The 72089-nt window shown below is 39.5% G+C and overlaps 2 protein-coding genes across 4 annotated transcripts; both read left to right on the top strand.

The window, feature by feature from the left end:
• Nucleotides 1–32177: 32177 nt before the first annotated feature.
• On the top strand, nt 32178–37129 carry aqp4 (aquaporin 4). The gene is made up of 5 exons (XM_012875407.3): nt 32178–32431; nt 32824–33241; nt 33325–33489; nt 34029–34109; nt 35611–37129. Exons 1-5 carry the CDS (start codon nt 32370–32372, stop codon nt 35863–35865), a joined length of 981 nt encoding a protein of 326 aa, XP_012730861.2. The 5' UTR covers nt 32178–32369; the 3' UTR covers nt 35866–37129.
• An 11899-nt stretch (nt 37130–49028) lies between these two features.
• kctd1 (potassium channel tetramerization domain containing 1) lies at nt 49029–65073 on the top strand. 3 transcript variants are annotated; one of them, XM_021322929.2, is made up of 6 exons: nt 49029–49047; nt 49653–49724; nt 59498–59676; nt 60451–60595; nt 61334–61639; nt 63924–65073. In XM_021322929.2, the coding sequence occupies exons 2-6, from the start codon at nt 49716–49718 to the stop codon at nt 64083–64085; spliced, it is 801 nt and encodes a 266-aa protein (XP_021178604.2). In that variant the 5' UTR covers nt 49029–49047; nt 49653–49715; the 3' UTR covers nt 64086–65073. The 3 variants fall into 3 exon arrangements, with proteins under 3 accessions (XP_021178604.2, XP_012730841.2, XP_021178593.2); XM_012875387.3 differs by lacking the exon at nt 49029–49047 and having other exon boundaries at nt 49312–49724; XM_021322918.2 differs by lacking the exons at nt 49029–49047; nt 49653–49724 and adding an exon at nt 57764–58686.
• The last annotated feature ends 7016 nt before the right edge of the window (nt 65074–72089 follow it).

Genomic DNA, 72089 nt, shown 5'->3' with positions numbered 1-72089 from the left:
TAGCTGCAGCAGGCACAGAATGCAAATCCATTCTCTTGACCTCACTGTTTGTCAAGCTTGTTAGCAAGGATCTGGGTATTTTGTCCGATGACTTGTATGCTATCCCTGCCTCTTGTAAATAAAGGTTTATGGAGCTTCCATATAAATTTAGGTGCTGGATAAAATTATAAAAATTCCGAATGCAGACACTTTCTTGATTTGCTGGCTGCATATTCTGAGCACTTACTCATTATTAAGATGCTCACAGTAAAAAAAATGAAAAATAAAAACATCACAGCATTTTGTAAAGCTCTGTCTATATGTAATATATATTTTCATTTCTTGCTAAGCGCCAATATCACAATCCCCTTTGTTAACCACTTTCCCAACCAGACCAGTGCAGACACACTATGCATAAGTAATTAAATGTAAACATCCAGATTTTCTCATTTAACCAGGACTACAATTTGTTCATATCTTGTCCGTCAATCAGTCAAAATGTTATCAAAAACACTGCAAAGGGTGGAAGTGTGGCTGTTGCCCCGCCTGATGTTCATTCTCCATTAGTTGACTTTGTAAACAAAACAGTGCTACTTAAGAATCACTTCATTTTTTAACTTACAAAATAAGAGTCTCAAATATAGATAAGACAGGATATGAAGTTCTCACCTTCACTCCTAATCAAAGCGTACACTTTCTGTTGTCAGCAGTCAAAATCCCATGTGGACAACAACAGAATTTTCGCAGCAGAGAGTATAATTTGATGAGAAATGTTGTGGCATTTATAATACCTTGGAATCTAGTTAAATCTAAAGTTAATACCATTAGATATTAAAGCCCGAGAGCAACCCTGATGGAATTTACCTAACCTGTTCGGACTGTTTGCGGAAACCTCTGATGTTTCTGTTTCCAATCATTCTTTACAAGGCAGCTCCGACATACTGATGCGAGTTTGTCCTCCAGTGTCTTTGTTTTGGCATCACAGCTTGTGTGCATTTTATTAAGTGACACGAACGCTGATAAGCTCACGCTACTCAGTGGTTACAGATTGAATTAACTAAGAAAAAAGTGCCACATTATCAAATGCACTTAATTGTCAATGCGCACTAAGCGATGTGCATTAAAGAATCGTCTTGCTTCAAAGGTTTCATTTGAGCTGCTGTTAGCTGCTGTTAGCTCCTTTACTCCGGTCTCTGGCGTTATAGCGGCCACAGTTAAGCATCCGTTGAAATGTCGTGCAAACCGCTTTAAATACATTTCTTCCTGCTATTTGTTAGTGTGTGAATTGTGGCCCATTTCATTGTTAAACTGTTTGATCAGATCACTATGCACAGTGACTCTCATTTGCTTTGACATTTTCCCCAGTACTATGCGGAGAGCGTTGCCATAATGTGTTGCCATGTGGGAAGAGTCATGAAGCCAGAGGCTACCAGCCGAGCCAGTCAAAGCCAAAGTCAGAGATGTGCCTGCCCTTCACACGCGCCCGCAACACACACACACACACACACACACACACACACACACACACACACACACACACACACACACACACACACACACGAGCACACAGTACATTTTCAGCCGCCGACTTTCATTGCAAATGAGTGCTCTGTCAGTGTTTGCAGGCTAAGAACACTGCTCTCTTAAAAGGGAGTTTGCATCATGTGTTTCACAGACTTATTAAAAGTAATGAAAGCTGTGATCTATATTCACTTCACTCCCCCCCTCTCTCCCACCCAGTGTTTCCGCCTAAGGAGCAGGTTTCAACCCATAAATTCACGTCTATATACAGTAGCTAGCACCTATGGTGCATGAAGAGAAAGTTTTACTCCTACAGCGGCCAGCATTTGGCAGCCTCACTAATGGGATATGGTCCACAGCTCCACCTGTTCCAATGAATTTCTCTCCCTGGATTAGACTGTGTCACGTGGGAGGAGGCAATTGGGAGGTAATGGGGAGGTAGTGGTTTGTTAGACAGAGGCCATCATCCCTGATTTTAGGAATATTAATCTTTCGGCCATTTAAAAAAATCAAACATCATCCCTTGTTTCTCTGAAGGGATGGGGGATGCGGGGTGCTGGTGGCAGCCAGAGGTTGGAAATTAACAAAAGGGTACAAGGAGGGGAGCACAGCAAAACAGGCCTGACAGCCCAACTTGTCGTGGTTTTCCAGAGGATGGGGCTGTGTCAAATATGATCATTTCTTTTTTATCACAACAGACTGACAGTGTAGAGAATTCCTCTGGCTATTCTATTCCAGATGGATATCCCTGCACATTAAGCAAACTCTATTATGTACAAACACGATTTGACAGGTTATTATTTTAGGCATGAAGATAGAAGGAAAAGTTGCAAGCATATAAACTCAAGGGCACAGCAGACCCATAATTTACCTTTCCTCCTGTTGACCTGAAGCCTGTCTGAAGCATACATTTTTATTCCAGGTCTTTTGATGAGCTGGTGACAGCAAGGTTTATCGCAAATCTATCATGATGATTGTCGTATGCAAAGTGGAGATGTAACAGAGTGAGACATATTTATGCACCACCACAGAATTTCATTTCATCCGTTTTATCACCATCTATATACTTTAAATCTTGCAAAGGGAAAATGTGTGCAGAGGCAAAAAGAATATAATGTTGGAAGGAGGATAATTAAAATGAACACAGATGTAGAAGAAAACTCACATTGCTTTATTCTAATTCTTCAGTGTCCTCTATTTCTGTAATTCTGCACTATTTGCACACATACACTCCATTCCAATAGTGTCCCTAAATCTTTTCATCTATTACCATGCTATATATGATTTTCTATCTAAAAAGAGTGATGTACATTTATATTCAGCCCCTGATATGCTCCTCAGAAGTCACCTGGTTTATAAATAAAGTCCACCTTCGCGTAATTCAATCCCAGTACAAATCCAGCTGTTCTGTGAAGGAATCTTAGGTTTGTTAGAGAACGTTGGTGAATAAGGAGCATCATGAAAACCTTTGTGATTGGGTTATGAAACAATACCAAAACGTAATTATCTAAAGGAGCACTGATCATCCCATCATCGCAAAAATGGAAAAATTATGACGTGAATTCAAACCCACCGCTGTCCATTCATACTGACATGCCAGGCAGGTGAGCGTTGATCAAAGAAGGAGTTTAGGGCCCGTAGCAACTCTGGAGGAGCTGCATAGATCCACAGCTTAAGGGGGAAAATTGGCCCCAAGGATACCTAACTTTCATAACTTTCATCTACTCCACAAATCGAACCTTTACGGATGAGAAATCATTGAAAGAAGTACATAAGAAGCCATGTTTACTGTTTTCCACTAATCATGTAGGCAGCAGAGAAAACATGTGAAACGTGGCGCTTTGGTCAGATGACATTTGAGTTTCTGGCCTACATGCAGAATGTTGTGTCTGATGTAAAATTAATTCTGCACATACAATCTCCACAGTAAAGCATGGTTGTGGGAGCAACATTCTAGGGTTACTTTTATTCAAAGATCTGAAACTGAGGCAAATTTTCACATTCTGACAGAATAAAGACCGTTACCAGACAGTCAGAGCTACGGTGGAATGGTTTAGGTCAAAGGAAATTCATGTGTTGGAATGCACACCACTTTTTATGCCTTTGAAGAAAAAAATAAAATAATGAACTCTTTCCATATTCTTTCCATTTCCAGATGATAAACTGTCCAGACCTCTGTGTGATTTTCATATCATGGAATATTGTTTTACAGCTGCATTCTGAAATAAACATCTCGCCAACTTAATCCCAGACCTGTCAGGTAGGATTTGGGGTATTCGTGATATCGCTGTTTCCTCAGTCGCTTCAAAGGGAATTGGATGCACTGGATTTAAATATAGGAATATCAGAGTAAAGGGTTGAATACATTTTTTTTAATTTGTAAAAACAAATGTGAGAACCATGTATCATGTTTCCTTCACTTCACTATTATGTAACCCAAAGCTTCCCTGTCACACCTCAAATCTTTTAGCTTCCACCTTGGCCATGGAACCTTCTGCTTCTATGTGTTTGCTCTCAATCACATCAGAAGATGGTGCTGCTCCATTTGCCTCACTCTACCACTTAGCTGTCTCCAGAAGTCAGGTGAAGAGGAATCTGGAGATGCTGAACCGGAATGAGGCTGCAGGTCTAGATGGTTTCTTCCCCAGACTCCTGAAGGCCTGTGCAGGGCAGCTCTATGGGATTATGCACATCCAACACCATGAGGGTCCTAGAGGGACTGCTGTTGGACCACCTGTGTGAGCAAAAAGGACCTGCAGTTTGCCTATAGCTGTGAGTTGAAGTTGAAGATGTCATCATACAGCTGCTCCAAGGCAGACAGAACTGTGAGGATCATGTTCTTTGATTTCCCCAGAGCATTTAACACAATTCAGCCTGATTTGCTTTGTCAGAAACTCCAGAAGACTCAGAAGGAGGTCTCAAAATCACCTGGATCAAAGACTACCTAATAAAGAGACCATAGTTTGAGAAGCTGAAAGGGTGTGAGTCCAATCAGGTAGTTAGCAGCACAAGAGCACCACATGGGACTGTACTCTCACTCTTCCTTTTCACTCTTTACTCCTCAGGCTTGGAGGGTAACACAGACTCCTGTCATCTGCAGAAATACTGAAATGACTCTGCAGTTGATGGATGCATCAGAGATGGTCAGGAAGCTGAGTACAGGGACCTGGTGGGCCGCTTTGTGGCATGATATGGAAACAATCATCTCATCCTGAATGTGAATAAAAACAAGGGAGATGATTGTAGATTTCAGAAGAAACGGGAATAGTACCAACACTATTACCATACTGGGAGAAGAAGTAGAGGTGGTGGAGGAGTATAAATACCTCAGGGTTCCCATGGAAAATAGACTGGACTGGAGATGCAACTGTGAAGCTTTCCATAAGCAGGGACAGAGCAGACTGTGCTTCCTGAGGAAGCTTTAGGTCCTTCAGGGTTTGAGGCATGAAGCTGCAGATCTTCTATAAGTCTGCTGTGGAGAGTGTGATTTCCTCTGCCATCATTTGTTGGGGTAGCAGCATCAGAGCAACCGACTTAGAGAAGCTCAACAAGCTTTAAATAAGGCCGGCTCTGTTCTGGGGACCCGCCTAAAGCCCCTGGAGATGACTTTGCAAAAAAAAGGATTCTTCATAAAGTGAAGAACATTACAGACGACCCTTTTTAATCCAGTGTCTTCAGTCAGAAGCTTCTCCAGATCTGCTGTCAGACAGACCGCTGGAGCAGCCTTCCTGCCTGCCGCCATCAGCACCTACAACAACTCACTGAAGAAACCCCTATAATACGAGTTAGAACAACATTTCATTTCCCTTTGGGATTAATAAAGTATTTTTAATTGATTTTAATTATATGTCAGTTTATCTCAAACAATTCCAATGAAGTACATTAAGATTTGTGGTTCTAAAGTAACAAAATGTAAAAAGGGGCATGATAGAGGTATGAACTTTTTTTTTTTTTTTTTTTTGCATAGCAGGGCATGCTTTCTTTGGATTTGTATTATCTCAGGGTGCTTGTTTGCTAATAGAGTCCTTAGGTTGCAGAACTGTGTGACAGGTGGCCCTGCTGGCCTCTTGTGTGTGCTCTCTACAAGTGCTCTCCTGGGTGAAAACTTGTCATATTCACTTACACCCCCTCAGCCTCTTCCCACCTCTTTAAACACAGCATCCATCCACAGTTGTTTTTTTGGTTTTTGTTTTTGTTTCCATAAACAGGCAACTTTAGCAATCTCACCACTACAATTTCACAGTTCAACCTCCTCCAGTTCTCAGCAGTAAGCAGACGCATACTGTATAGCCTACTGTGCAAACAAATATTCATAGGACAACCCAGTTTACAACAAACATCACTGGATATAATAACCTAGAGGTTTTAATGAGTGCGCTTCAAGAAAAACAATTTCCTTGGGTGTCTGCCACTATCCTGTTTCAGTTTTGACCATGATGCAAGCTGATTGAGTAACCTACTCTGTATATACAGGGGGACAGAAATTGCCAACATTGGGGAAAAGTGCAGAAGAGCTTTTTAGTTAGCCCCATCTGTGAGAGCTTTCTTAGAAAAGAAAAGTTTTCCGTGCTTTTAACTTCTCAGCTGAAATATGTGGGGAAGAAAATGTCATTCCTGCTCTGCATCAACTTTATGTCGCCATAGGGGTATTCTCAGTCCTATGCATCTTCTCCTAAATGCTTGCTGCGGGCCTCACAATTATACATCCTCAACTCCGGCATAAAAGCATTAAAGAGACATCTGGGTTTCTGCAGCCACAGAATTATGTTCTGTGATTAAACATAAAAATAATTAATTTTAGGGTGGCGTGCCTTTTAACTGCTGGCTGTTTTTCAAGTGAAGCGCAGTAAAATCCTGTTTTTTTTTTTTTTTTGTTTATTTTGCTGAAGTGCAAAGCAAAGAAATGCAATAGTTTTTTTAAGGAATCAACCTTTTCTTTAATGCGATTTTTGTCTTATTTCTGTTCCTGAAAGGATGACACAATTCGATTTGTAGCTAACTCAGTTTCAGACTTGCAGAAACCAGTAAATGTTTAGATATGCGTTGAGATGACTTGGCATCACCTCACACTATTATACACATAAATCCTGAACATACACAGTTTCAATAGAATATTTGTAAATAACTGTCAAATAATAACTACATAGGAGCATTGTGCTTACTGTGACACACGTTTGGTAGTCATTCTGCAGAATGAGACTGCATCCCTGTAGGAATCCAACATCTTGTTAGGTAAAAAGCTTCAGAAGCTGGCACACTCTCCCACTAAATCCAGCATTAATTTGATGCTGCCTATTAGAGCCATAGACTTTGCTTTAGCTTTCAGGCTGTGGCTCTTTATGTTTCGTAGCACACTGCCGCCATCCTGAGGCAGAGCTCGGTAGTTGCATCCGGTTGAGAAGGTCCAGTGTGCTGCTTCTCCTGGTATCTAGAAATGTTTAAATGTTCAAATATGTTTCGGAAAAACTATGAAAGGGCCATAGTTTTTTTGTTGTTTTGTTTTTCTAATTCACTTTACTGCATCTCCAAGAGCTCAACTTCCCCATGTTGGTTGATAATGTGAGGGATCTATGCTACAGGTTCATTTTAAGAAATGTATTTCAGTAAACCATGCAAGAGGCAAAACTCAGATGTTGCATGTTGTTGTATTACTCACCAAAATGTCAACCATGTTTTGAGTGCCCATGTATTATCATTTTCATGGTTATGGCTTACAACTTACAACTGTCGTGTGACATGGAGGAGATCATGCTGTGAAGCCCATGTTGCTTTAATAGCAGTTTTCGCCTCATCTGTTTTTGAGTTTGGTGTCTTTCATCTTCCTTTTGAAAAAAAAACTGAATAAATTCACCGTGGGGTTTAACTAAGAAGAGTTCATGGGCCAATCAAGCACTGTGATACCATAGTCATTAAACCACACATTAGTACTTTTGGCAGTGTGTGGTGGTGCCAAGTCTTGATAGAACAAAATCAAATCAGCATTTGCATAAACTTTCTTAATGGTGGGAAGCATGAAGCGCTCAAAGATTTCCTGGTAGATCTCTGTGCTGACTTTAGACCCGATAAAACACAGTGGACTCCCCGATTCTCAACTGGCTGTAGAAGGTTGGACTGGACTTCAAGCAACGTGCGTCCTCCGCCTGACTCTTCCTTCAGACTTTGGGACCTTGATTTTCAGATCAAATGCAAACCCCATATTCCTCTGAAAAGAGGACTTTGGACCACTGAACAACAGTCCAGTCCTTTTACTTCTGTGCCCAGGTAACATGCTTCTGATGTTGTCTCTGGCTCAGGAATGGTGCCTCATGAATCTCTCTAAAACTTGGCTTTGCTTCATAATCTTCTTGAGAGTTATACCCAAAGCTTTTCAACCCATTTTTGCAAACTGCTTTGGCGCGTTCTCCTTGTCGAGGGTGAGAACTGTTTACTCAGGGCTCTTCCTCTTGATTGTGTCGGCTATAAAATATTTTCTTTAGTGTTAAGCTTCATTTGTTTTATTGGTATGAGCAGTAGTTATTATTTAGTGATATACATTTATACTCAATGTCTGTATTCTGTGAGAGCTTGAAGCCGAAGTCAAATCCCTTTATTGTGCACACGATCCTGGCCAAAAAAGCTGATTGCGATTCTAATATTGTAATTTATTGAGATGGGCATGTATTCTATCAAAATGCTAAAAGTAGCAGCTCGCGTTAGGAATTAAATAGCTAGAGTTACAGAGTTTTTGTTAAACAGCTAGCTAAAAATATGCTAACAATACCAGAAGTTCTACTTTACGTCATGCTTACCGCTGATTAACTTAGATTAATAGAAGAAAGGTGACAATGAATTCAAAGATTGTGCTGAGTGTGATACAGATCTTGGAAAGTGATGACAGGAGTGATAAACTTAACTTCTCCTTCAGGCTGCTAGCTACACACATCCCTCTGATGGTGCAGTACCCTTATAGAGCTGTGTTAAAAAATGTGTTTCGTGTTACTGAAGTGAAAAGATCTTTGGAGAAAAAAATGGTGAAATGAATTTTTAACAACTTCACTTTGTTGCAGTTTTTCTAGCAATTACTTAATCCAATTTTTGGTTATTATTCGCTCTATTTCTGTCTTTATTGGCCCAATTATTTAGGACGAAATCCTAACTTGTAGGCTGTCTATGCAAAGTATATCAGCTGTTCATGTCTTTGCTGCTCTCTAAGGCCACCAGGTGGATCTCTATTATATCAGCAACATTTAAAAGGTGTGTGTTGTCTCTTTGTATTTCACTTTTTTTAACAGTTTTTATGCTTTTGGAATGGTAAAAAAAGAGAACATTTTCTCTTCTGAGCAGGTGCATAAGTGTAGTGCAATGGAAAGGTCAACAAAAGAACTTTTCATCTGAGAATAATTTATAAGTAGAAATATTGTAACTAAAATTGCATTACTAAAGCTTATGCCCATTCAACAAATCCACTAGCCTTTTAAAATGCATTTTTACTTTTATTGAATATGCTGTGAACTTTTACCTTCAGAAAAACAGGCAAGGCAATTTTGTATAAAAAGCTAAAACAAAATAGAGTATTATTGAGTTATCTGTTTTGTTTTTGTATTTGACTTTAAATTGTTTGGCAAATCAAGCCATTTGCCCTTTCTAAATGTAGATTTGTAGTGTGAACACCCTTTCCAATGGACATTAAACAACAGAAAACATGAATATGTGGATGCTGTATTAAAGTGCTCCCCACAGGTTTAAGTTCTCAAAAAAAAAAAAAAAAAAACAGAAGCAGTAGGAAAAGCCAATATAATGCATTCACCTGTCTGTATGTCTAGTATCAAGGCATACAGAGATTTTCAAAAAGTACAATTTCTAAATTTCTAACATTTTCTGTCATACCATACATGCATATATATATATATATATATATATATATATATATATATATATATATGCACTCCATATTTTCACCATGGCCTCTCATTACATGAGGCAAAACAAATATTGTTTAAATTAGTTAGGGTTACCCAAATATTTTCTGTTGATAATAAAAACATTTTTTGTTAAATTAAGTACTTTATGATGTGTTTCAATATAACACTTGAGACACACTCGTTCATTGTGTGCGATTAAGGAAAGATATTAGGGAGATAACTGTGAACCTCTGCCAGTCTGGTTCATACTTTGGTACAATTTCCGAAGGTACCGTATTAAGATGTTCAGACAACTTTGTGCTTGTATAGATACCATGCAAATGTCCAACCATTACACCATTCAGGAAGGAGACAGGTTCTGTGTCCCAGAGGTGAATGTATAATGGAGAAAATTGTGAAAATCAGCTTCCAGAAGATAAGGAACAGACTTTGTAAATATACTGAGTGAAGCTGGTATGGGAATCTTATTATCCCTACTGAAAGAAGTCCTTTACGGAAACGCCACTCAGAGAGGAAGAAGCCACTACTCCAAAAACCAAAATACAAACCTTACCGCTTGCATAAACACTCATCTACAAAGACACAACATTTTTAAAACATCACAGTTCTGATGTCTGATTAAACTAAAACTAAAGTTTTCAAGCTTTATATTTGAAGGAAAAAGAGCTTCAGAAGCTTGCCTACCTTAGAGCACCTTCCCAACTGTAAAGCACGGGGACTGCAACATCGTGTTGTGCGAGTGTCTTGCTGTCGGATGCACTTATGCACAATACAGAGGAAGAAAGTCAACTTCCTGAAGTGGCAACCACAAAGCCCTGCTCTCAGTCCCAAAGACTGTGGATTGAGCTACAAACCTGACTAAGTTATACCAGTCAGGAAAAACGGACCAAATTTATTGCAAGCTGCTGTGTGAAGTTTGTGGAAAGATTCTCAAAAATTTGGATCCAAGTCAAACAGTTTGAAGGCAAGTCCACTGAATAGTAAGGAAATAGTAATTGATTTTCCATGCTTTACTGCGTGATTTTATGTTTTAATTTGCTGCTGTTGCTCATAGAGAACAGAGTATATATTAATCACTGATAGTGTGGTTGATTTGTATTATCTTGTGTAAATAGAGTTGATGAATTTTGGCAGCTAAAATGTTGACTTGTTTGGTGATTTACCATGATTCATTCTGTGCAATGATCATCAGTTCAATGAGACGCTGTAACAAAAATTTATTTTTGTACATCATTCATGGCTGGTTGCCGTGATGTATGGGCTGACCTTCCTCTAACCAGGAGCACGTTGGTGTGGATCAATTCATAGTGAGGCAAGCTATATAGCTCATGATAATAACTTATTGATTACACTGGTCTGTACAGGAATTGTTAGCAGAGCTGTTAGTGAATTGCACCAATAGCGGGGGGAAAAAAGCTACATTGGAATTTCAAACCTGGATGTGCGTTATTGAGATTTGCACCTTTTCTAGTGCTGATCTCGTCGATGTCTCCCCAGTGGCAGCCTGCAAATTCCAACTGAAACCCGAAGGATGATGAACAACTTGTGGAGGAGTTGATTTATGTTCAAAAATTCAGTTTGAATGCTTTTCACGTAAATATTTTCTTTTCACTCTAATGCTGATGCTAGCAGACATCCTACTTGCTTCGCTCTGGGGGCTGATGCTGATCTTATGTAGCATCTGCAGGAGACTCCTTTGGGTTTCAGCCTGACAACCTGCCTCGATGAAGGCTTGGTAATGAGACAGACTGTGTTGATGCTGTCTACATGTCAGAATGGTGCATCGCAAGTGTTTTCAGAGCTTGTGTTCACTCTGATTGTCTTTTACCGTTGCTTGACAAGAAGTGTAACCAAGTTTCTTTAACTACACTCAGACATTTATCCCCCGCTTGCACTTGTTTCTTAGCATAATGCTGTGACTGAAAGCTTTTACAGTGCTTTTGAAAACCTCAGGTGCTTACTTATCAGATGGTATTCCTTCATGCAAGAAACATGTTGCAATGCTGATTCAGAGATAAAGATACTGTAATATGAAAGCTGAAGACAAGAAACGGTACATCCCTTGTGTTGTTAATGTTAAGTTTAATACCAACAAATTGAGTCTTATATCTGATAGATTGCTTACAGGAACTTTTTTTTTTTGCTGTGGCCAAATTCATGTACATCAACAGTTTAGGAACTATAGAACTAAAGTCTTTCTTACAAAAGGAACTATATGCATTGCGTTGTGTTTATTTTACATTATGTAGATATATTTAAACTAGTTAGTTGTGGTGTTCGTTTTGTTCTTTACATATTAATTTATCATATACAAGTGCAATTTCCTGTAGGTTTTGATGACTGGATTTTTCCGGAAGTTCACAAGTTCTGTTTTGAATATCTGCGCATGTGCATGACTGTCTTATTTGCTCTTCCACTACTCAGGGGGATTGCGTGAAAAAATCTCCCAAATACACTTTGGACTTAATTCTTTCTACTGATGTCTTCCTCTTCTTCTTATAAATTTGTAAGCCAGTTTGCCTCTTGCGACCCTCAGCCATGTTTAAAGTCTACGGTGAGAGCAGCGGAGCTACAATGAACTAGCTAACTGCTAGCTAACTGCTAAGCTAACCAGATACATAAACACTAAAAGTGCACAGCCAGCAAGCGGAAACCAACAAGGAACATGCACGCACCCTGGCATTACGTGAGCGCGTCAGAATGATTGGCATTTGGGCCAGGAACCTATATATTTAGTAAGTACATCTAAAACTTATGCAGGAAATATTTATCCAAAACAATTGATAAAAGCATAAACTATTTAACAAACACACAAAAATTAATATGCAGCTAAACCAAGACAAAAATTCATATAAGACTCCTTTTGATTCACCTGACAATGAAATGGAACAAGATACATTACATTTTTTGAAATATTACACTAAATACAGCTACTGCTGGGAGAAGATCCAGACATCTCTACTGGAAGTAAATGTAGAAAGATCTGCAGCATTCAAATTATATTGAGGCATTAGAAAATCTGTTTAAAGTTGGTAACCACATATCTTATGAAGAATAAGCTTCTAGTGGAGATATCTAGCAAATTTTAAGGAACATTTAGGAAAACATCCAGTATACTATTGCTGTCTATTAAAAACACGTATTTTGAAAATTGTAATAGGAGCTCAGATAAGAATTTAAATAGGATTTTCAAAATGTGTAATTTCACACAACCTTGTTTGATCATGCAGAGTTAAGTAAAAGGCAATGCGAAAGAAGGTAGTGCAACTGTTTAGTCATTTTCTTAGTATTTTACCTTGGACTTTTCAGCATTTTTGTCACGTTACAGCTGAAAAGGTCAATGCAATGTTAAGGCATTTTATGCGACTCTGATACTACCAAACAATTTCAGTCATTTTGTGTTTAATATTGCCTGTGTGTAATTTAATCACTGTATATATTCAGCTGTTCTGTGAAGGCCTTGCTCTGTGTGTTAGAGAACATTAGGAAAGCATCATGAAGACCAGGGAAAACAGCAAACAGGTCAGGAAGAAAACTGTTGACAAGCTTTACACTACAATCAGTCATTCACTCATACGTTCACACATATAACCAGAGACATTCATACAATGGTGGCAGTGAGTCAGAAGTGGGGCTGTCATACAACCAGCGCCACCAGGACCTCTGACCACCTGCAGCTGGCAACGTAGATGAAGTGTCTTGGCAAAGGAGGACACAAGAACTGAGACGAACAAAACGGGGGGTTGAACCGGCAACCCCCCAGTTAAAGGACGAACTCCTGGTTAATGCACCACTGTTACCCCTAATGGATCACTGCTCAATCCATCACTGGCCAACTCACAGATGATGGTACACCTAAGACATGGCTATCCACCTTAACTGACAGGTTGGTCATGGATAGCAGTAATGGTAAATGGTAAAATGGTAAGTGGCCTGTATTTTTATAGCGCTTTATCAAGTCCTGAGTACCCCAAAGCGCTACTACAATCAGTCGTTCAACCATTCACTCACACATTCATGGTGGTGAGCTACATTGTAGCCTCAGCTGGCCTGGGGCAGACTGACAGTAGCGAGGCTGCCTCTCAACACCGACATTAGCCAAACTGGTTGCCCAAAGCTTGCCCAAGACACAACGAGAGCAGGATTTTGATCCGGCATAATTAAAAGAAAGCCATCAATGCCCTTTTTGTATTAGGACAGCCATGTGAGGGATCTACAAATATGAGGAACAAGGAGTGCTGTCTTGTTCTAGTCTGGCTGACTGTGTGTCTGCATCTGCTCCTTACAATTAGGATCATCATCTGTACCTGCACTCCCCTGCCACAGCGTAATCAGATTAATTCCATTCACCTGTTCCTCTGCCTTCAAATATTGGGCTTCCACAGTCAACCAGTGGCAGAATATTAAAAGCCTTGAATGAGTAGATGTCCAGCATTCCTCCCCTGTCTTGGCTTGCCCTTATTTGGGCACCTCATCTGGACACAACTTGGACTGTTTCTCAACCACAAACCTTGCCAAGCCCCGACAGGATCTGTCTACACTACCTCTGTATTTGGTGTATGTCCCAAGCCAGCCTCACAGATTCGACTCCTGCCTTACCCTGGGGCTCCACTGAATGTGGAAATGGTTTATGTTAGACTGAAATCCGATTGAAAATATTTGACAACTTAATCTGATCTGACTGAGACTGACTTTTTGCAAAGATGAAAAGGCAAAAATAATAATCTCTACATGTGTGATGTTGGTAGAGAACATATTCCAAAAGGCTTGAAGCTGTAATTGCAGTTCTACAAAGTATTTACCCTGGAGGAATGCATACAATTGCATGCCACACTATTCAAATGTTTAGTTGCAAACAAAAAAAAGAAAGTTGTGCCATTCTCATTCTATATCCCATCTGTTCACTAATTTGTGTTAATCTAGACGCACATATATGAACCCAATGAAACGTATTAAAGTTGCAGATAAAACAGGAGTAAATGTAAAAAAAAAAGTTTAAATGATAAGAATACTTTTGCAAGCCACGGTATTGATTGACAATTGCAATTTTTCTTTTAGATTGCAAAAATTGACTTTTGAAATATTTCTCCTCTCTCTGATTGTTTTCTTGCTCAAGCCCTTACATAACGCCGTTTGTTCCTCTCTAAGCTGCTGAAATACATGAAAGAGATGGGGACCAAAGCACTCAGCAATGCATCTTTGCCTTGAAAAGAAAATATTTATGATGTTTGCTCACTGAGCTGCAGACCACAAACTGATCTGAGGACAACAAGGGGACGTGCTTGATGAGACTGTTACTGCCTGGAAAAGCAGGATTGTAATAGCAATCTCTGTGTACCAATGGGCTGGGTAGGAGACAAAACATACTAAGTAGGACATGATGTCCTTCTGTTTCAATGGATTCCTTAAAGTATGTGAAGGAAAGAAAGTATTAAAACCTTGGAGAGCCATTGTACATGCTGGCCACATTGCATGCATATTGTAACATAAGAGAAATATACTGGGAGAGAAACATAGCGTGAAACTATTTGGATTATTCTGTTAAACTGCTTGTTAACTTCATCCAGGTGATCATGCTGAATATGAACATCAGATTTCTGCGGATGGGTTCTTTATTTGTGGATCATTCTTTGTATTTTTATTTGTACTTTTTTAATATCTTCTTTTGGCTCCACTGCAGTAGTAGCAGTAGGAATTATGATCTAGGCTTCTTTGAAGTCCACATAACTGAATGAGACAGAGCGCGGATGGAAAAGAAGGTCTTAGCAAATAAATCCTTAGCAGATGATGCTGACCAGTGCTGAGGATGATACGATTTTAGTTTAAAAGCCTTTAACCATGTGGTGCTGACATACCATATCAGCATTCGCTAAAAGTTAATGTTGTCAGATAAATGTGTGAGCAAGAAAAAAAAAAATCATAGGCTACATTTTTCTCAGGGCAAACTTATCCTGTCTTGTTAGTTTTTTATTAGTTTTTTTTTTTTCAATGGACCATATTTTATTTAAAGAGCATTTATCATACAGTCAGATCTAACAGACATGCTATGTTTCAATACAACTGTAATGTGACTTTTTAGGAAAGTTTTAAAATGTCACAAAAAATAAATAAAATAAAGGAAATTGTGCAAATTAGGGGTGTTTTCATCTACAGGTTTGGAGTGAATTAACCAGGCTACACAAAACGTATTTTTTGTCAGAAGTTGACGTAAACTGGAAGTAGAGGTTGCAAACTAGCATGGACCACGCATCTGAGAAAAACAGAAGTAGTTTTCAGGAAAGTATTGTAATTGTTGTTATGTCAACTAGTACTGGTGATGCTACTTGCTGTCCAGGGGCATAATGCAAGAAATGCAATTCTATGTGCATTATGGGAATATTCCTGAAGACGCCGAAAGCAGAAACAGCTGATCAGTCATGTGAGGTAAATGTTCGCTACATCAAAACTTATTTGGCAAATGTATTTCATTATCCCGTTTTGCACATTAACTCTTTTTCAGAAAAGCCAAAAACCACCTCATGTCACAATCCTAAGGCATTTGATTATTTATTAGTTTTTAGGTTCCTTGGATTGTGCATCTTTCATTGAGTGTTTGTTTTGTGAATAGTGTACTTCTGCTTTGTACCATCCTCAGTTTGGCAGCCTAGTCTTCTACCCAGCTGTTTGATATTCTGTGGATTGTTAATCACCTGATTTTCATCATGTTGATTACTTCCCAGCATATTTAAGTTTCTGGTTTCTCTTTCCCATCACTGAATTCTCTGTTTGCTACCCTGTCTCTGACATAGTGTCCTCAAGTTTTCAGTTTAATCAATATACTACTTTCATGATGGCTCCTACTCCACCGCTAATCAGGACACCGCAAATGAGCATAATATCTTTTTTGGAAGCTAAACTATGTAAAAAGAAGAAAAAAAGAAAAATATACATCTAGATATAATGTAAAACTCTGAATTGAAAATGAACAATTTATATCCAAAGACAGATTTGAAAAACATTACACTTCTTGAATTAAAAAAAAATATTGAATGTTTTCTAAAAATTATTCAATTCAATTCAATTTTATTTATATAGCGCCAATTCATGAAACATGTCATCTCAGGGCACTTTACAAAGTCAAATTCAATTATATTATAAAGATTGGTCAAAAGCTTCCTATATAAGGGAACCCAGTTGATTGCATCAAAATCCCAACAAGCAGCATTCACTCCTGGAGAAGCGTAGAGCTACAGGAAGAGTCATCTGCATTGTCCATGGCTTTGCAGCAATCCCTCATACTGAGCAAGCATGAAGCGACAGCAGAAAGAAAAACTCCCCATTAACGGGAAGGAAAACCTCCAGCAGAACCGGGCTCAGTATGAACGGTCATCTGCCTCGACCGACTGGGGGTTAGAGAAGACAGAGGAGAGACACAACAAGACAGACAAAAAAGCACAGAAGCACACATTGATCTAGTAATCTGTTCTACATTAGATGGTAATAGCAGGTTACCAGTTAACAGAACGTCAGACCAGGTGTACCTACTATGAAGAAAAAAGAGAGAGAACAGAAAGTTAAAAGCTGAAATGACAACAGTCATTTGAATGAAATGCAATGCAAAACTGGAGAACAGTAGAAATCATTAGAGTGAGAAAAATAGATATAGAGATACAACATAAATATAAAAAAGACACTTTTTTTTAAAAATTGGAATGACAAGAAAAACTGAAGAAAAGAATAGAGAGAAAAATAAATTTATAGTCAAAAGTTAGTTCTAAAAAGGCATTCATTTGCTTTAAAAAAAATCAACACACATAGAGTACCTAATGCACTGCATATCTGGAACACTATGGTGACCAACAGCTATGGTATAGTTCAATTTGTTAGACAGAACAATTACTCATGTGTTCTTAATTTGACCTCAGTTCTGTGATTAAAAGCAAAGGCTCCTAATCTATCCATGGCTGCACTCCCTCATGTAAATTTGCATGTTGCTCGTGTTAATTAGGTTGTGTTCCTCTAACACTATGCTGCACTTTAGTATCAAATAGAAAAGTAATGTGTTGACAGCTTGCAATGTAGAGGTTAAAGGGAAGTTCACCGGCAGTTAAAATTAACAAATTTTTATCTCATTTAAACCAAATTGAGTGAACTGCTCATGTCTGAACATGTTAGTGAGACTTGGGATAGCTCTTAAGCCAAAACGTACATTTGCAATACTCAAAACCCTAATCCATCCAGAAATCATGACCCGACCCCTTAATAAAATTGAAATGTTCCATTTTGACCATTTCCAACAAACAAAATACTTCAATCGTATCCCTGAATAGAGAAGAAAAAAGACCGAAGCCCATGACCCACTGCCTGGAGGAAAACATTGCATCTCTCTCAGCAGAGAACTAAGGTTAACCAGCAATTCTGGCCTATATAAGGCATTCATTCAACACAGAGTGAGATATTTTTTTCACCATTACAAAGTCAAATGCATTAATCTTTTTGTGGAGTAATTCGGCTGGCAATCTTAAATGAAAAGAGAGAAAATAGCTGCATCAGACAAATAGAAAGCAGCACCAATGGGTGTTGAAGTGCAGTGTCACTGCAGGTCAGTTCAAACTGGGTCCGAAAAAAATCTTTAACTTCTTTTGCAAATGTGTGTTTTCTTTGCAAAAAATAAAGAAAAAAGAACATGCAAAAGGAAAATTAAAAATAGGTAAAAACATTTATTTTATCATAGTATAATTTAGTGTCTCTTTGGTTAACACGTTGTCACTCTTATATGTGCATGGCGCAAGTTTAGAAGTTGAATGTTATATATTTTTTTCCCATACATAAAACTGGGAATTGTCCCGCATGTAAAATGAGTTTTCCGCAGTTGCTTCTATAGGCTACATTAGTCAGTTCATAAGAGAGTGATTCACGCTGAATTCTCTGGGCGTGTGCATAAGTGTGACGCACTGCGTGCTCTCATTCACCAGACTACTTTATTGAGTCTCCGGTGTAATCAATACATTAGCGAGAGAACATGGGCTAACTTCAATATTAATAACTTTCTTACCTCAGAAGACATCACGCCTCTAAACATAAGACCTGTGCAGTCGCAGTGGCAGATACACTTCCTCTTCTCCCATGCATGTGCACAACACTGGTGTCATTTTAACTTGTCGCCAGAGGGGGAGAAGTTGTGCAAAAACACTCCTTTAAAGCTTAAACGGCTTCAAAGATACATATTTTTAGAGGGAGGACTTTGATGTAAACTGAGGACCTTTTTTTTGTTCCTCACTTTTTTATTTTTTGGGCTAGGGGTTAGGTTTAAGACTAAGGTGTCAATTAGGCTAAGATTAGTATTTACTGGTAATGGTTAGGTTTAGGATTAGCGTCAGGCCATAGACAGGGTTGAAAATCAATGGAGGTCAAGGCAAGGTCCTCAGTAAGTATTTAAAACAAGGGTGTGTGTGTGCATGTGTGTGTGTGTGTGTGTTCACTTTATCAGAGACACATTAATAGTTCAAAATTGGTCAATGTTGACATAATACTATCGAGTAGTTGCAGATTTGCTGGATAATCAATTTATGACAATCAAATTCCATCACATCCTAAATGGGGTCTAATGCAGAAACATCTGATGAGTGTGGAGGCCATTTGGTTACTAGGAACTAATTGTCATTTAAAAAATAAAAAACATTGAAATTATTCTCTTTTGACATTTTTAAAATTTTGTAAATCACAGGCTGTTTAAAATAATCATTGTTTGCTTCAGGTTTGACAAGTCTAAGGCTTTTTAACTAAAGATTGATTAAATGCGGTCCACGTGACTTCAAATCAAATGTGAAAAAGCCCGTTTATTTAGCTTTGAGAAGGACTCTTCAAATCACATACTAGCTTGAGTATATCACTTATCCCAGGTTTTTGGCCACATTATCCTTACACTGCATAAAACAAGGGGCACTCACTCCCGATTAACTGAACTTATGCATAGACAGCAAAAAGCCTGGACAGATCACAACTGACACATAACGTTCTAAAAATGTAACATGAGGCGCTCGTGACGCCCTCAGACAGAATGGCTCCCTGGATGGCAGGCCATATGTACAAAACTGCCACTGGTTTTGTGTTCCTATGGTTCTTAAATGTGCTTAAATTACTGGTTTTATTTACTCTTGCTATATTCAAGCAGTTGGGCTGAGTTATTCTTATCACCTGAACAAGGGTAGCTGAGCTTCCTTCAAAAAACAGGGACATCCAGCTGCCTTATGTTGAGGGACTCTTGGTGGCCTGAGAATCTTCACTAATTATTTGAGTTACATTTGAGATAATGCAGACTCTTAATGATGTGCAGCTCACAGTATACGGATGAATGCCAAGCAGAGGCCACAGAGGGTGAAAATGAAGATTGCTGTCCTCCCTGTAATTGCAAAGTCACCCCCCTCCACACTATACATTTAACAGTAACATAACTTTTTTAGTGATATTAAAATCCTGTTGATTGATTTGATAAGGGAACTTCGTGCAGTTGTCTATAGGTTCATGTAAAACAATAAATGAATTAATAAAAAATAAAAACACTATTTTTTTTACTCTGTGTTCCAACCCCTTCAATGATGCCTTTGGCTGAAGTTAGCCCATGTAGAAAATTGAGTATGCTCTCTGCGTGATTGAATAGGAGTAATGAAGCTTACATGGAATGTGCCCTCTCCCCACAGCAGCAAAACAGTGGGATCGTTTCACGTTGTTTTTGTCTGACAGCACCATAATCTCAAGGTCCCACAAGTGCCTCTGAGATAGAAAGAGGGAAGACCCAGAGACGAGGAGTCAAGCCAAATTAAAGCAAATATTCTCCATGTTCAATTTATGTGAATATTTTCTGTTTGCTGACTTACGGATGAAGACAGTTTTTTTTTTTAAATCAATACATAAAAATGTTTTATAATCAGTATCATATTGTCTGATGGCCAAAGTTTATATTGTAGTTGGAAGTCTAGAATTTACGTAATGTAAAACTTATAAAGGGTCTTATCAGCAATTTCCCTCTGGGATTATTAAAGTATGTCTGATTCTGATTCTGATTCTGATTCTGATTCTGATCAGGGCCCAGTTTTCTACAATAATGTTGGAAAACTAAAAAAAACTTTCCTGAATTCAACAACTTTGGTGTTTTAGGGATTCTAATGCTCTGACCATGTAAACATGTATTGTGAACTTACTCTTCTTTTTTCAAAAAAGTTTCACACCAGGAGTTGGACTTTTTCAATTTGTCGTGTTTTGTCACATAAAAAAAGAAAACCATTCTTATTCGTCTGTAATGCATGTTCAAAAGAAAAATGTCCAAGTTACCATTTGAAAAAAAGATAAATAAGAAAGTTCCATGATCTCAGAATGCTAGCAGGGAAAGACTAGGAAATCCCAGCTCCCAAAACCAATATGGCTGCCATATCTTTGAATATAACTAAAACAATGACAACATATTTGACATTAGTGTAATTACATATTTTCTACTTATAAATGGACATGTAAACTTCATCTGTGACTATGTTCTTTTAGTGGTGTAACATAAAATGCAATCAAATGTGTTTTTATTAACCTGTGTGAGAGAAAGCAATTTGCTTTTTCCACTCAGGGCCATGACTGGATATTCTGCTATTTCTAAAACTTGCAACTAGAACATGGTCGTGTTGGGATAACGTTTTCTCCAGATCCAAGTTCCAACTTTAGATGTAAATGGAGCATGGCCAAAAAAAGAGACACCTTTTTTATCCTCGGCTCCCTGCCATCTCCTCCAGCTTCTACCCAGGGGAGTCCTTTAAATATTCAGCACTGTACTGCCATTCTGAGTGGTGAATGTTTGAATCAAAGATCAGTGCATTTCATCTACTCATCTTTTTGACATATTTGGAGAAACAGCTAATTGGAGATCATTTCCTTTGTATACAGTCCTATTCAATACATTTGAATATTATTGAAAAGCTCATTTTGTTTCAGTAACTCAATTCACTAAGTGAAACACATTATGTAAATCAATTATACACAGACGGATATTTTTCAAGGCTTCTTTTTTGTCAATTGTGATGATTGAAAACACAACAATTATGCTTAGAATATTACATCTGACCAATAAAAAAACAATGTTATTACAAAAATATGAGTTTAATAAAAAGTATTTTAAATACCTGCCCAAAGGTTCTGATTTTCCAAAAATGCTTTTATTCTGACTAACCAGCCACATAGGCATGCATATTCCAAATTATGGAACAAGAGCATATCTTGTTAATAATTGCCACCAAAATTCCCCTGGTGATACCCCAGTTTGAAAACCATGGCTTTAGATGTTTTACTATTCAAACACACACGATTTAAATACGTTGCTCATTAGCTACACTTGGTGAAAAGCTGAAGAGAGAATACAAATTACTGAATCAAGTGCTGGAATATGGACTTCAGTAAAACTTGGAGGACAGTGTCCCCTGAGGACCATAATCCCCCACCCCTATACCCCTTACCAAATCTGTCATGAATTTATAAAACATGTGCTTGATTTTACTGCCTGCCTGCCTGTTTGTTGAATTTTAGGAGAGATCTCACAGCTCAGGACACATGCATTGGTTGTTTGATCCCTGCTGCAAACAAACCAAACAATATAATAGTTCAGACCAATACTGAATGCATGCAAGATTTAGCTGCACCATAGTTTAGCCACCACATCTGACACTTGGCAGCTTTTTGTTTCTCTCTGTGTATAAAAGGTCAAATGAGCTTTCGGGCACATTATCCCCCTTGGCCTCTTTTCTCTCCAATAAGGATGAAGCCTTTCAAACGCCCCATCTTTCAGGAGGCGGTTGCTAATTTGGCTCCTTGTCAGAACGATACATTACATAAGAGTGCACTAGGACTCTTTTCCCTGTGCCAAGCAGGAGAATCGGCATAGTGTGGTGGCGACAAAGACAAAAGTTGTTACTTACAAAAGACAATAAAAAATAACCTGCATGAAAAACATGTTCATAACAGTAAATGGGCTTTATTTGACACACCCATCGAATTACAGTCCGTAATGAATATGTGACCTTGTCGATTTAGGTATTTTATTCCTAAAAGCATGCACCTGGGAATTGTTTACTGCCTCGTAACATTGGTTATTGATTGATCTGTCTAAGTCTGCAGGTGTCAGAGTGCAGGTGTGAGGTTTGCACATCTAAATGACAAAGACATGCATCACAAGTGTGTACATCTGCGACTGCGGAAACAAATATGATTAGACGTAGATTTTTTTTTTTTCATTTAGAGCTACATCCGTCTAGGTTATATTGTGTTAAAAACAAGCCAGGAACATCACAGTTCCTAATCGTGACAGCAATCGTAAACATGCATCAGTCACCAAGTCGATAACATCCTGAAGTGGGAGACAATAAAATCCCTCTGGCAGAAAATGTGTGCAAGATCTCATTTCTAAGGTGATTGAAATAAACAAGAAGTTTTAAATGAATCACTTTTTTGTTTCCTACGTGTTGTTTTTAGACTACAAGAAGGCGCTTACAAATTAAAAATAAAACAAACAAATGTTTATGACTTGCAATCCAGTAAAAGAAACATAACTGTGGACCTATTTGTGTCTGTGATGATGATGATGATGATGATGATCATGATGATGATGATGATGATAAATATACAAAAAAAACAAGAAAATGTAATAAAATTGCAAAAGCTCTAGAAAGGGTTTATGCTCCATTTGAAGCAAAAAACAAGGAAAGATTATAGGTACTGAGCAGAGATTTTTCTGTACAGTCTATACAGTATATACATATATAATTAGGTAAGATATTGAATGGATCTGGGACAACTAATTAAAAGCCCTGAGAATTGTTTTTGTTATTATTTGTTGCTTCCTAGAGAAACTGGCAGGTAAACTAAAGAGGTCTAAAGTTATGGAATAAATAAATAAATGGATGCTAAGATCAGTTACAGTGCTAGACTACTTAATGTTAGAAATAAAACTTTAAATTCAATTCTGGAGCTGACAGGAAGCAAGTAGAGAAATGTCAAAACTGCAATTATGTGTTCATGTTTCTAGTGGCAGTTAAAATACAGGCTGGTGCAGAAGCTTTCTTTGTAAAGGATGCAAAGAAACTTGATCAAGATCAACATGAAGAGCATCATTGTCTTATAAAAGACTAGATAACATTTTTCTAAGTCTTTGACGGGAGAACTGGCTTTTCCTTGGCAACCATTGCCAAGAAAAGCCAAACTGGATTCCGAATGATCCCACAGGTAAAAGTTGCTGAAGAGAAGAACCGTATCCATTGTCTATACCAGCTTATCCTTGCAACATAGCAGGTGAGCTGGTGCTTCTCTCCAGCTATCATTGGCCATTAGGCATCAGGATACATTCTGGAAATGTGGCAAACACACACACAAAAAAAAAAAACAGCAAAGCCACACATAATAGCTATTTAGTGAGAACAATTAAGCATACATACTTTGGATGGTGGGAAGAGCCCTAAGAACCCTGAGACAACCCACACAGGCACAGGGAGAACAAACAAACTCCATACACAAAGATCCAAGTTCCAGATATGAACCAGAACTGCTTGAATGCAACAGTGCCAATAACTGCTCCACTGTCAGGCTAACTCAAACCATACTTTCTTCTAAGACCAGTAACATCTGAACCAAAACATGAGCTTTTAATTCCGACACGTCACTGTGTAGGAGCAGTGCTATATCATAACCCACTGTATTGAAGGCTGATTGTGAGTCTCAAGCTGGTCAACATTTGAAAAGACGGTTTTTACAACCATAAAAAGAAAGTTTCAGTTTTGCAGTAAGATTTAAAACGTGATTGGAACTTTCTCAAACTGAAATAGTGACCACTTAACTCTAAAGTGATTATTTCTTTAAAAAAAAAAAGAAACAAAGAAACAAACTTTAATTTTAATACTTACCTCTCCGTTAAAGAACAGCTGGGTTGATATTTTTCTTTTAATGAGAAGTTGGACACAAGCATGTTTAAAAGCAACCAGATGATAGACATGTTGATCAAAGCAACAATCCTTCAAAGACATCACTGTTCATTATAACATTATAACAATTTGATATCTCAGTTTAGTGACCATGTGATGCCGCTAATCTGAAACTGTAAACAGTAATTTAAAATTCACATTAAGTTAATGTATTTGAAACAAAAATGCATAATCTAAGGGGCATATCCCCAATAAAAGAGAAAATATACAGTATCAACAAACAAACTGACTCAGCTGCAATCTACACACACACAAATCTGAAGAGTTTAGGCAAGATTTTAATTGGTACAAGAAGGGGGTCCTCTGATGTTTCTGACGCCTGAAGGAACCGCTCCAGAATCCAGGAATTCCTCATGATACTGAAACGCTGTTAAACGATTTATGTAAATCATCAATAATTAAGTGAGTATGGCGTGCAGATTTACATTTTGATGTATAATGAGCAAGCCCAGTGGCCATATTTACTTTTGTAAATAAAACTGTATGCATGCATACATTGCCAAGTTTTGCATTTGGTGAGTTATGGCTTTGCTTTATTAAAACATTTTAAACAAGTAAATCTCATGTTGTTTAAATCAATTTGATCTTGTTTATAAAAGGACATAAAGGGACAAAGAAAAAACAGAAAAAAAAACACTCAGGAAATAAATCAAGACTTATAATATTCCTCTTGTATTGTCAAAAAAAGAAAGAAAAAGAAAAAGGTTGACACTAAATATGTATAGAAACAGCAATTATTCATATTCTGGAGTTTTTTTGTGTGTGGATAACTAAATATCCCTCTCATTGACTTGATAATTAATGCCATTTGAGTTTGATTCAGTTCAGTTTTTGGTTCTTAGGATGGCCCAAAAATGTAATCTAGTGTGCCTTTATTGAAATATATAAAGTGATGTCAAGCCAAAATAGTTCCTAATTAAGCCTGTAATACTAATCATCTTTTTAGGGAGGTAAAATATCAGAGCTATTCAAGGTATTAGAATGGAGTGTTGTAAACTATATTAACTTTAATTTTATTGCATAGGGATTTGGATTTTAAAATCCCAAACTAAGACCGAAATTACCTTTCAGTGTTAGGAGTTACAATAATTTATAGAGACAATATAAATGGATTAAAATGCCCCTTTGAAGTTGTACTTAGAGGCAAAATAACCACCTTATCAAATAGTGTTATTATTTTGCCCTCAAGTTACTCTTTGGCAAGTTCGTAGCTATATCTACGAACTGTAATGCAACTCTAAAAAGCTTTCTAAAAAGTTACAATGGGTAAGGTTAATTATAGCTTTTAAAATACAACATTAGTCAACAAAAGTAAGACATTTTAAAACAGACAAAACGTTTCATAATCAAGCACTAAACATTTTAACAGTGGAAAACTTTAATCAAATGGCTTTAATTAATGTAAAAAAATTAAACAATTTCATATTCTAGTGGCTTCATATTTTAATGGTTTAACTTCCTTGTCATGAAATGACAGAGAACGTGCCAGAGTGACCAGAGTTTTCCCCGGCTCTGACGCAGATGCCTCTCCCCCCACATGGGATGGACTGGCATCCTATTTGGCGTTTACTCCACCTTGGCCACTGGAGCTGGGCACAGGCCCCATCTGTGGCCATGCCAGGATAACTGGGCCTAAACAAGCATGGATGGATGGACTTTTTAAAAGGAAATGGCACATAAGGCTACAACAAAAAATAAAACATAAAAACGATTCAAACAGTATTCTGTCTAAATGTAACCACAGTCATGCAAGCATAAACTATCATTCCTTTGTATTGGATAGCTTTCATATTATCTACATTCGTTGTTATTTGGATTGAAAACTAAAGTATTAAATCAATATCTGTTTTGGCCTGAAGTCGATGCATCCATTGGTAGACCTCAAGCAGCCGCAACACATAGCTGTAAAATCTGTATTTTTTTTGTTGTTGTTTTTTTTATTTTTATGGTTTACAAGATAGGGTTGCCCTGTAATTGACTGGCAACTTATTCAGGGTTTACCCTGCTTGGTGCCCTTTGGCCACTGGAGAGGGCAACCCATTCACTTCCCTCTGAACCGTTGTGACGGCTCATCATGAGGAACATGCTCTCCACATGCTAGTATGAGGTAACAACGGGGAGAAATATTAACATATTAACACATTACATATTGGCACACTAAAACTCTGAGCTATGTCCTTCCAAAGCAAGGTCACTAATATGTTAACTAAATGTTTGACAGAAAAAAATCCTAGTATATTTGTTTAGGGCTTGCACTGTTAATCATTGTGCAACATCGCTAGCTCTAAAATACAGTAAAATCCTATGTATTGAAATGTCTAGAAAATATTTTCAACTTGAAATAATTTTTTGCTGCCATATTATTTGTCTTTTATGTATATAGTGGTTCTGGTCTTAATGGATTAAGACATTAATGTTTTACTGATCATCTGCAATCAGTAACCAGTATTTTGCCATGGCCCACATTTCAATAGCACCTTTGCAGCACAGGTAGCTCCAATAGAAAAGTCTGAATTTCAACTGTTTAATAATGTGATATGTTGTTAAAAGTCTATGTTTTTTGTAATATTTCTACCTAAAGAACTATTGTGGTTAAGAAAAGCATTGAGTACTTTTAGTAAACTACAAATGACCGAGAACAGGAGTTGAGTGAAATCAGAAAAAGTTAACTTGCCTCTTCTCTCCTTTGTGACCTAAGAGAGTCATTCTTTACTGTAGAGGCCGTGCTTTATAGTACAAGGGGTTGTAAAGCATCAATAAAGCATAAATAAAAACCCAAATTTAGGCTTTTTATATCACCAGACTGTTAAATAGGTCTCTGTTGAGGTTAATCCCCAAATCCCACATTTGTTGCACAATGAGAAGACTCTTCTCTTGTTTTAAAGAGGTGACTTTTGACAAAACTCAAATAAATGTTATTTTCCTTTTTGTGTATTGAATAATGCTACGAATAAATAAAAATAAGCACAAGTTTTTTATATGGGTTGAAGCTGTTGTTCCAATAGTAGAAGAACAGGAGGATAATTATAAGTTGCATTCTAAAAGGATAATCTCTTTTAAGAGTATTGATGGGAAAATGCGTTATTAAAGCATGATGTTTTCTACACATTATTAGAATCAGAAAAAACATTAGTTATCTCTGAGGGCCAACTAAGAGGGCGCAGAACAGACACATAGAGCAAAGACACAAGGTGCCCACCCACGCAGGGTGGGTGGGCATATCCAGCAGATAGTGTGCAACTGCAGGCGCGCAGCCAGCAACAACCTAAGCATCTGCTATGGAGACAGTAATGCAGAAATGTCATGTGTAGAACATTTATTGAAAATATGTACATATGTATAACATTAGCCGATTATATAAATCAATCAAGACGAACTGTCTAAACTTGCTCCAAGGAGTTAAAATTTGCAGCTTTATGAGATTTTTTTTTTTGCCTCAGCCAATGTGGGAGTGATGAGAACACATTAATAGCTTAAAATATTTGTTACCGCAGTGAAAATATTTTCCTACGTTTGATTTTACTCTGACTCCCAGGCTGCAGGCTGCTGTGTCAGCGGGAAGAGCTTTAAGGCATGCCCTGAGTACAAGCTGTTTTCAATGGGCACCTCTGCGAAAGCACCTCGCTGCTCCCCCCGGCTGTTCTCTGTCTGAAAGGCCGACAGTCGCTCCCTTCTACCGCATGAGGTGGATGGATGAACGCTCCAGAAGCAAAACAGCTTTCAGAGAGTGTCAAATAGGCACCACCTTTTTAGCCCTCCTGGTTTTAAATGCACTTGAGAACAATATGCAACAACTTGACATTTGAAGAAGCAGAGGCAGGCTCGGGGTCTTTTTCACACCCTTGTTCTCCAATTGCCATTCGGAGTTTGAGACATGGAGGAGAAATGGGCCACCTAGCCGGGGTCTGGACTGGGGATGGGCGTTGGGTCCTGGGGGTTGGCTGGGGCTGGAACTTCTGCTCTCTCTGAGAATAGGGTGTGGGGCTTAAGTATGGAGGGCAGGGTGTAGGGGAGGCAGCACCTCCAGGTTAGCTGGCTCGTTGGGTCTGTGTTGGCCCCATCTCCGGGTGGACGGGCTTGTGGGTTGTTGGGGCTGGGATCAGGGTGGGGGGTTGGGACTAGAGTATGGCGCGGGTATGTCAGTTTTGGGGTATGCCGGATGTTTCGGGTGGTCCTCCCCTTCCATTCTTGTGACGAGGATCACCTCACTGGTCTGGGGGCTGGATAACCCCTCTGTTGTGCCGGTACCTGAACCTCGGAGTATAGGATGTGTGTGGTGAGTGTGAGTGTGTATAAAGCATCCATCTTTTTTTTCTTTTTCTGGGTAAGAGTGTTTGCATGTGAGGGCAATAGGGTGGGAACGTGTGAATGTGACTGTGTACCTGGTTTTGTGTTTGTCTTTTTGTCAGGTTGGGTTTTGAACTGCCCCCTCTCCTGTGGCATATCAGATCTTCACTAAGTGTGGAGCCTATCTCCCCCATCTGGCTCCTTTCAGTTGGCTGGCGCCTTGACGTGTCATTGGTGGTACTCGGTGTCCAGGGCTGGGTGCTCAGATGTGAAATGACTCACCCCTGGTGGCTGTTTTGCAGGGCTTGGGCTCTATGCCTCTGTCAGGGCCCCACTGAGGGGCAGGATGCCCTTGGGCCTCCGGTCTCTGGGCCCAAGGCTGCCAGCGGTGTAGCTGGCTGCCAGCGGAGCCCGCAGGCTCATCGCTGGAACTCCCACAGGCTTTGGCACTGTGGCTTCTGGGAAGTTTCACGGGGCTCTCCTCTGCTCTTTCCTGGGATGGCAATGGCAGGTATCCCAGTCTTGCTCTAAGTGCCCTATCGGGCGTCTGGGGTCTGACTTCCCCTGTGTCTGCCTCGACGCTCCGGGGGCAGGTCATAGGCTCCTGGCAACCACTATTGAGCATTTTTCTTAAGGATAAACCTTACATATGCTTGGATCCAGGTGTTTATAGATTCCCTTCTACAGAAAAACCCTATGGTTAGCTTTGGCTGTCACTATATATGTCTTATATTAAATAATACTACATATTTTTCAGTTATGTTATAACGCCCTTGGTTGTTTATACCTGTAATACCTTATCAGTTCGGTTTTGCTGTTCTTTTTTTTATCTCTCCTTGCAGGTGTAGAAGCAGACTCAGAGGATGTTATCTTCTACTCTCTTTTTCCTCTATTTTTGTCACCTCATCTCCTGTTAAGCATTTCATCTCATTTCACTTCCTTTGTTTCTCTTTTACTTTTCTGTTTCTGTGTCAGTTGAACTTGAAATAATCTCAAAATAACATTTAATGAAGGTTTTTGCATATATCAAACAGAACACTTTGGCAAAAGCAGTAATGCTCCATTAAGGCAGCAATTATTAAGGCTCCACTGCCAGACAGGACACATAAAAACAGAAACACTCGCAAGCGGGCGGATCTGAGCAGCATGCAGCCAAACCGAGCCGGTGGAACTGGGTCTATAGTGAATGACATGCTTCAAGAAGGTGCTCTTCCATATGCTAGGCCATATCTATGGATGTATCGTCCTGCATTTTGAAGGAGTCATTCAAAAGGCTTTTTTTCAGAAATGTGTCTTTTAAAATGGTCACCAATTTGAAAACTAATAAAAATGATATATTTATGCGTAGTAAATTTTTAGATTTCTACATAAAGAACTATTGTGATTAAGAAAAGCATTGCATACTTTTAGTAAACTACAAATGACCAAGAACTGGAGTTGAATGAAATCAGGAAAAGTTTAGAACTTCACTTGCCTCTTCTCTCCTTTGTGACCTATCAGAGTCCTTATTTGCTGTAGAGGTCATGCTTTATAGTACAAGGGGTTGTTAAGCATCAATAAAGCATCAATAAAAACCCATATTTAGGCCCTTTTTATATCACCAGACTGTTAAAAAGGTCTCTGGTGAGGTTAATCCCCAAATCCCACATTTGTTGCGCAATGAGAAGACTCGTGTCTTGTTTTAAAAGAGGTGACTTTTGACAAGACTCAAATAAATGTTATTCTCCTTTTCGCGTATTGAATAATATGACAAATAAATAGAAATAAACTAAAGTTTTTATATGGTTTGAAGTTGCTGTTCCAGTAGTAGAAGATAACTTGCCGCAGGAGTTAGGGAGTTCATCCTGCAATTAGTCGGTTGCTGGTTTAATCCCCTGCTCCGACTGTCTCAGTCATTGTGTCTACTTCACTCGAAGGTTGGTGGTGGTTAGATGTATGGATGTATGGCAGCCTCATCTCAGTCAATCTGCCCCAGGGCAGCCGTGGCTACTAGCATAGTAGCCACAACCCGTCAGGGTGTGAATGGGTGAATGTAGTGATTGTAGTATAAATCGCTTTGGAGTCGTTGGACTAGTTAAAGCGCTATACAAGTACTTACCATCTACAGATATATAAGATTGCATTCTAAAAAGATTGTAAGTAATAGTAATAGTAATATCATCTTTATTGTCATTGAAACATACATTAAAACGAAATTTGTTCTCTGCTTTTATCCCATCACCCTTGGGGAGCAGTGGGCTGCCATGTGCAGCGCCCGGGGAACAATCTGGGGTTAAGGGTCTTGCTCAGGGACCCAGAGTGCAGGCGCTTGGGATCGAACTGGGATCATCCTTCTCTGAGTGCAAGCGCGCTGTTCTAACCACTCGGCCAACATTCCCCATAAGAGTTTTTATAGGAAAGAGTAAGAGTATTTTAAGAGTATTTATAGGCAAACGTGTTATTAAAGCATGATGTTTTCTATACATGATCAGAATCAGAAGAAATGTTATTTATCCCCGAGGGGCAATTAAGAGGGTGCAGAGCAGACACACAGAGCAAAGAAAAAAAACACACAAGGTGGGTGGGCAAAAATAGCAGATACTGTGCAACTGCAGGCGCACAGCCAGCAACAGCCTGAGCATCTGCTATGGAGACAGTAACGCAGAAATGTCATGTGTCAAGATGTAAAACAGTAATTCAAAATATGTACATATGCATAAAATTAGGCAATTACATAAATCAATCAATAAACAGTGAGTAGCAGAGATAACATTGAAAATTAGCAATAAAAAAATGGAGAGCAGCAGTTTGTAATAGCAGCAGAGTAAGCAGTAGATCTAATTATTACTATTTAATAATAATGTAAATTGCATTTTATGGGTCCAGCTCACTCAGATTTAACTTTGGTGAGCACTTTATCAGAGCTCACCTGTTTCCTAGATGGATTATCTTTGTAGCAAGAGTGCTCACTACATGATTTCATTCTGTTTATTTGTTTCTTGCCATTAAGAAGCAGAGCATCCATGAATACGTATGTTCCCATTAACATCGTATTTTTGTCAAAACAATTCATTATCCATAGAGATTGACATCCTTCAAGAAGGTGCTGTTCCATATGTTACGCCTTATGTGTGGTTGTATCTTCCTGCGTTTTAAGGGAGTCATTCAAAAGGCTTTTTTTTGCCCAGAGCTGTCTGTTTTAAAAATTGTCACCACTTTGAAAACCACTAGAAATTATTTATTTAGACTTAATGGATTTTTATGGTTTTCTTAGTCTGAGATATGATTATATGTGCCCCTAACGTAATGAAATTCTAAAATAGTTTTTAAAGGAACACACAATTTTGGAAGATTTTTTTAGCTCTACACACTTCAAATAAAACTCTTATCATCCCTGCTTTCGTTCAAAGCTCTAATAACGGGACTGTAGCTGATTGCCTAACTGTGCTGTCACCCTTACATGATAAGCATTCCCTTTAACTCCTCCCCCTGAGGAGGCTCTTTAATTCCTGTGGGGGGATGATTTGGTGCCCGCCCAACAAAAGCTGCAGATTGCCATCCCAGTGCACAACGTGTTGCTCCCTGCTGCACTTCTGCACTCAAACAACCTGCTGCTCTTCTGCAGCCCCTGTAGGCCACAGGCATTAGGACTTAAAAAGTATAGATGTGATCAGAGAATAGGTGTCTCTTCTGATTTAACAGATCACCTGGACTTATGAATGAAATCGGACCACAGCCAACGGGGACAGAGAGAGACAGAACACACCGTTGCATTTCGTAAGTTTTAGCATCCACTGAATGCTTCTATTAAAATATGTTTGTTAGAAGGTTTTTATTTTATTTTAGGTAAAACATTTTCTTAATGTACATTAACAAGTCTTTTTCTTTGTAAATTCAATCCAATTTTAGCAATCAATAATCTATAGCTTAATGAATTAACAGTTATTTTAATGCGTATATATGATAATTTGTCTCCCCACACAATGCTTAAACTATGTTTTGTGAAACATTTTTTTCACAGAGAGTCGCTGTCTTAAATTTCTGCAGAAGTTGTAAATGTTTTGCCTAAAGGCAGCTGTTCTGATAGGGTTTAGTACATTCCCAGCCACATGCAGCCACCAGGAATACACAAGTAGGCTAATCATTTTTCTCATTGTTGTTTTTGCCAGGAGGTTACTTTCCTGCCCTCACCATCGGAGCATAATGGTGGCTTTCAAAGGAATCTGGACGAAACGTTTCTGGAGGGCTGTGTCAGGAGAATACCTGGCAAGCGTCATCTTTGTGCTCCTCAGCCTGGGCTCCACCATCAACTGGGCTGCAGGGGAGGCGAAGCCCCCGCCGGCTGACTTGGTGCTCATCTCCCTTTGCTTCGGCCTCAGCATCGCCACCATGGTTCAGTGTTTCGGCCACATCAGCGGCGGCCACATAAACCCAGCTGTCACTGCAGCAATGGTTGTAACCAGAAAGCTGAGCCTGGCAAAAGGTGTGTTCTATGTGTTGGCTCAGTGCCTGGGAGCCATCACCGGAGCTGGGATTCTCTACGCAGTCACACCTGCAGATGTTCGAGGGTCTCTAGGGGTGACGATGGTAACAACTAAAGCATCTCCACTGTTTGATGTGTTTGCAACAAATCTGTTGGGTTTCTCATAATCCTAAATCCTGTTTTCAAGGTGAACTCCAAGATCTCATTAGGACACGCCCTTCTGGTGGAGCTTTTCATTACCTTTGAACTGGTCTTCACTATCTTTGCCACCTGTGATGCCAAACGCACAGACCTTAGTGGCTCTGCTAGCCTAGCCATTGGCTTTGCAGTAGCTATAGGACACTTATTTGCCGTAAGTAACTGTCCCTTTGTTATCTAAAAACATATGTGGCTCTGAGTAGTGATACACTTAAAAATATAATCTCAGGCAGATGCATTCAAGTACAGATGAACAGTTTCTGGACCCTTCCACAAGCCATTTTGAATACCAACAAACTCTCCCGGCAAAAAAAAAAAAAAAAAAAAATTAAAAGATTAAGCATGGATTCAGTTAGTAATAGAGCCCAGCATTATTACAGCAGAAAGGCTAAAGGTTCCTTAGCTGAATGAAAATAGGGAATCTCAGCGTGCAATTTGTCAGTCTGTGATAGTGCACTCTGTAATTCACATCCATGTGTGCAGATCTATACTGGAGGCAGCCATCGCATGGCAACCGATCTCCAGAGGCCTCCTGAACCCTGTGGAGAAAATGAATGCGCAGGGAGATAGATGCTAGTCAGGACACAGCTTTGTTTGTTTAATAAACCTTGAGTTCACATATGAGGTTCAGTATGAGTTTATGTCTGATTTTATAATCTTTAATGAAAATTTGTAATAATATTTGTGTTTTAGATCCCTTACACAGGAGCCAGCATGAACCCAGCTCGTTCCTTTGGGCCGGCGATGGTCACACTTACCTTTGAGAACCACTGGGTAAGAGGCAACTATATATATATATATATATATATATATATATATATATATATATATATATATATATATATACAGCAGGATGCAGGAAACATACAGGAACTTGTTCACTGACATGCACAAATGGGATGACTGTTGATGCAGTTAAGAAAGCTCAAGCATTTTTCTCCAGCTGGTGCCAAAACAGCATTGAGCTGGACGTCACTACATGACCCTGTGCTCACAGAAGTCAGATAATCAAACACATGCATGATTTCAATGTGTTAAAACATAACAGCAGCGGGGAAATAAAAGAAAAACAGTAACCTTCTGCTATGTTGTGGGACTTACATATAAAAATCCTATGTAACAGATCCAATTATGAATGGCATAGCTTTTTTAAACGGTTAAAAGAAATTGCCCATTGTAGCTTTAGGGTTTGAGTTTGAACATTTAGTTTGCAAGCGTGGAAACTAATCTAAAGATCAGGTACTTAATTCATTTGGTCTTTTATTGTTTTAGTTTGTATGTTTTCTTAATGTCCAAAGTACAGTTGCAAAATCACACTGCAATTAAGTTAACACTTATTAAATACTCAGATTGCTCTTTAATTCATTCATACACTCATCAAAAATGCAAAAAATTGTTACATTATAACTAACTTTTACGGTACCAAAGAAGGTATGAAAGAAAAGTGCCTCAGAGTTTGTTTGTTTTTTGTTTGCTTTTTTGTACCCTAGGGGTTAATTCCCACTGAGCTTTATGCAAACGGCTGATGCCATGTTGAGTGCGAATATCAGGAGGTTCTTTTGAAATAACACTGTTGCTTTGTCACTTTAAAATGGTTCAGCTTAAAGAAAATGCAGTATCAGTGGGACCAGCAAGAGAAGTTCTATGGCCATTGGTCACCTCTGCTGGTTCCTCCACTCTTCAGATAGACTTGTCTACTTAATATTTAGATTTTTGTATGTTAATATGTTTGTTTTTGTTGTCCTTTGTGGTGTCATATTTTGAATATCAGTAGCTTATTCACGTCTTGTCCTGACCTCAATCAGTGCCATGGTCACACATTTAGACAGTTTCAGTTTAAGTAGAGTTCAGAAATTAGTTCAGAACTGCTTGGTTAGTTTTCAAATAGTAAAGCTGAGTAAGTAAAAACAAACATTAGACATAAAGATATTTGATATCATGCTGACATTATGCTGCACACAGCAAAATTAAACCCTATTTCAATTTACAATTCATCCCTTTTAAAAATTGCAGCATGCTTATAATTAATTAGGTTTTCTTGGTAATCAGATAATTACTTAAAAGGCTTCCTGACTTAAACATGTGCCATAAAACTTATCGCCACGTGTTAGTTAATATAAAATGGTCCCAGCCAAATGTGTTACAGTTTAACTCAAATCACATGTGACAGAAATGGCCGTGTTGGGCACATGCACGATTGTGCAGATAAATATTTAAAGAGGTACTCATTAACCAGCCTGCTAACTAGGGTGTTTTTCCTCACTTCTTATGGCAGGTGTACTGGCTGGGCCCCATTCTGGGAGGAATCTTGGCTGCAGCTTTGTACGAGTACCTTTACTGCCCCGACCCTGAGGTGAAGAAGAGGTTGAAGCAAGTCTTTAAGAAAGACTCTTCAGGGAAGTACAAAGTAGTGGATAGTGAGGAGACCGTCATCAAGCCAGGCTCCATCCATAACATTGATCTAGCAGAGAAAGTGGAGAAGAACGATCCCTTCCAGGAGTCATCGGGAGAAGTACTGTCCTCTGTATGACTATCACACGCACTGGAAATGGAGACCAATTTGTAAAGAAGAACGGCAATCAAACTATGCTGTATCCATCCTGAGTAATGCCCCCTGCAAAGCAGAATACAATTTTTTGTCAGAGACACAACAAGGCTGTATCGCTGTCGCAGTCATAAAGTTGTGATAATGCATTACAGCTAAATCTTCCAAACATCTGCAGCTGATTCGATACTCTTGTCCAGGAATCCTCTGAATTATTGTTTCTGCACACAATGCAGCCTGCTAAATTGACAGCCAGCGATGCACAGTGGAAGGGAAATGTGTGCGCGGGGGTCAGTCAATTACATGGGGTCATCCCGCTGTATTGGAGGAGTGAGGAAGAATATGCAGCCTTGTTATTTTTGGATTAGTGTCACATTTGTTCTGCCTTCTGTATGTGTAATAAAAGGCAGGGTTGTCCCGGTGATCATTAAGCACATTACGGATTTGATGCAATGTAAGACAGCTCTGACAAGCTGCGTGAGCAGAGCTGTATTACACAGCTCTCCATTTTCAGTGCATTAATCAGGGAAACAACTTGTTATGCTTTCTGCAAGTTCATCTCCACTTTACCGTCACTTTCTGCCGCGGTACTGCCATTTCTTATTTCCTTTTCGACGCAATTGCTGATATTTTCTTTGTAGATAAGTTATATTGTTTGTAGCCATTTTATTACTCTGCATGCAGCAGAGGTTCCCTCTTCTAGCCACCCCACCCTAGATGTAAACATAAAAAAGAAACTCCATACTGCAAGAATAAAAAAAAAAAAACAGCTGCTTAATCTGTTTGGTGTACACGTTGTTCTTTATAAAGACAATGAGCACTAGATTCTAACTTATGTATTTTATATATACATTTATGTTTTACCTAAATCTTAAACTATGTTTAAAAAAAAATCTCTATTAATCATCAAAGTTTGCAATATAAGATGGACCAGGCCCATTATTTTGCATGACTAAATGAGGTTCAGACTCCTTTAAAAAAAACTCACTGTTTTGATAGAAAATAGAAAACTGACAATCAGAGTAACTAGCAGAAAACATTGTTTTTATTGTTTTTACTGCTTCATAATGAATTACCACTCTGGGTTGGGGAGCCATATCATCCACATGGAAATTTACCACTGGATGTCCAATATCACACGTTGATGTATAAATTATAAAAGGTGTGTTTGGCTGATTGTAATTTTTCACTGGTTTTACTTACAATGGCTAAGATGCTGTTATAATATAAAAAAGAAATCTGAAAAGTTCTCAAGTTTTTAAGGAGTTTTTTTTTTCCTTCTATTTTCTTTCACAAAGCATTTGCACATTTATAGGAAATTATGTGACAATATGTGAGATACTTGGCAGTAGTATTATTTTTTTGTTTGTGTTGAACAGTATCTTTGTTCTAACAATGCTTTCTGGCAATACATCTGAAATTGTTATAAAGCGTATTAAGTTTTCCTTTAAATTGTGGCACATTTGTAAGGATAGTGCCTTCATCGCTTGAGCTTTAGAGATGACTAAGCTGCCAATGCCAAATAGCTCAATTTGTTAAAGACTATTGTTCGGTGTAATTAATTAATTATATGATCAAAGAAAATACATACTGTAATTTATTTCTTTAACAAATGGGAGCCCCAGTGCTGTGTGGGAGAACTATATGCAGCCACAGCAGCCTGGCACTTCCTCCTCATGCTGGTCCCACACTGCTTAGAGCAGCGTCCCATTCTCCTACCAGCTTTTTGGCAAGTCAGCCAGTGTGGTGGTGCTGGTCCCTATGGCACAAAGAACATGTCCAAGGTGATTTTACAAGGCTTCGATGGGTTGAGGTCAGGACTTCCGTCAGACCATTCCATCCTCTCCACTTGCAAATTCTGGAGTTATTAAATCCCAGTGCTGGGAGAAGCACTGACATCTTGGAGAACAGAGTTTGGCCCTGAAGAGTGAAGATATAAGATTGCCACTGGTAGCAAAACTCTCACCTAAACAGCTCTCTGCATTGGGAAAGCATCCAATGATGAGAAGCCAAAGTCTTTCTTGTGAGGAAAAGCAGCATCACACCATCACACTACCTCCACCAAAAGCTATTTGGTGTTTTCATGGGTGCTGCCCACATATTCAGCTCTGTGCCTCAACTCACAAATGCAATTTCCAAATAAATATGGTACAAATTAAAGGAAAATAAATCCATCCACTCAATTTCTACACCCGCTTTTCCGAACAGGTTAACAGAGCAGGAGGTGCCTATATCCAGTGGTCAATGAGCGAGAGGCAGGAAGATGAATGGTTATTATTATTATTATTGTTATTATTATTATTAGTCCAAGCAGCATTGTTACAAATACATTTTTAACCAAACACAAATGCCTTATATATATATATATATATATATATATATATATATATATATATATATATATATATATATATATATATATATATATTTATATATATATATATATATATATATGCATTCAAAAAACTTTACCCAGTGTTATACCCGCTTTACATTAAGCCCCCTTTTCTGCATGACAAATTTGGCTTTTTTATTGGACTGAAGCTATAGTCTAATTTTAAATGCGGTGTTTTAATTGGCTGGAGGTGAAAAAAACATAATTAACAGGGCTATAAAACATCAGTCTGTGTTATCAGTCTGTGTTTATCTATAAAATGTGCTTCCCTTAGTGAATTGAGTTGCATTATATATATATATATATATATATATATATATATATATATATATATATATATATATATATATATATATATATATATATATATATATATATATATATATATATGTGTGTGTGTGTGTATATCCCTTGAAGACAGTGCTAGGCACACAGAAAAAAAAAAGAAGGAAAAAAGGTTTTTCAGCCCAGTGATGGATTGGACCTTTCATCCCTTGATTATCCTTCCCTATTGTCAGATAAATGTCCACTTTGTGTGCTCCTCGGAGTTGCCCTGCTGAGAATAGTTTCATTTTATCTCATTCCATCAAAAGAGGGCCAAGGAAATGATACTACCCTGTGATGGGAAATGGAGGTGATCTTTTATATGTCTACACTTCATTTCCTTTGCTAAAAGTGGAGGAGCTCCTATATTTCTCTCTCTCTCTCTCTTGGAGGACCCTGCTGCAAGCTGTCTACATGGCGCAACTATATTACATTCGCCATCCGAGAATAGCAGTATAATTTTGACGTTAAATCACAATTGTTTTTTTATTCCCTCATGAATCAGTTCCTTCCTCGCTGCTTCGGTCCGGTCCGTGTGTGCGGTACTACAGCCCCACCTACTGGCCAAGTGGGTGCAATGCCTGCAGTGCTGTGATTTAATTCAGTCCAGATGAGGGCAGCCATGAGCCTTGAATGAGCAGGTTGCACTTCAGAGCTGGCTAGACAAATGTCGGTTTTATTCATTGGTCTGAACCGTATTTTGTTTCATATTTGTCCAGAACATTAATTCACAGCTACACAGGAGGATTACGAGCTGCATTTCAACACAGGACCCAGCAGTCAAATGGGAGAATGAGCAAGATAATCATGAAGCACTTTTTTGTCAGCTTTCTTGTTCCTGGCACTTGTACAATTTTATAAAAGTTATTTCAAAAGTAGAAAGTTTTTTTTTTTTTTTTTTTTTTTTTTATCAATGTGTCTGAACAAAACTGTGCTCTCAGTATGTTTCTGTTCTTCAAATTATAATGTCGAATTATAATAATATTGAAAATGATGCTGCAGCATCATCCTTTACCTGCATTACAAGCTGCCTGTCAGGATTTTGCTGATAGAGCGTAAAAATGTTTTGTGTCAGACAAATGTGGGAGTGTGCTTACAAACGTCCGAGACGTTTTTGCTGACAGTGAAATTAGGAAAAATCTAATGCAATGTGACAAAAAAAATAATTGTTTTCAGCTGCGTTAATTCCTACCTAAATGGTTTATCTGTAAAGTGTTGAACAGAAAACGGATACCAAACACCAACAGAAGCAACAGTGTCTTGCAAAAGGATTCATTCACTTTGTACTTTTCCACATTTTATCGCATACAACTGCAGGCTCTGTTGTATTTTATGTATATTATCTGCCATTGCAACATATAATTGTGTATACCTTTGAAGTAGAAAGAAATGCATACATGGTTAGAATAATTTTGGTTTGGTTTTGCAGGTAATAAAAAAAAATGAAGATGATGTGTTCAGGGGACGTGCAGTGTTATTAACCCAGCACATAAAAAGTTCTGTTTTGGACGTTGTTTGACCAGCGCACTGTCTTTCACATATGAGCTGGGTCCCCTACGTGGCTTGAGGCAAACTGCAAACAGGGCATTTTATGGAAGTTGTCAGTTTTACTTGTCAGTTTTACAGAAATTCCAGATTCGAAGAGAAAAGGATTTTTAGTTGTTGTGGAAACTGATTTCCCCCCTTCAGCAATGGGACTCTGCAGCTCCTCCATATTTGCCAAATGTCACTTGGTGCCTTTTCAGACTAATGCTCTCTTTATCCAGCCTGTGAATTTATGTTGAATGACAAGCATTTGTCCATCTTTATTTATTGAAGAATACACAGTGGGATGTCCAAAGCCTGGGATATTGTTTTATGACGTAACCCTCCTTAATACTTCTCCACAACTTCATCCCCGACCGCTCTGGTGTGTTCTTTAGTCTTGATGATGCTTCCCTAGTGTTAAAAGAGAACCCCTTGGAGGCCTTCGCTGAACAGCTGTGTTTAAACTGTGAACTGTTCTGCTAATTATGTGACGTCCAAAGGCTATAGATGCTGCCGGAATTTATTCAGGGGCAACAGAATAGAGAGGATGGATACTTTTCACATATTTATTTTTATGAAAAAGTCATGCATCCTTCTTTATTTCACACAGAACGTTGCACTTTCTTGTGTTGGTCTTCCGCATAAAATCTCAGTAAAATACCTTGAAGTTTATGGTTGTGATGTAAAAACATTCGGGATGAATACTTCTGCAGGACACTGTATGTGATGTTATAACTACGGATTGACTTGCTTGTTAAACCGATGCCATGGAAGCGTAACTTTTGCTCATCTCCTTTGGAGCAGGCAGAGTCAGAGGGATTGGAAACTCCTTATTTTCAGCTCACAACAGAAGGCACAAAAAAAAAAAAAGAAGAAAAAAAAAAAAGATAAAACACACACCTTAAAGATCATTAGCAATTAATATTTGGGGATTCGTGGAGAAAAACAGCGTTAAACACTTGTTTAATAATTCATACTATAAACAAGAAAGTCTCCCACTTCCTTAATAATTTAGACGTAAGCTAATGTTGATTTATTCAGGAAGGTCTCCGCCACCAGCGCTGCCTGGAGTGCCCAAATTTGAATTAAAGTAGGACAGTAGCAGGCGAGTCTGTAATAACATTTGTATAATTTTATTATTGCTCTGGGCTCAGTTCATTTCCTCCTCCAGTAGCTGCGTGAAATTGTTTGATTCTTGAAACTGCCTTGAGTCTGCGGCTCAGGGGTTGGAGGGTGGTACAGGAACAGGAAGGCATGCGACACTCTCTCCGTCTGATGCTGTCAGACACATAAACACACACACACACACACACAACTCCACATACACGTACGCACACTCATGCAAAGAGAGCAGGAGATAAATAACTTTGTTATTCTGGGTTTTGTAATACTATTACACTGGCTCACTTAATAACTTGAGCTGTCTTGAGAAAATGATTGATATTTTCACTTTGTCAGTTATGATAAATATTATTCTGCCTCTATGTGGGGAAGCTCGGAAGAGGAGTAAGTCGTTCATTGTGTTATGGTGTTGCGGAAAAATATGAGTTTGTAATTTTATCCATTTCCAGCGAAAAGGTGGAAGAAAATCCACAAATCGAGTCGTCTTGTGAATGAGCGGCTCTCATGACCCCACAGACAAAAACATGCTTGATTTCACCTCCATCACAGAAAAAATCTAGAATTAAAATCCATAACCATTTTTGGTCAGTGTGTGTGTGTGTGTGTGTGTGTGTGTGGGTGTGGGGGGGGGGGGGGGTTACCAAGTTATCACGTCCTATCATGTTATTTGCAGTTTGTGGTGTACCATATTGTGATTACCCTCACCAATGATTGGACTATCATTTCCAAAACTCTAATTTGCAAAACTCTGATTACTCCAGCACAAACAATCAAGTTTGGGAGGTATTAGCTCGCGCAACATCCACCTGAGACCCCGGCGGTTTTGACTCGCAGAGGGAGGGTGGAGAAGTTCTGATTGGTTTCCTCGAGGCTCTGCTTCACAACTTCCCACCCGCACACATTCCCTCACTCCTCCCCGTCCTCCCCCCCCCCCCTTCAATTCCTTTATGCAGAGCAGCCCAAACTGCAGTTTGATGAAACACATTTGTTTGACTTAACTCTTGCCTCGCCATAGCGGCTAAATCTCAAAGGCCTGTCGGTGTAATGTGGCCCAAAAGCAATTGGGTTAATGAGAGGATATATGTACAAGTGTGGGACTTGACCTGAGGAGCTGTTTTCCATTTGGGTTTGGTCTGCTCATGTTATTAGGGAAACCTTTATTATTGTTGCCCTCTAGTGGGAGCCATATAATAGGATTACATTTTATTAGAGCCTCCCAGCATTACCCAATCAACCCCCCCCCCCCTCACCCCACCCCACCCACTCACCTTCTCTTGTCTCTGCTCCCCTCATAGAAGTGTCACTGACTCCTCTGTCCACTGTGGGTGGGATGGTTCCATTTGGGGCTGAAACTGACCCAGCAAATGGGCCAGACTAGTCATAGAACAGGTAATCTGACTTTTTAAAGAACTATTCGTTCATGTCAAGGTTAAATCTTAAATTTTGGCCAAATAGTGCGGTGAAGCAATTCCAACAGCAGAGACTCTATGTGCAGTATAAGAACAGCCTGAAAGAACCAGTACCTTGCATAAGTATTAATCCTCCTTGAATTTTTTTTTTCTCATATTGTTGCCTTGCAGCAACAGGTTTCGACGTGTTTTATTTGGATCTAATGTGACAGACCAATACAAAGTATTGCACAATTATGAGGCAGACGGGAAAATGATGCACGGTTTTCAAAATGATCTAAGGACAAATATTAAAGTTACTTACATTTGTAATAATTGCCTGTTTCTGTACAACCAGCTACCCTCAGAAGTCACCGAATTAGTTTTAAAAAGCAACAAAAAGGACAAAGGAACTCACCAGACAGGTCAGGGATAAAGTTTAAGCAAAGTTAGGCAATGAAACATCTCAGGTTTGGAGCATCTCACAGAGCATAGTTTGATCGGTCATTCGAAAATGGAAAGAGACTGAGAGAATGGCAAACGTACCGGGACACTTGCAACTACCTTAAAGGGGCCTAGTCATGTTTTCTGACCATAAAAAAAACTAAAAAAATATAGCACCTTCAAATAAAAAATATACACCAAGCATTCGTCCTGATAGTATTTACTTGTACTTTTTGAGCCTGAAAAGAACTTTGCACCAGGCTCCATCGCTATGCCAGCAGTACCAACAGCTGTACCGCAGAACTATCAAAAAGCAAGATGGTGATAACTGAAAGAGCCACTGTGAGAGCCGGTAGACCTCGCAGTGAAGTGAAGGCTCGCCGTGGTCCAGGACCAACCTGGTCTACAGGGCTAAGGTTACTGACTCGCTCATCTCCATTGCTTCTTGTTTACGAAATGTCATACCTCCCATCCCGTGGTCTTTTCATGGTAAATATGCACAAATGCACCTCATTTACTTATAAATAGTGAAGAAACAGAGTGTAAAACACAGAAATAAAATATAAGAAGCCAACAGGCCATGATGATTTAATTAGAAAGCGATTGTATTTAACCAGAGTGTGCCACTGGGGTGGAAATTTGTAAGGTCATAGTGTGTGACCGGGTCCCTTTAAATGACATGCAATGCAAGGAGGCCGTTGAGCTGCCACAAGGCCCATGATAAGAGCAGATATCAACAGCTCAGGTGGGAGAATCTGTACACAGGAAAACTATTACTTCTACCCTAAAGGGAAGAGGGACAAACAATTCCATTGTTAACAGAAAATCATAAGAAGTGTCTTTTAATGTTTGCCACAAGCCACGTAGAGGACACAGCAAACATGTGAAAGATGCTCTGGTGAGATTAGGCACAAACTGAACTGCTTGGCCTTCATGCAAACTGCTTTGTGTGGCAGAAAATGAACTTTCCACATCATGTCGGGCACACGATCACCACTATGAAACATGGTGGTGGCAGCTAGATGCTATGGGGATGCTTTTGTTCAGCAAGGACCGCGCAGCTGGGAAGAGTAAATGGGAAAATTGATGGAGCTACTTACAGGGAAATCCTGGAGGAAAATCTGTTAGATGCCACAAAAGATTGGGGAGAAGCAGCAGGAAAACAATCGCAAGCATTAAGCTGGAGCTACAATGGAATGTTACTTTGTTCTTTAACGACTCCTTCTATCCAATCCGACTGAGCTTGAGCTAATTTGCAAAGGAGTTTCAGACTCTAGGTGTGGAAAGCCGGTAGAGACGTGCCCTGGGTCACATCTGTAACTGCAGCAAAAACTCGTTCTGTTCAATTCAATTCTATTTTATTTATATGGTGCCACTTCACAACACATGTCATCTCAGGGCACTTTACAAAGTCAATTCCATCAAATCATGCAGACAGATTGGTTGAAAAGTTTCCTATCGAAGGAAACCCAGTAGATTGCGTCCCAACATTAACTTGCAGCATTTACTCCTCCTGAAAGATCACGCAGCCACAGTGGATAGTCAACCTGCTTTGTGTCGTTGATTTTACTGGGCATGCACCTAGCGACAGTGGGGAGGAAATCTCCCCTTTAACAGAAAGAAACCTCCAGCAGAACCAGGCTCAGTGTGAAGGGAGGTCTGTCACGACTGACTGGAGGGTTGAGAAGACAGAGCAGAGAAACAAAAAGACCAAAGAAACCCTTATCCAGGATGCCTGTGCAAATTCTCAGTTATCCGAGTTATCGCAATAGCAAGTAGGATTAAATCGGCGGCAACCAGACCTTCACTCAGTTCTTTCTGAAAATGTTTGGACACCTATCCAGGAGTTTATGTTAATTCTGGCGGCTCGCACTTGAGCAACCTGCAGTTGGTGCACTGCTGTTTTTAAGGCCATGGAGGCCCATCCTCCTAGGCGCAGGATCCAGGAGTAATATCTATCTTCTACAAAGAATGGGCTGAAAGTTGTTGAATATTCTGTAAATACAAGACTTTTCAGATTTTTACTGCAAAAATTTTTGAAAAGCTTTATCCGTTTCCCTCTACTTTATAATCGTGCACAAATTTGATGAAGTCCCTCACACAAATTGTACAGAAGTTTGTGGACGTAGTGAGACAAAATGTGACCAGAGGTGTAAATACTGATGTAAGGAACTTTAAATCAGAGATTCCACAATGGATGCTTTTAGAAAAGACCATCAAGCCTCATTTCATGTCATCGCCTCACCTAATTCAATAAAAAAAAAAATCCGAGCTCTCATACCCCCACCACCATTACTGGTAAATCCTCCAAGACTATGATACCGACTACATAGCAAGAGCTGAAATACACTCTCAAAAGCAAAAAAAAAATTGTGCCAACGATAATATTTGACAAACAATTCTGGCCTATAACTGTGCAAGCCTGCAGGGCAGAGTGAGTCAGGATCTGGAACAGCTTCAGCACTTTCCCTTTATCCATCCCACTCCCTTACACAACCACAGGCCATCAGAGGGGTGTGGCGAGTGTAGAGCAGCAGTTACTAACAGGGTCTGAGGCCAAACCACCATCTTTACCTTACACTGACTCTCAAACAGAAATGGTTCCAAGCTACACTGTAGACACAGTTTAGCCATTTAGATACTAAACAAAATAGCATTAAGGGGAAAAAAACATGTTTGGAATAAAGCATTTGTTTTTATGAAGAATAAATCCAGCTTAAACTGGAGACCACATACACATTGGTGTTAAATCACCCTGAAAACAAGGAAAATGTGAAGTACAGTGAGCAGAATTTCTTCAGACTTTGTGAAAGCCTTTTTAATGTATTTTTCTTTTTTTTCCTTTTTTGGATATTGGAAGCATTTTTGCTTTTTTTCACTGCAATTTTCTTGTTTTTTTGAGCCACTTACATTGATTTAGGCCTAAGCAGAGCCCCTAAACACAAGGGAGGAACCGCTGCAGACCCCCCAAATGAACAATTTAATAATTAAGCAGTTTTTACATTTACCATCTAGATTAATTGTACTAGCCTGACATAAATATGCAATTTATTCCCCTTTCATGAACAGAATCTAAAGAAATTTAGATAATAGTTTGCGTAAAAGTTACACTTTAGCAAGGTCATGGTTATTCCCAAAAGCTGTTAGTGGTTTAAAAAGGGTGGAGTAAGTGAATGATGATGTGTCCATACTCTGTCAGCTGTTTGCTGAAAATGTTTCTTAAAGACATTACTTTCAAATATCACTCATCAGCTGTAGATTTACAATTGTTACTCATTCAAGCATGCACTGCATGACAGTCAATGGCAAGCACAAGAAATGCACAGAAAAATTAGGAAAGATCTGTCCAAAGATCAAAGAGAAACACAAAGACTTTGAATAATCCCAGACAATTATCGATAAAGAGACCACTTTGCAGAAATAAAAAACTGTCTTAACAAACTTGTTGCACAATAGTTTAGCTACAAGAGTATAAGAGTTAGAATAAGATAAATCAAGTTGATCTTAAGATGACCCAAGCCAGGTTTGGATCTAGAGTATTTCAGATTTTGACCGGGAAAAGTTGTGTTTTGCTCCTGTGAGTTTAATATCTCATTCTTTTTCCTCATTCAAAGTAGAAAGTATTACCTCCTCTACAAACCTGAGTGCCACCATAAACTGTAACATAAGGAGTTATCAGCCCAGATTTGATTCACTGCTTCTTCTCTGAGACATTGCTGGAGGCGGTTTCTCAAAATTTCAGCAGGCAGAGTGAGTTTTCCAGGCTTCGTCTTTTCCCTCTCCAAGCGTAAGTATTTATAACCAGATGATGTCATTCAGGTCAGGCGATGTCTGTTTCAGCAAAACGTACATCTGCAACTAATCTGGATAATGTGACCACCAAAGAAAAGAGAAAACATTCCACCGTCCGCCGCTTGCATATTGTAGTTGTTATGAGTTAGCTCTAATTGAAGTTAAACACTGCTTTCACAGCGACTTTTGTAACAATAGCAGCAATCTGCATTGACTACCTTCTTCATTCGTTAGTTCAGGAACATCTGATGAATATAAGAGTTTTATTAGGTTTGGGTTCCGTTTGGATCTAAAATGGATAGCGTCTGGGATTTTAAAGCCACAGGTGGTTTTAGTTAAGCACATTTAATCATGCTAATGGTGAAATAATGTGCCATTGGGCTGCAAGTACAGCCCAGTGACACTTGTGTCTTTTGTTTATTTTGCTGTGTAGTCTGCTTGTTTAAAGTGATAAAAGTTAGGATGTCTGGATCAGATAATTTAATTGATCTGCACAAAATATTTTTCTTTTTTTTTTTGGCTTTGATCTACCAATCTGATGTATTTAAAGCAATCTTTCCCGCTTTTTGAACTTCACAATCAACACTTTCAGTTCTCTACTTGGATGAACAGTCAAATGTAAAATGTGTCTATACATATTTGTCTCGCTAGGATGTTTTTAAATCTTTTTCATGGGATTCTTCCTCCATATTTCAGACTAATGTTTCAGGGATGTTCACAGAGCCTTGCATACGCATTGACCTGAACTTTAATGCATTCCATGGGATAGATCAACAGTAAGTAGAGTGTAATTCAACCATGGAATAAAAATTTATTTCATAAAGAAAAAAAATTGAATTGGTGTCTGCATTTGTATATAGCTCTACAGACTCAACCTCCATTTGCTGTGATTGTGGCCACAAGTCAGTATGGGGCGTGTCAGTATCAGCTTTGCACAATAAGGAACTAAAATAATTTTATGTTTTTACCTTTTTTTTTGTACATTGTTGCTGCAAAATAGCAATAGATGAAGAAAGTCTGAGAACATAAATGTTCCAGTCATGCCAAACATTTTTAAGAGTTACGTCAGGACTATCATCAGGCTATTGTAATACATGAAAATACTTCCATCCCCACCAATTGATTTTTGGCTCCGACTGTACGTTAAATATTTAGCTCCATCCATCTTCCCATCAACTCTGACCAGTTTTCCTGCCTCTTATGATGAACATCCCCACAGCACGATACTTTCCTCCAACATGATTGATGGTGAGGACGGTGTGTTCAGGGTTTAGTTTTCCACCACACAGTTTTTTTTGTACGTAGATAAGAAAACACCTTCTTCCACATGTTTGCTGTGACCGCTACATGGCCGGTGTCAAACTTTAAACGGGACTTAGTCTGGCTTTCATTCTACAATGGCTTTTCTCCTTGTCACTGTGTCATAAAGGTCAAATTTTAGCACATTGGTTACACAGGATTTTATTTAATTGCGGCAGCCGAAAAGAGGCACATATCATACGTTTCAGTTCTTTTTTTTTTTGTGATTAATTTTGAAAGCCCATGTATGAGATTATGTTTAGATCCAAGGTTACACCCTACGTTGTGTCGGTCTATTGCATAACATGCCATCAAAAGGCAAAGAAGATTATTTTTTTTTTTTTTTGTAATGTGGCAGAAACAAAAACAAGTTTACGGTGTATGGAAACTTTTGCAAGACATAGTGTATGTACGTGATATTGTGGGTCTCAAAAGGAGAGGAAACAAAGGTTGATGCTCTGAACAGTAGGGGGCGTAAGAGGAGTTTTAGCTTTGATCCACAGTGCATGGCATTGGAACAACTAGAATGTAAAAACAGTCCATCCTTTGACCAGATGTGCACAAAACATAGCACTCTCAGCAGGTCAGACAGAATAATTATCCCTGTTGACTTAAGGACGGTTTTAAACATGCGATTCCTTTAATGTGTCCATCCCCGGAGTAATTCTAAAAAAGCCTCAGAAGTGCCTCAATCTTCCTGAAATCATGCATGGTTGAACATTTGAAATGAGCTCGCACATCACCCCCAGGCACTGATTCAGACTTGATTGAGGCAAGGCAAGCTGCAAGTACTTATTTATACAACTACGTCATCTGGAGGCTGTCCAGAAGGAGGAAAGCGGCTGAAAAGATTGCTCAGGAGAGGCTTATGGGGGAGTAAGATTTCCATTAACCACATTCCATTAATTTAATATGCTGATGCTGGACTAATCAACAAGTTGTCTGATGCTGCTATATGGCACAGAGTGGGGGGGAAAGGAGCAAAGTAGATAGGTTTGATGTTTGAGAGAAGAAGTGGGGGGAAGGGGTGGGAATCAAAGTACTCCACCAACAATCTATATAATTATCGTCATCTCCTGCTTTTCCTTTCTGGCAAAGAAACACTCCATCCATTTGTAGAAATCGCCCAAGGGAGCGTTACATCAAAACTAATCATAACGATTAAAATCAGCTTCTCTGCAGGGAGGAGGCAATAGGGAAGTTGGAGGCAGGGGGGGTGAGGGTGTTGTAAATACAGGGAAAAAAATATGTATTTATATGATTTATAAGAACATAAACTCAAGAAAGACTGAGGCACCGTTGCCGTGATCTTCTCCATTTGTTCGCAGTTTTATTCTGCATGTTGGCTTAGACTGGGGCAGAGACATGAGCTAATTGTATCCTGATCTTTGCCTTGAGGGGTTTCGGGAGCCTGGAGCAAGTATTCTCTGTATTTTGTTCTGTCTACCTTAGTCAAGCTATTGCATTTCTCGCTGGTGTAGGAGGAGAGGCAGATCTCAGGCCAAATCGGAGAAGGGGGATAAAAGGTTCACAAAAACCACTTCATGTTTCAGGTAAGCGAAGATTTATTTCTGTTTGCTGTTATTTCCGAGGCTGGGTGGACTGGGACATCGAGGCGCAGCAGCTTTTACGCATGTGCCAAGCGATTCGAGCCGCACTAGTGCTTAAGAAATATTTAACCACTTCCTGGCTATTGTTCCGTGGTTGGAGGGTGACGGGTTTATTCGCATGACAGCAACAACTAAAGCAACAAACGGTTGTCGGTGGGATCTCGTCGCGCGAAAACGTCCCGTTTCTAATCCGGCGCGTGGATTCGCTCCTGGCGCGTCTCAGCCCCGGAAAACATCCCCTCCGTCCTTCTTGTCACTGCTGCTTGTATACAAGTTGCTCCCAACTAAGTTAAACGCAGTTTTTTGTCCTTTACAAAACGACGTTTGAACTTAGTTTGTTTTTCTCCCGCCGTGAAACATTTCCATTTCCTGACTGCCCCAGATCGTGGAATGAAAGACGCCATTGTGGAGTAATTTCGCCGCAGGCGTATTTCTTATTCTGTATGACTGGATACCAACGTCAATGCGGAATTTGCGAATCGTCTTTTAATATAAAAGCGATAGCTGTGTTAAGAGATATGTATTCATGTGGAAAAGGGGCAAATATGAGAGTTGTTTCTGATTTTATTTTTCCGGGTTGGCTTTTTTTGACGTGCGTAATCAGCTCCAAGGTTTTCAGCAAATATGATTGAGTGGCACAATATACACTTTGCGCTTTGCTTTAAAATGCTGTTGGAAATACATATACATGTTCAATAAGCGAACACTTAACTATAAGGCTTGCTCTTAAAAAGATTATATGTCATGAACAAAATTTTGACAGCAGAGCAGAAATCATGACGATTTCAATGTAATTTAAATCCAAATGAAATTACACTACAGAATCCTACCTCACATACCATATGCCACCAGACACACTTATTGCCCATTATCGCACTCATTTTTAAGTTTAGTCAAATGTTCACATGTATACATCGTGGGTATCCATTTCATACCCATACAGTGCTTTTTTAAAGTTTGCGAAAGTTGTATTGCAATCATGACTTCCATAGACATTCACAAAGTTTTTGGAATTAACTATGGGCAGATATTTAACCCATCTTCTTTTTAGAGTTCATAGAGGCCATTTATGTTGTTTAGTTTCCTGACAGAGAACTGGCTTTTAGGACTAGAACAAACCTTTTCAACAGAGTGGAGGTCAGGGGTTTGGGGGGATATTATTCCAGAATGTTAAAAGGAGTAGCTCAGATTTTTTAGGTGAATTTAGTGAAAATTATATTCTCTTACCTGTAAAACTAATCCTTACAGTGGTGGAAGGTCAAAGGCTAGACAAGTAAAGCCATAGTTTAGCTGATTTTAGCTCATTTAAAACAACTTATTCAGAAAAAACGTTTTATTAGCCATTAATAATCTATGTATTTACTGTGAAGTTTTTCATCATCTTCTCAGTCAAGGAACGTCCATGTTACTAAACTAAATTTAAGTTGGTGGAGGTTGTAACAATCTGCATGATCAGCTGATCCCTCGGCCGCCAGGATCATTTCCAAACTACGCCACAGGAATTTACCAATTTTGATGCTTTTACAAAGAAGACATCCCGTCACAAAATCCAAGTGTAGACTTTGAGTGAACTGCGGCGACTGTACTTGAGTAGTCATCTTGCAATTGGAAGGGTTATGGGTTCAATTCAAGCTTCTTCCTGTCACATGTCGATGTGCCCCCAGGAAAGGCACTTAACCCCAAGTTGCCTACCGATTTGCGTATCAGTGTATGAATGTGTGTGTGATTGGGTTAATGTGGCTATAGTGTAAAGTGCTTTGAGTGGTCAGTATGACTGGAAAAACGCTACATAAGTTCAGTCCACTTACCTTACATCTTCGTTTAGAATGATTTAAAATCTGAATATTGAGCTATTTGGAATAAGAAATGCATGGAGGCATCAGGGTGAGGCTTTCAAACTTAAGAACTCTACCAATTGTGGTGGCAGCATCATGCTGAGGGGTCTGTATCGGTGACAGCTATACTACCAATCTCCATAAGTGAAGGGATTAATGAAAGCAGGGTAACCTCCAACTTTTCCAACAACGGCAATAGCTCGTTCAAACTTGAACACAACTAGGTGTTCCTGCAAGAAGATTATCCCCAACACACGTCAAAACTGGTTTTGGAATGGATAAAGCTGGCCAAGTTTATGCTGCAAGAATTTACCCAACCTTACCCCTTTTAGAAATTGGTGAAATATGCTTAAAAACCGGGTCCAAAACAGGAAACATGCCAAGTTAAAGGAGCTCTACTAGTTCTGATGAGTAGGGGGGTTTCCACTATCTAGCCAGAATTATGCCAGAGGCTTGTTGGTGGCTATAAATTCTCATAATCAAGGATCAGATTGCTAATGGACATTTATCCTACTATTATTGGGTTTGTGTCCATATATTTTATCTTATAATTAGGATGTCTCCATGGAGTGTAGAAAATCCAAGATACATTCAAACCTGTTTATAAAGTTACTATCTTTCAAAATCATTAGGGTTGTATCTTTTTAACCTTAGTAAACATAAAAAAATACAGATCCAAATGAATTGTTTAATGCCATAAGCTGATGTGAATGTTTATGCTTATGATGAATGTATGTAACCCTCTGGCCGGCATTGTATCTCTGTCACTCCTGCGCCCCGGGTCAGTTTGGTCTGCGCCACAGTCTGCAACAGCCTGCAGCACTGATTGGACTTCCTTGTCTGTGATGTCATCCTGTGGCACAGCTGTAGATGCACCAATAAAGATTGTGAAGTAAAAAAGTAGCTGTAAGAAAACCCAAGTAGAGTAAATCCTTTTTTTTGAATCACTTTCAGGGCAGTCACACGAGTCATTCAGATGTGCAGATATACAACTTTGCTGCAGTTAAATTTGATTATTTCACGATCGCAGTTCTAATTTTTACAATAAGTGCTTTGATGTCAAAGAGCATGTGAGCATTTGTGGTCCGCAATATTTTCTTGCAGAAATCTATTGATACTTTTAGTATACGTCTATTTTCACACCGGCCGCATGCAACATATAATTTAGGAGCAAAACATTGCGACACAAACATTTAACACCCCCAAGAACTTGATTTGAAATGCCATCACAGAGGAAACCTCTTGTGTATATATATGTGCTATCACTGCCCTGCTGTCACTTGTCCAAAGTGACCAGTAAACCAAGCCTCAAAATCTCCCCAGGCCATGTGGATATGGCTCTATGCTACCTGTTATTTTCAACAGGCTCTGACGAAAAAGTGAGCCCAAAGTGTGTAAGCTGCGAGTGTGTGCGTGGACATTTTAAGCAGATAGCTACAGGCAACAGAGCAGAGACAGCCCATCCAGATTATGTAAATACTGGTCTGCCGTGCCTCAAACTGAATGTTAATGCTCTGTTCTGAAATGCTAATTATGTTTTGGGCGATATGTCAAAAAGAGAGACGAACCGCATTGTTGGACAAACAACTGAAAAGTTCATTTGCTACTCATGCAGCTTCTGAAAAGCTGTTTGAGGACTCTGGATATGCAGTATCGTTCTGCAGTCACTGAACAGCTGCCATGTTTGTTACTAGTTTCATCTGAATATAAAAGGTGGATCTTGATACACGAAAATCCCAGGGACGCGTTTATCAATTCATCTAATTCAATTCAAAAAGTTATGTCGATTCATTATGCAAACAGTGATATATTTCAAGCATTTTAATTTATAGGAGTTTAAATCTATCAATTTAGATGATTGTGCCTCGCAGGTAGTGAAAACCCCATAAAAGAGTTTCTCAGAAAATTAGAATATCCAATCAGCCATAAAAAAAAACAAGATTTTTAATTTAGAAATGGTACATTATGACCCTTAGAGCAGTTGTCCAGCAGTCATTTGAACAGTCAATAAAGAAGGTAAGCCACAAAGGTCATCAATAAAGAAGCTGGCCTTTCACTCAGTGCTGTATTCAAACACAATAATGGAAAGTTGAGTGGAAGGAAAAACTCTTCGTGAGTTAGGGGGATATCTGCAAGTTCTGGACTGCAGCTGCAATCAGCGCTTTAACGGCCAATACACACAGTCGTACCAAGGACATGGGTTACGATTGTCACAATGTCAGAAGACAATGTCAGATGTTCTTAGCACCCATTAGATTGCTTTGAGTCATCACATTTGCAGCAGTCCCTGCTCTTGAGCATACTTATTTTGCAAACTCTAAATATCTGTTTAGAGTTTGCGTATTTTATGGTGCAGCAAATGTGATTTTCATTAACAAGACAATCATCAGTCGCCTCATTCCTGAGTGTAAATTAGTACAGTGGGGGGAAAGTGCTACTATGGCTGTTGACCTCTGTGCATACCAGCTGATGGCTGATATTTGATCCAGTTATGGATTCTGATAACCTTTCGGACCTTTGAACTGTTCTTGGGTTTAGTCTGTACCTGAGACAATTGCTATGCAGGCATTTTGCCCTGAAAACGTCCGCTACATGTTGCTTTACACTATGTTCAGCTGTTTTGGTGATATATAGGAACTCGTTTCCTCAACCCCCACCTGACACCCACCCAACCGCCAGTTCTTTTTCACTGCCTCCTCTTTCTCCCCTGCAATTTTCCATAATGCCTCACAGATTTTACACTCAATCCACCTTTGCGATGACAAGGCTTTGAGGAAATCCAATTCCACCGAGCTGTTTTCAGAACTTACTCTCCACAGGCACACACTCACTTCCGCGCGCACACACTCCACCATCTCCACAAATTAGTCAGGGAACAAATTACCTGCATTCTGAGTGTGATCCCACGCACTTTGCCGGCTGCCTTACACAGGTCCCCTTTTGAAGAGCAGCCATGTGATTTCTCTCTCTTTCTGCCCCGCAGGCCCCCTTGCCTTCTGCGAGGGATTCTGGAGTTGAATTTTAAAACTATGTATGGCTGCTGCCTGCGCTTATCAGCGCGTGCACAAGTGGCATGCAAATCAAACGAGGATCACACACCACATTGGAAGCCTACACTCAAAGGCAAGCTTAATTGCTAATTGGGTAGCTAGGTGTGAAACCCACACTGCCAATGAGAGGGAGGGATGTGGATGTTTTAAGGCCAGTGGTTGAACTAATTAATTTTAATCTGAATATTATTAAAAATTGCGGATTCCCTGCGTTTTCTGTAAAGACGAGTGGAAAAAACAGCCAAGAGAAGGCTGGAAAAGTTGTTTTAACTGCAGTTGGACGTGCCGTGGTTTGGTTTTATGCAGTGTGATATCATTACTGGGATCGTTTTTGCAATACTGGTGTTTGATTGGAGGATTTCTTCTCACACTGCTGCATTCTTCCTGTAGCCCTTCATTTCAGAGAAATGTTAGAAAGAAAAAGAATTATAAGATTTTAGGTTTGTCTTGTCTGTGGTTAATGGCAGATGACTGTTTTGTTTTTTAAGGGGTGTAATCTAGTGTCAACGGTGCAATAAAATGTGTATTTGTGCACAAACGTTTCTCTAAAAAACATACATGGGGTTTTGTATGGGCAATAAGGCACACTGCTCAGGGTGCCTCACCATCGAAGGGCAGCAATGCTGTCAAAAAAAGGAAGAATAAAAATAAAGTTCTGTCACTTGCAAGCTTTTAATTTCCTATTTACAAGTCCGGTCACTAGACATTTGGCTCCTCCTTGTGTTTGGCACAGGGAAAAGCAATGCAAGAGCATTAGGCTCTGATCAGGGTGGGGTTTGTGGAAAATTCATTTTAAAAAATATCATCTCATGTTCAAAATCTAAAAAAAACATATGCTGGTCAAACTTGAACAGGATTATTCTATAATGAACAGAGGTTATTTGAAACGATCTGAGATTTCTGAAACCTTTAGTTTATGTGTGAAAAGACCCGAATTATACTCCTTTTAACTGATTGAGTAAAGATATTTTTTTTGAGTTGAAGACACAAATGCTGCCACAATGGGGATTTTATTGCTCTCAAAAATATTGTTCAAATGTCTTCTCATGTTATTTCATTCTAAGCAGTCAAAAAAACAACAACAACTGTATTAAGAACTTAAAAAAAAGACAAAAAAACTATTTCAATACAATTGAAAATTATCTGGCTTGACCAGTCTGACTTTACATTGTGATAATCAAATACTATCCAGATTCAGTAATAAACAGTAACATACATTTATTTTAGCTGTTAGCCAGCCTGATTAGACTGCTCTGGTCCTTATTAGCAATCCTTATTAGACTGCTCTGTAGGAGGACTATAAGAACTATAAATAACAGGTAATAATACTTAAATCACATTTCATTGCGTCTCTTAGTATTTTGATTCCACTAACAATAATGCAAGCACTCCAGCCCAGCTGATGGCAGTATTACACAGACAGACAGACAGACTGACAGACAGACAGATAGACAGATTGTTTTCATAAAAACTTAGAGGATGCCTCGACGGATATGAGTGTTTGCCAAAAAGTGACTGATGACACAACCACATTACTAGGCTTGCTGGGTGAAAAGTTTGGATAAACAAAGATACTTTGATAGCTGCTTAAATAAGTGCAAATTATGCAACCACACCAGGATATCCCCTAATCTGTTGCTGCTATCATGAACACTGAAGTTAACGTTCGCTATAACAATCCTGAAACAATTGGGATGCAGTTTAGAGCCAAAATGAGTCTATCATGATTTTAATTCACATTTTTGGCTATTTGTTGATTGGTTCCAAAATGTTACTGACTCATATAACTTTAAAAATAAGTGATCAATCCAGATCAGCCAATTGCAAGCATCTAATTAGACACTTTTAACCACACAAACAAATGTGTATAGATGGATAGATTTCCATTAGGTCTGATGAACCTCAAGCTTTTTTGGAAAACTGAATGAGCAAACATTTAAATCCCTAGATATTTAAAGCTGTGAAAACATTTACCTTCATAGAATTGCAGTACCTGGAGCGAAAGGTACAGTATTGATTCAAGGGGTCTGAAAGCATATGCATGCCTCACTTTTCAGATTCTTATCAATCACTTTTTCTTCAACTCCACCTTCATAAATTATAGTTTGTGTTGGTCTGTCACACAAAATCCCATTGATATACTCTGAAGTTTGTATGTTTTTACAAACTCTGAAAAGGTTCCAGGGGCATGAAAACTCATACAAGACACCATATATTTAAAGACAGAACTACACGTCGTTATCTGCAACCATTTCCAAGTCAGAATTTCTAAAGCAAAGAAGTAATTTTAGGTAAATAGGAATGTTTAAAATATGCATGGAAAATGTGGGTTTATTTTTGGTTCCAGCAGTTACTGTAGCAACACCTGGAGCCAGCACTTTGCTGGCTAATAGCTGCTCAGATGTACCAGAAACTCAGTTAGGCCTAAATGTCTTTAAGTTCTGTTATGTACACACTGATCACTGGCTGAATGAAGCACATGAAGTGTCTATGATTTAAACAAAAAACACCCACTTAGGCTGTCCCTTACAAGAATAGTTTTCCAAGAGCTATTATTTACTTTAAAAAAACACACAGAAAGACAGACTAGTTTATTTTCAAACCAGTTCTTCTGACTGGAAGAAATTTTATGATTTTGGAGTGGAATAGCTTGAGTTTATTTTGATAGAGAATCTTTAGTAGGAGCTAAAGTTTAGGTCCGTGGCAAGGAGGCCTTCCAGCCTCACAAACTTCGAGCTCATCACCAAAGATAAATCATCAAAATACAACTGCAAACAGGCAACACTCTGCTGATCAATTCTAAGAAGGGTATGATAACTGTAATGATGAAGATTTATCCATATTAGTTATCTATATTCAACTTTTTGATAAAATATATATAGTAATCAGACCAGTTTATTTCAGTGTACGCTATTGGGTTGTGTTTTTATACTTTATTCTTTATTTGTAAGTACATTTTTCTTAAGGATGACCATTGACACCATGGCACCCTCTTGGTGGCGCCATTGCGCCCAGGGCCGCATTTAAACAGTAACCGCCCCTGCCTTTAAAAAAAAAAAATAATAATTAAAAAGAAGTGAATTCTTCTCTAGAACATGCAGTCCAATCATCTAGATGAATCATATCTACACCACATATAGTTACTGGAAAAAATCAGGAGCGTTATAGTATTGAGGCTGATGGTCATTGCAGGACATCTTTGTGCACATCCTCCATTGGTTCTGTCACGTTGAGGGATTGTTATCTTGACTGAAGCTTTGACCTGCTGCTGCTGCTGCTGCTGCTACAGCACGAAAACAGCTGCTGAACAATGGGGCAGCGGCGTGAGGGGAGGGGGGGGCACGAACAACGCTCCAAATAGGGCAAAGGCCAGCTGCGTTAGGTCCAGATGTGACCGTGGACCCGGACTCCCCGTGAGCGCATGATCCCGCTCCGGCAGGCAGCGTTAGTTCTGTTCTAAAAAAAATGCGACGCGCATACCTGCCACCGAAACAGCGACAGCCCAAAAAGAGCCGCAGGCGCTACAATGCTAATGTTGTCGGGGGCTTTGACTTCTCCCAGCCACTGCAAAGAAGCCGCTCCGTGTGACAGGCACGGCGCCGCCGCTCTCCCTCCCGGTCTGCCGCTTTTCACGCCTTTTTCCCCTCCGCACATTTTTAGCAGGTGAGTTGCGAGAAGAGAGAGAGAGAGAGAGAAAAATAGAGAAAGAGAGAGAGCGGGGGGAAAAAAAGGAAGAAAAAAGAAAAGCCGATCTTCTGAACGTTTACATTAGTAGTGCAAGTAATGGACGAAACGGATATCATGGATCTGACGCATCAGAAGGCGAAGAAGCGACCGCGTCCAATCAGTTCCGTGGACGAGACGGTGCACGCTTCGCTCAAGCGGCTGCCGATGCGAGCGGCGGAGTGCAGGGAGCCCTCCTTGATGTTCGCTGTCAGAGGAGAGCCTGTCCCTGCAGCGTCTCTCAAGCAGAATGACCACTCGGTGACTTCCTCCCCAACCACAGTGATGCCCGCACAGGTAAAAACAAGAAAGGACAAAAAAAAAGAAAAAAAACTTTTTTTTTTACTGCATAAGAAAGTGATAGGCGCTTCACCGCTCCTGAAAGCTCCGGAAACGTTCTTTTTTTTTTTTTTTTTTTTTTGTCGTTTATTATAAACTGCGCACGTCTTGAATCTATTTCTTTGAACGTATCTTTCAAACCTGATGTTGTCCGCTCTTAACCCTACGTAAGCCAACTTCACTCGACTGTTAAAGCTATTTATTTTTTTCATATATTTTCCGTTTTTTGCTCATTGCCGGAAACTGTTTTATGACTGAAAAAGTGTTGTGGTTACTATTTCTCTGAGACCTTAAGAGCAGGTGTCTGCTTAATGGTGTTTGTAGGTTAAAGTGAAAAAAAAAAAATGTTGTCCCCCAAAATCCTATTATGGCATTCAGATCGGGAGTCATTATTGCTCTATTGCTTCAATGAGAGAGAGAGAAGAGAGAGAGAGAGGGTGGGAGAGAGAGAGAGAAAGAGAGAGAGAGATTGATGCCTCAAATTAATTTGCTTTTGGAGATTATTGCCCACAGGAGAAGATGCTTGTAAGATAGTGGCAACATTCAGGTCAAGGTCAGGCTTCTGTATCCTGCAGTGACAAAAAAAAAGTCTATTTTTCACTCCTAGGCTCTGGAGTGTGGAGAACTAATGTAATGCCACAGCTTGCTTTTAAATTGCAGCAGATTTTTTAATATATATATATGTATTTTTTGATAAAGTGAATTTCAGCCTCTTATTGTTTTTCTGTTTTTCTGTTTTTTTTATTTTTTATTATTATGCTTCCTTCAGGATAATCGCTCCAGCATGTCCAGACCCATGATCACCCGGTCACCAGTGTCTCCCTTGAGTAACCAGGGCATCCCCACACCTGCACAACTCACCAAGTCCAACGCCCCTGTGCACATTGACGTAGGCGGCCACATGTACACCAGCAGTCTGGCCACCCTGACCAAATTTCCCGAATCCCGGTGAGTCTCCCTCTTTATCCAAACCTAAAATGAAGGCAAAGTTTTGCAGCTTAAAGGTACTAAGCATGCAGAGGTTGTTGTTTTTTTTTAAGGCGTAAAACGTTAATAGTGCGTGGTCTATTCAAGCCAAAATGTGTTTGGCAGTGCCGTAATTGTCTCCAAGTTTAATGTCAGCTTCTTTAATGTTTAATGTCATTATGTGACAATCAAGTGTCACAACTCCTCAGATCACGCGTGCGTCTCGCGGAGGCGCTCGGAAGAGGTTGTGACGTACGAAATATGTGGTGTCATTGGGCTTTTAATCACTCAGGTGCAAAACGCAGCACGTCTTCTCACTTCTCACACCCACAGTCTAGAGTTGCTTGAGAGGTAAACAGTTCGCAGGGGGCGGCGAGCTGCGGCCGCCGATCGCAGACAAAAGCAACTTGGTTATTCTGACAGATGTCACCGCAGCAGCAAAAGGGCCAAAGGCCATGGAGCCATCTGGAGGCCGGGAGGCCACGCTGTCGCTGCGAGACCAGGCCTGAGGGTGACTGGCGCCCTGCCTCAGGCAGCCCAGCACCAGCTGGCTCTGACCTCTCCAGACCACCTCTGCTTTTAATATCTCTTCTTCTTTTTGTCTGGAAAAGATCCATTCTATATTGTTCAAGTATATGTGTTAAGTAAGTCTATGAATCTTTGCTTTTAAAGGGAAAGTAAGAACAATTTTGCTTCTCTCCTTCCATTCCACCCCCCCCCCCCCCCCCTCCTCGCCCTCCTCCTCCCTCTGTGCAGAATCGGTCGTCTCTTTGATGGCACAGAGCCCATAGTCCTGGACAGCCTCAAGCAGCACTACTTCATTGATAGGGATGGACACATGTTCCGCTACATTCTCAACTTCCTCAGGACGTCCAAGCTCCTCATTCCAGACGACTTCAAAGTGAGTGCATGTCCGTTCTAAGGAAACTGCAAAGTCCCATCAGCCAGTCAGCACACCTGCAACTTAGCGCGCACAATGCATGGTCAGGCCACCGAACGCCTTCGGTCCCCGATACTACCCGAGCTGCTGGAAACGACTGCAATGTTAGATGCAGAACGTCTGCCCAAGGATCTACTCCAAAAAAAAAAAGCTGATTTATTTCCACGTCAAGGAGTAGAACTGAGTCTCTTCTTGTTATTGGTTACATGCGTGTTTTTATTCAGGAAATCGGTGGGTTCTCATGCAGGTAAACTAGTGCACAGGCTCCCATGTCAGAGTATTTCTGCAGCTCTAAACATGTCCGTCTGCCAAGTGTCCATCGACGCCGACTGCCTCACTGTATGTGACACATTGGCATTCCTTCTTTTTACTCATATGTGTCATTTGCTCAGTAATTACTAAACTTGCCCTGGGAGAAAACAAATAAGCACATAATCTGATAGACTGTCCAAAGCGCCGCTCAATCAGTGGAAAGTATGCCAGTTAAAATAAGCAAAGGCTCAAGTTCACATGGAGGTCATTTTCACATTTGGTAGGCTTTTAAAAAAAAAAAGCATGTGAAAAGGGCCACAGCGGGAGAAGAAAAGTTTCTCTTTCAGACTGCTTCTTTTTTTTTTTTTTTGTTATTTTGTCATTTTTAGCTAGTAGTGTTCTACAGTATATATTTATCCTGACCGCCCTCTAACCGGTTTTCCTCAGGACTACAGCCTGTTGTATGAGGAGGCCCGGTACTTCCAGCTCCAGCCCATGCTTGCCGAGTTGGAGCGCTGGCGCCAGGACCAGGAGCTGGGTCGGGTCTCCCGGCCCTGCGAGTGCCTAGTTGTGCGCGTGGCACCCGATCTGGGCGAGAGGATCACCCTCAGCGGCGACAAGGCCCTGATTGAGGATGTTTTCCCAGAAATCGGGGATGTCATGTGCAACTCGGTCAACGCCGGATGGAACCATGACTCCACGCATGTCATACGCTTCCCATTGAATGGCTACTGTCACCTCAACTCTGTCCAGGTAACCAGACCATGTGTTTTAATATCTTTGACTGGGAGCGATTTTTAGTTTTATATCCAAGACCCAACACCTAGATAAAAAAAAAAAGCAACTTGTATGGAGATATTTTTTTGCATTTTAGATCTATGTCCTGAGAACTGAGGTGATGATCTCTTCATTCCACATCGTTTCATCTACTGTTGAGAAATCTTGCAGACTCTTATCTTTTTTTTTTTAATCTTACCAAATCATAAGATGCCTTGCAGAAAAATGGGCTCTTTGATGAGTTCATCAAAGGATCAATTTATCGAGTCATCGCTGTACATCTACCACAATCCTTACTTCCCCGTTATCTGACTAGAATATTAATTGTGGCTCAGCCTCCCAAGCCGGTGGTTGGAAAGTTTTACTTTAATCCCAGTAGCAGCTCTGGCTCTTCCTTGAAGCAGGCAGTAGAGGTGCCTACCAGATTATTAAAAGATGGTTACTGCTTGATCAATACTGTGGGAGGCGAGTTACTGATAGCTCAGTGGTACAATATGGCAAGTACCTTGATGAAAACAGACAGTGATGTCCAAAGGCAACTGACTGACAGCTCAGACTTTACTGAGAAAGAGATTTTTGCAAATTTAGGGATGACTTTAAATGTGATGCTGTAACCGTTGGCGCACACAAAATTATCAGAATAAACCTGACTCTGTGAAGAAGTAAGAAAATGGGAGGGAATGGTGTCTGAGCTTGAAGATCTGCTGTTTACCAGTCAAGAAAGCGTTGCTACCTCCTCGCCTTTTTCCAACTGTTACTCCTGAGTTGCAGGCAAAAAACGCAAATACAAACTGAACCTATGTCCACACCTACTGCTTCTGCTTTCCTGGCCTCAGTCGGCTTGCTTGCAGCGCCGACGGCCCGAGCCTAGATGCACACTTGTAGATTTGGGAAGACTATGAAATTTTTATCACTCAGACCAACAAAGACCCTTACAGATATGCAAACATGGAAGGCATGCACAGACCTTTAAAGGCCCATTTTCATGAGAGCTGGTTCAGAAACAAATGTGAATGGAAATTATTACTAGAGATACTCAAAATAAGTATTTTTTTTTCTCGTGTTTGTGGTAAATATGTAAAAGGCATAGGGGTTATTATGTAAAGTTGAGATAAACTGAGTCGAACGTTTGTTCACGAGGTACCCAAAACGAATTACCTCTACCTTTGGTACTTACCTCGATCTGATAAGATACGTTGTTGTGTCATTTAGGGATTGAATAGTTTTATAAGTCTCAGGATCTCACTTACAAGACTAAACCAGAATATATTAATATGTATATAAACCTTAGAATCTCAAGCTCCACTGATAAAACCAGTCCGATTTTGGCAATAAATCACTTTTGTGATTATTTATTGACATTCCACTGATTCATTGATGGCGATGTCCTCAAATCTGCATCAATAACTGATGGAAGGGAGGCGTTTTAGCGAAGATTTTGGACCGCGTCTCCATCTGAGGAAGTGAAATCTCTACCTCCTTTCCAAAAACACACAAACAAAAACCCGGCTCTGAAGTGTGTGAGTAGTGGAGAGCAAGCAAGAGAGTGAGCACGCTCCCTGGCAGGTTGTCCCCAGGCAGGGCCCATAATCCTGTTTGGTTATTAAAGCACGCCGGCGGTGAATGCTGTATCTGCGGCTAATGGAGGCAGGGAGGCGGAGGGGAGCGGGGGGGGGGGTGGGAGGCTGGGAGAAGGAAGGGGAGCGGAGAGAGCTGCCAGCAGTAGGGGGACCTTTGTAGTTTTGGCGGAGGCTTGGGCCTGGGGCAGGACTGGGGAGGGGGAGGTTTAGCTCGGCAGCCCACACTGAGCCAAGTGGCGGAGAGAAAGCCTCCCTGCTCCCTGGGGCCTCTTCGATGGAATGTGATCCTACAGCCCCCCCGGACACGTCTGTAGATGTCTGCAAGGCTGCTAGATCAGAAACACCAACACACACACACACCATGGGAGAAACACACATATACACAAGAAAACAATGAAGGAGAGGGAGAAGGCAATATGAGAAGCTCTTTGTTTGGTGAAGTCTTGTGAAAGTCTCACCCCAGTTCCCATCACGAGCCGAACGTCGCCACAACTTAGACCCAAAGCTAATTCCAGTGGTAGAGCTGGCGTTATAGCTGGAAGAAATAATTTTTTTTTTTTTTTTTTAGTGTCACGCAGGTAACGAAAGGTTAAAGATCACAGCCACGTTTTAGCATTTTAAAATGTTTTTTTTTTTTTTCACTTGCCTCTAACATCGTGGCCCTTCTACGTCCTCCACAGGTTCTGGAGCGTCTCCAGCAGCGCGGCTTCGAGATTGCTGGCTCCTGCGGCGGAGGCGTGGACTCATCCCAATTCAGCGAGTATGTCCTGAGGAGGGAACTGAGGAGGACAAGTCAGCGAGGACCCAATTCAAACAGGATAAAGCAAGAGCAGCTGGACTAGAGACCTCCAGGGCAGCAGGAGGTGCTAGACTTTTCTGTGGCAGCCAAACAACTGGCGCTGCAGAGCTCTCTGGACTCTTGTTTTTCTTCATTTCCTTGTTGATGTTTCTGTTTTCTTAACACTTGAGAACCACATAGAGAATAAAAATGAAGTGCTACAGGAGATTTTTTGCCATACAAAGATACGAGGCATTTGATAACTTTGAGATTGCAAAGACATTTGTGATTGTCTAGTTCCCCATACACAAGTTCAAAAAAGTATTTATATATTATGCTGGATCCCCAAACAAAGTTTGTTTTAAAACTTGGAGCCTACATTAGGTCAAAACATTTGATTTCTAACTTACTCATATAAATTAAAAGTTTTATTGCTGAAGTGGTGTGTTGCATAGCTTGTCGTCAGTGAGTGTTTATGTTGTCTCACTAGCATAATACAAAATTTTTTTCCCCTCCAAGACTTTTTTGCTGCTGAAAGAGCAGAATCTTTCAGATTTTATCAGCCTCTAGGGTCAATAAAGCATCTTTTTCACAACTGACATGTACAGATAATCCAGTGAAGTCGTGTCAATGAAATTAGCCATCAAGGACAATACAAACGCAGTGAAAATAATTATTTTTGTACATTATTGTCACACCATTTGCCTCGCAGGGTAGTATGAACCACCATTATTCCGCGTGATACTTTAGACTTGTTTCATTGGAATCTTTTTTTTTTTTTTTTCTCAGTCACAATCTGTAAATTTTCATTGTATGTCTTAGTGTTTTTTACATTGAATCTTTTTAAAGCAAGTTTCTTGCCTCAGACATGACTGAACAGATTAAAAGCTTATTGTACTATCCAAACTGAGATGACTTGTATTTGTAGCACATTATTGATATGAAGTTGGATATAAAGTATTTCTAAGATTACTGAAACAACTACGCTAATTAGATTTAAGAGGAATGTAGCGGGGAAAAAAATGTGAAATAAATCTCAGCTAAAATTGTAATATTGTCTGTTTGCTGTTTTTTTTTTACTAGGAGGGAACGCCTTAGTTAAATTTCCCTTACATCTATTGGACCTCTTTGAATGACGTAAGTAGTAAAATCGTTTATATGAAGGTAGGCTTTAGCTTTATTCAATCAGAGAGGTAAAGCAAAGTATCGGGGCAATATGGTACCTCGGAGGAGTTATGCTGGTGCATCAATGGCAGCGCTGGGCACTTTTTACTTAGTTATACTGAATAGAGTCGACTTCTCCACGCAAGCACTGTCAGTTGTGTTTCCACATATTCCTGCAGGGCCAAAATCCAAAGTGAAATCCCACACAGAGCACTGTCGCCTTGTCTCCGTCCCTTTTGGCAGAATCTCCACTTTCTTTGACTATCTGCAGTTTATGCTATATGTCTTCCTTTTAGGCCTCTTTGCCACAGATTTCCTTTAGAGCTGACTGCTATAAACCCATAGGTACAACCGTGGCTAGGAGACAGGGTTATCCATAAAAAAGTTACAATGTATTTGCTTTAATAATCGTTTGCAATCAATCAGATGAGATCAATGAAACTATGTAGAGTAAACATTGATTTGAGCATGATTTTTAGTAAAATTGTTTAAATTTACAATTCAAATCATCACCTGCTATCTATTAAACTTTTGATTTCGTACTGAATGCCGGGAAAACATTTGTACATATTAACATCTTCTACCACATAACATCCATTAATTCATTTTCCTTAAACACTTTATCCCGTTTAGAACTGCAGGGAAAACCGAAACTGTGAACAGTCAAGAAAGGGGTCCCAGCCCTCCTTGGCAGGTTTGGTTTTGTCACAGCCTCTCCCTGTTTAGCCAATGTCAGCAAAGAATTTAAACCTAAAATGTTTTAAATTCTTTCTTTAAATCTTTCTTTTTTTCTCTGTCTTCTTGTTCTTCCTTTACTCTCCTACTTTCCCATTGTAGTGTCCACATAATTTGAAATTCTCCCCGCAGGAATCACAATAAAACTATTTACATGCATAAATCAAGCGGAGCACTATGGCGAAAGCTGATTGCTCCACTTGCGAGAGTAAAATCTGTCGAGCTCTATTTGGCATTAAGACATCAATTCTTATAGCCACATTGCTAGACAGGACACTAGGGGGAAAAAAGAGAGAAAAAAAGTTTTAAATTCAAAAAAATGCAGAAATGTTCAAATCATTCTGAAAAAAGTTAGGGTTTAAGGTAGATTATAGCTTATAGTGTATGAAATATTCAATATTATTAAAATTAGACCTAATTTAGACAAATATTTGAATTCTAGCCATTTATTTTTGGTAAGATTAGATTCTCTTCAATTCAATGGCTGAATTGGCTCCTCAGTGTGCAGTCAAGTTCTTCAGAGTCTTGCTAATGGCCTGATTGTTTGACTTGGATGTGTTGGATCAGGAACACATAAAACTTGCAGGACACCGATCCCTCAAGGACTGGAGTTTGACACCCATGGGCAAGATTGTTCCAAGGACAGGCAGGGGTAAGGGAGGGAGGCCGACAGATCCACAGAACTTGGTGAGGTCCTTGGTCGATAAGACACACCAGGTCTTTGTCCATAAAACAGAAGGCAGGGTAGACAGAGGCTTGGCAAGGCAGGAAGATCTGAGAAACGTGGTTGAGGTCAAAAACTTGGCATGGCAACCCACAGGACACTTACTAATTCAAGGCTTTGAATAATCTGGCACCGCCTGCCTGCTGAACAGGCAGGTGAACAAGTGAAAGAAGAGCTTGATTGAGCTGCCAAGGGAGGTGGCTCACAGGTTTCATCCGATAATCCTGATTGCAGCAGTCCAGGATGAGTGTGGCAGCAAGCAGACAGACAGGCAAGAACATGACAAACACTACCTGGGAACACAACGTTGTGTCTGCAATCATCTGAATAATTACAGTTGTTAAGGTTCTGAAATTTAACAAAGTGTAGACAGCCACTCCTAGGAGTGCTGGATAAATAAAACCCCTTGAGCTAGTTCTTGTTAAAACCCCTCCAGGCCATCAGCCAGCAGGTCATACCTGCTTAATAGCTGCATTGGCATATGCTTATCTGGAAGTTGAGCTAACACAACTGGCTTTCTCACTGGATCCACTTTGATGGAAAAACACCAGTAAAGCAGTACAGGAAGCCCACTCTGAGCTGGTTTTGGGGGTTGGAACTTCCCACCAGATTTTGATCTTGCACACCCTATGAGAAAACTCTGAAGCCAAATTGATGTGTAATCTTACAGTTTGAGACATTAGCCTGAGGGTTAATCTCAAATGTTGATGTGGAGGGAATGTGTTACCCAATGTATTCAAGATGTATGGAGAGTATTTCTTGACCCAATCAAATCCAGCTTTTTGTAACAAAATAAGACTAAATGCATTTTAAATTAGTATTAAAAATAAGCATATAACTGCTTTTAAGTGCCTCAGCCAGTTGCACTGTCAGTTATCAAGATAGCAGCTTCATGCATAAGGAAGTCTGGAGGTTTTAATCCCGGCCTGGGTCTTTATGCATGAAGTTTGTATAGTACGTCTTCTGCTGATCTCAATATGGGCTGTGGGCTGAAGGTCCAGCAAGAAAACCTCCTTTGTGACACTTTTTACATATGGCAACATGATTAACTAACTGTGTCTGTATGGCAAGGACTGTGGCTGTGGTAGAGTCTGAAGTGCAGCTGTTTGGTAATCAGAGGGTTGAAAGATTGGGAAAAAAAACAAGCTGCATGTCGGCAGGTCACCACGTTCTGAGCTCAATTGGGTACATAGGACGGGTCTAAAAGGGGTTTGAGTGGTCAGCATGCCTAAGAAAACCTTCATATTAGGTCAGCCCATCCATTGTAATTTAAGATGCATTGAATCTGACAACATGATAAAATGGCAAAGTATTTGTTTGAAATTGAAAAAAACACTCAAATTTACTTTTCAAACGCTGTCTATCAATCTATGTATCTCTCTCTCTCTCTCTCTATATATATATATATATATATATATATATATATATATATATATATATACAGAATTACTACTACTTTTTTGTTATTTACTTATTTTCCCCCTATCAGGACCCTGGGGAGTAAGGTGAATGATAGTACAATAAGTCCCAGTCCTTTGGTGAGAAAGGGGTTTGAAGGGGAATACCAGAAATTTAGTTTTACGTTTGTGAACGTGTCTTTTCCACTTGCTTTCTGGCTAGTTCTTTTTTGCAGACATCAAAAGGCAGGGCCTGAAGAAAGTGTGCACAGCCATCTTTCCTTCTGTCCGCAGGCTTTGCTTATTCACCACTAGTGAAGGTCAGATGAGGGATTAATTCACCTCATCTTCAAATCATCATAGCGTTCCAGTCTATACAGGCCAGTGAAAGCAGTACCTGTTAGTAGCAGTATGCATGCATGCAATTCCACACTGTAATCTGGAGTTAGTAAAACTATTTGCAGCTTTCTCTCATATTCTGTGTTGATCTGTAGGTAATCTTTTGCACGCTAGGTGCCTCCCACCTTTATTGAAAAAGCCTCATGGCCATCTTATGCTAGCAAGATAATTATAAATGTAACCTATGGCAAAACAGCTAAAAAACACAACTCCCACATCTCTCCCTTGCCATTTCTCACTCTCTTTCTACTTCTCTTTCTTTCTTTCTTTCCTTCCCACCCTCCCTCTCTCCCTCAGCCTCGGGAGCTGATTTCAAATTTTCAAAGGTATCTCATGGTGAGCCTGAGAGATTGAAAGCTCATAAATACCTTTATTATAATATAATGGTCACATATTACTACCCATTATTTTGCGGAGGAAAAATTGGTTCATTTGTGTGATGAATGCCGTCACAGAGGTCTTAAATGTTCTCAGATGGACAGTGGCTGGGAGAATAACACCTCAAATGGGCACTCACTGGTAGATTGATATGTCACAGTGACTTTGCTTGACTCACAGAGATCCAGGTCCTCGTGTTCTACTCAGCCATGCATGCAAATTTTTGAAACAGTATTTTTTATCAAATTAATGCAATAGTGGAGGTGGATAGAAACTAAAGCCAAACATTACCTTCACAAGAATATTCAGTTTCAAATATTGTCCAACACCACCACCACCACTACAGTAAAGTTGCAGGGCACATACTGGTACAACACAAGGATCTGAGAAAAAACCTAGGCTGTGTCCCACCATAAGGGAAACAAGCACCCCATCTTCACAAGATAAGCTTTCACACAGTACATCCAACTGTCAGTCAGGCAAAATGTTCATAGGAGAAAGTACTGGGATAAAATCTGCCCTCTCACAGATGTATTCCGTTTTTGCCAAACTTGAAGGTCTCAGACCATTAAATTAATTTTAATATCAGCAGAATATTGTACAATAAAGAATTTTTTTAATGAAACCTGTATGGTGTCATTTGAAGTATGCTAAAAGATGTCAAAAAGTAGCACACCATGCTTTGATCGCAAGAAATTCGAGAACAGACAAGAAACAATGTCAGTGAAAAAAATCTAGCAGTCTGAAAAAGGTCCCAAAGCCCCTGATAAGGATTTACGCAAGACTTCAGCAAACCATGGTGAGAGCCACTATTCACAAATTGAGAAAACAGCCAACCAAGATCTACAGCCGATCCATTCGCTCAGGGAACATCTAAAGCACTCCAGCCCTCCTTGCCTTGGTTAGGATCAGTATTTATGATTTAACAATAAAAATTTGCATCAAGGGGAGAGTTTCAAGACAATATCCAATGTTAAAAAAAGAACACAAAGGCCCGTCTCACATTTGCTAAACATCTTGATGATCATCAAGACTTTGTCAAATATTCTTTGGCCCAATGAGACAGGAAGGAAACTGGAGGGAAACTAGGCCTACTGCCAGCTGAGGAAAGTTTAAATGGTTTATTGAGATAAACGGTTAAAGTAAATGTTTCTTCAGGGTCACGATACAGGTCCAGGAAGGCAGTGAGGAAGAGTGTTTACAGAGAGTTGAAGAGTTTGGGCATTAAGTATGATGAGGAACTATGATTCTTACTGTTTATGGAGATGGAGACGATACAGGAGGAAGGTGTACATCCACAGGAGCTGGGGTTAGCAGATTGTGGCGAGCGGTGCAGATCAGTAATGATCCTTTGTTAATGACAATAAAGATTCTTGATTCTTAGGTGCGTGGTGCTGGTAGAGCAATGGAGGAGTTCTGACAGTGGGAGAGCAGTCCAGGGGAGAAGGGAGAGTGAGGGGAGTGAGGAGAATAACGGAAGGGATTTCCAGAATGACTTCTTTCAAGAACTCTGAGGACTGGGAGGCAGTAGACTGAGGTCCTGGGCAGAACCAGGGACTAAAAGGTGAGGATGTTTTCAACGGAGGACACAAGAAAATGAGCAAAAGGACAGAAAGAACACAAAAGATAGACATTCTAATTACCACTCGGTAGGTAGAAATTATGTTTACAAGAAAAACATGTCCAGTTAATATCCAGAAATAAACATTTGAATCGGTCCAACACGATTCAATCATGTGGACATATTTTAAAATGAATTTGTATATATTTCAAGTTGATCTAAATCTGATCTGAATTACAGTTAAACTCTATTACCCCATTTTATACCTACATGTAGCAGTTTCGTCTCTATTGACATGCACTTTATACACATCAGTGAACCTTTTTGCACATCTCCATGTAATTCATTTATCTTGGTAGTTCAGCTTTTTTGAAACTGAAAAAATGCTCATATCTCACATAACATTTAATTCAATTCTAGATGACTTTCTGAAGAGTTTGTATTGCACTCTTTTTGCATTGGCTAGTTCTGATCTGTGTTATATGATGATGACTTTCTAGTCTGACACAAAAAGATCAGATTTGCAAAAGTAAAACGTGGTGAAGGATCACATTAACCAGCACCCATTTAGAAAATTGATTATGTTAACAGCCATACTGCCTTCATAAAAATATCAACCAAGTATGACTCTTTTAGTCTTTTACATCTTGTAACCATGTTTGTTAAACTGTGTTATTACTCAACAGGGATTCCTGTCACCTAAGAATTAGCCAAAACGTGGGAAAAAAGATAAGCCCTACATATTGTCTCAAAGAGAAAGTTAACCCCCACTGACCTCTCTTTAAACCAAAGTTTACAGTAAGAGTTAACTGTGAGTAACTAAAGTTTTTTTTTTTTGTGGCCACTAAAGTTGTATATATAATATTTATGGCAACTATTCAGGAATATAACTTTATATAACTCACCTGCTGTAAGCCCAAATTCATGCACTCCTTTTTTGTGTGCTCCAGCTGCCATTGCATGAGCAGTGCCTACTAGTTTTTGAGTTTGCCACTTTTTTTTTTTTATTACACCAGCATGTTTTTGCTCATTATCATTGTAGTTTATATTGAAATGTTTACATACTGTAGCTCTGGATTTTGACAGCACAGCACTGTTGTTTCTTTATCAATGCTGCTGTCACTTCACATCTCTGCTTTGTAGGGTTGCAGGGAATTTGCTTGTTTTCCTAGCATCTGTATGGGTTTTCAATGATTAAAAACATGCACGTTAAGCGGCCCAGTTAGTTTGTTAGTTTACTTCAAACATGATTTGAAAAGAAAAGAGTAAAATAAACACTACAATAAAATAATGGGTATGATCAGCAGATATTCTTTACTACTCACAGCATAACAGGTCAATGGTATGTTCAAAATGGATATGAAGAAGTACATGTTACTAAACCTTACCCCAGTACCTCAAAATCAGAACGGTCCTTGTCTCAACACATTGATGGATCCATCGGTAACCATTATGCATTCTGCTTGTGTTTAAAATTTAGGAATCGTCTTTGATGCTTGATAACATAGGTTCAGAGTCCTATGGTGCTAACGCCAACATAGGACTCTGAACAAGATAAAGGAAGTACTGGAAAAACTAGTCACTTAACAATATCCTGTGCCACATCATCTTGTGATTCTAAAACATAACTACATTTCTCGGCATGAGGAAGCCCGTCTTGTGAAACGCCGTGGATGATAACAGCATGGATAGCTTGACTTCGTTTTGCAA

The sequence above is a fragment of the Fundulus heteroclitus genome, chromosome 6 (assembly GCF_011125445.2).
Source record: "Fundulus heteroclitus isolate FHET01 chromosome 6, MU-UCD_Fhet_4.1, whole genome shotgun sequence".
NCBI lineage: Eukaryota > Metazoa > Chordata > Actinopteri > Cyprinodontiformes > Fundulidae > Fundulus > Fundulus heteroclitus.
Note: the sequence above shows the minus strand (reverse complement) of the source record. Positions and strands in the feature narration are given on the sequence as shown.

Coding starts and splice junctions, on each gene's coding strand:
- aqp4 (XM_012875407.3), top strand. CDS start 32,370: ATGAATGAAATCGGACCACAGCCAACGGGGACAGAGAGAGACAGAACA. Junction 33,242..33,324: donor GGTCTCTAGGGGTGACGATG/GTAACAACTAAA, acceptor CCTGTTTTCAAG/GTGAACTCCAAGATCTCATT. Junction 34,110..35,610: donor TTACCTTTGAGAACCACTGG/GTAAGAGGCAAC, acceptor TTCTTATGGCAG/GTGTACTGGCTGGGCCCCAT.
- kctd1 (XM_021322918.2), top strand. CDS start 58,450: ATGGACGAAACGGATATCATGGATCTGACGCATCAGAAGGCGAAGAAG. Junction 58,687..59,497: donor CCACAGTGATGCCCGCACAG/GTAAAAACAAGA, acceptor TGCTTCCTTCAG/GATAATCGCTCCAGCATGTC. Junction 60,596..61,333: donor TCATTCCAGACGACTTCAAA/GTGAGTGCATGT, acceptor GGTTTTCCTCAG/GACTACAGCCTGTTGTATGA.